General features: G+C 41.0%; 1 protein-coding gene across 4 annotated transcripts; it reads right to left on the bottom strand.

The window, feature by feature from the left end:
• Positions 1-17,517: 17,517 nt before the first annotated feature.
• Positions 17,518-50,831, bottom strand: STX7 (syntaxin 7). Of its 4 annotated transcripts, none has more exons than XM_055713450.1 (10): positions 50,384-50,521; positions 43,079-43,219; positions 29,997-30,066; positions 28,002-28,092; positions 26,168-26,305; positions 25,431-25,483; positions 24,594-24,684; positions 22,640-22,712; positions 21,602-21,684; positions 17,518-18,937 (listed from the first exon to the last, which is right to left on the bottom strand). In XM_055713450.1, exons 2-10 carry the CDS (start codon positions 43,158-43,160, stop codon positions 18,812-18,814), a joined length of 807 nt encoding a protein of 268 aa, XP_055569425.1. In that variant the 5' UTR covers positions 43,161-43,219; positions 50,384-50,521; the 3' UTR covers positions 17,518-18,811. The 4 variants fall into 4 exon arrangements, with proteins under 4 accessions (XP_055569425.1, XP_055569426.1, XP_005432895.1 ...); XM_055713451.1 differs by having other exon boundaries at positions 50,399-50,503; XM_005432838.4 differs by lacking the exon at positions 50,384-50,521 and adding an exon at positions 49,886-50,036.
• Positions 50,832-51,171: the final 340 nt, after the last annotated feature.

The raw sequence follows: 51,171 nt of genomic DNA, 5'->3' as shown, positions 1-51,171 counted from the left end.
TCAATAAACGCCAATAAATAAGCACGATGCTCTGTTCTCCCACCTTACTTGAGTAGGTTAAGGCAAAGTAGTTGTTCCCAACTTGAAGGCTTTTTTCTCTAAGTTAAATACTTTAAGCAAATGTTTAAGAGTAGCTAGATCATCATGTGCGCCCAAGGAAATGTTTGGCACTGGCAAAAGCACAGGTGGAACATTTCCACCTTCCTCTTGTTGAAGCAACCTTGGCTTTGGATCAAGACAGAAGAGTTTTCTGGCTCCTCTTACTTGTGCTGGTAGTAATGTTTCCTAGGAGCCCATCCTGCTGGCTCAGCATTTCAGAGACAACGTCAAGTTCAACCCACAAACCCTCCTGCTCTCACTCCCCCATCTACATTGAACACAAACAGGATTGTCAGCAAAGCTGGGTTTATCCTGCATATGTATTCTCCCACTGTAACAGGCTTCCAGCTGGATGTGCAAGCTACTTCTCTTGCCATCTGTATCACGTAGATGTCAAAATCTGGATTTTTGTAGGACATTCCAATGGGGGATAGAAATCATTAACTTAAAAGTTTAAATAAAAGGTGCTTCATTTTCACAGATGAGAACAGACTTGTTGCCTTCTGTTAGCAAGGTGGCAGTGCTGTTGGCTAGCTAGTTTATAAAACTTTTTATAAAAGACTTTGCATTAACTGGTAATTTATAACCTGTGTTGTGGTCAGTGTTCATTACAGAGCACAGGATACATGAGAAACAGGGTGAAACCAAACCTTTTTATGTCCCTGGGATATCCTGCTGCCTGCAAATGGACAGAACAGGCAACTCTTGCTGGGCCGCTCTCTAGCAAGAATGTCTCAATGCTGCAACACACCAGCACAGGGAGACTAGGTGTTAGGTCACTACCCATGATCGGGTTAAATCTGCATAATTAATTGACTCATTAAGGAACAATAGAGAACTATCATCTCTTTGCCCTTGGCTCCCCAGCTCCTATCAACACCTAGGAGCATCCTCAACAGGGTAGCACCAGGAGGCAACGTGTATCTCTTATTTCCCAGAACTCTGCTAAACCTGGGTATTCCACAGAGCACTAAAAGCTGTCATGTTTAGTTTACATACAGATGTTAACGATTGTAATGTGTAGGCCTGAATTAATGAGAAAATCATTATATATAATGAGTATGAAAACAGCATATATATTGGAGAGAAAGCTCTGTAACTTTAAATGCACACAAACCATAGCTGAAAAAAAATTAACATCCCCAAATTTAGAATTAAGTACATTAATTTTTCAAAACAAACGAGGAGTCTGAGGCTTCTGGGTTTGGGTGCTTTATGGTACACCTCTAAATTAGTTCCTCCTAGTGCCATTAAAAATTCCATCTCAAAGATTTTGGTGATCACACAAAACATCTGGCTGGATTAAACACTCTAAAATAATTTCTCTTTTCTAATATTTCTTCATCTAAAAAGTATCTCTTATACTCTTCCTCTCATAGGGCCAGATAAATCCACTTATATAGAGTAGAGGCATAGTGCAGGAAGCCAGTCAGCCCCAGGAAGAAGAACAACTGGTACCGGGTGGACTTCCATGATGATGACACCAGTGAAAAAAGTTGAGTCAAACTGCTTCTCTCTGCTGTGCCTTTGTAAGTTCAAACATGAGTAGAAATCTGGAAAACCAAGATTATTCAACTCATTTTTTTACTGATTATAACATGATTGTAGAGAGATTATCATAGATTTTATTGGTTAATTAAATATTGTCTGTTGCTATCACCACATAATACTATTTCAGAGAGAAGAGTATATGCTAATGGATTAATAGTGATTTAATATTAACATATCTTTCATTTTAAAAAAGAAAGTAAATAACGCAGGTTGTCAAATAATCATCAAACTGAGAATAGACCTGTTGATTTTTATTTTTTTTTCCTTAAAACAGACTGGCTAAAATCAAAATTAAAGTCTTTATCAGAGTAATGCATTTCCCAGGTGAAAATTAACTTCCTGAGACCACCTGAGCCAAAGCCAGACTCCAGGGCAGGGTCACCTGTGTCAGCCCTGAGAGGTGTCTGCCTAGCTCCCCTTCACAATGTCTGTCAGCATAGATATTTTTTTTTCTTCTCCTTTCTTCTTCTCCCTTTGGATAGAATCCACTTCAATCCACCACCATTCTTCTCATAGGGAAGCTCTGTTAGATGGCTAATTTTGGAAGCAGCAGTTTAAGTCTATAACTGCTGTTCTGCACCTTATGTATTTATTTGACTCTGTGGATGCAACACAGCTGCTCTCGGAGGAGAGGCAGGTGCTTCCTGGTCCCTACCCCTTGGTGTTTTGTTCTCCGTCTTGGTACAGTTCAGAAACCAGCTAGTGGATACAGGTTTTCAACCCATGACTTCGGTAAATGGCTGACGACCATCCCTCCTGTGCAGCCCTCACGAAGCTCAACAGGCATCCAGTTTTCTAAATCTAAATGAACAATCTTTACTTCTTTTCTAATCAGACAGATGGATTCAGAGAGCATAACTTACCTCTGGTTTTAATTTTTGTCTCTTATTTATAATGTCAAAATTGTCAGAACAGACACAAAACAGAAGGAGACCAGAAGGTGGGAGCTGGTGCCTTTGGGGGAATGTGTTGTTCTGCAGAAGTGGAGAGCACCCCCATGCACTGCCCTCTGTGCAAAGAGCCTGCATAGCCAGCCAAAGCTACAAATACACACAAGAAACAAAAATGTAGCAGAAAGAGGGTGCCAAATGTACAGCATCCTTTGGACAACAATGGTAGCATCTGTCTTGCCAACAAATTATGAAGATTAACTTGCAGTTACTCCATCACATAAAAGTTTCCAGATTTTTTCAACACAGCAAACTTGAACCCAGCCCTGTTTCCACTGAAGTCAGTGGTAAATTCACAGTGCAAACAGGAGAAGTAACCTTGCTTTTGAGAAGGAAAACATTCCTTGGTGGAAAAAAATTACCCATCTCTAAAACTTTGAAGCACTCTGCTGAGCTGAGTTTTTTTACTTAAAACAGATGCAACACATTTTGTTCCTGTATATATAACACACACCCCAAACACTTTTGCACACACAAGATGGCTTGTATTTAAGCAGAGAAGAAAGTTTTGTTGAAATATGGAGTTTGTAAATAAAGTGTATGTGTATAGTGTGTACTGTTTGAAGAACGAGATTCTTGCCTGCTAATTTGAAGGTAAGTTTACTGTAAGATTTCCAAAAGATGGTATTTAACATGGTCATCATTAAAATGTCTGGATTTTTCTCCTGGATTTGTTGAGTTGCTTGTCATGGTCATAGATGCTTTTGTCAAGTTTAAAACCTGGAATGACAAGCGCTATTACTGTGAAAGTGAAAGGAATATGACAAAAAGCAATGAAATGAAAATCCTTAAAATTGACAAATGACATCACCTCTTGTCATTAGTGATGTCAGCAATGGATCACTAACTTCAGGGGACACAAAGCAGATTTGGAGGAGGAATACAAAAATGCAAGACCATAACAGCAAGTGTAGAAAAAAATAGTTACAGGCATATGATAGAAAAAGTACCCTGGCAGCAGTGATGCTTAAAGAGACTGAGGCACCTGGCTAAAAAATGGACTGAGCAGGAACCCCCAGCGTGAAACGATGAGAAAGAGGAGAACTGGCTGTGTTGCCAGGGAAGGAGGCAAGAGTTGCTGCGCTCTGTCCCCTATGCCAGGGTCCACACTCTGAAAAGACGGTTAAGAAACTGAAAATATACAGAGAATGACTGAAAGACTCACTTGAAGGCCTCAAAAATCTCCTTCCATTTCTTAGCTCTGAGCCAAAGGTAAAAGATGAGTTAATTATGGCCTGTAAATACCTATGGATAAAATTACAGTAAAAAATATAACCTGTAAATACAGATGTTACCCGACTGCATCACTGAAAGCAAAAGCCGTTCAAATTCAAAAAAAGGACAACAGTATGGAAGGATAAATGGTAACCATAAATGCCTGACCAGCTTCCCAAACGATGTGGTGGGTACTCAGGCCCTGCAGGCTTCAGGGCAGGACCCATGGTCCTTATGCAGGTATGTGCCAGCTCAACCCGGAGCTGTGAACTGAGTGCAGAAATTTCTGGGCAACATTTCATATTAATCAGGCATCAGAGTCACAGTAGCTGTTCTGGCCTTTACATCAACAAGAGATAGCAGGACACAGACTTTAAATAAAATTCTTCATGGGAAAGTTAAATCCAATGCTTAATAACAAGTTATCATTGTAAGATTTTAATCAAAGTAATACACTCTGAAGCACATTCAAGCTGCTGCACATGTTCTGTTCTTGCAGTATCTGAGCTGGGTTAAAAATTGCTTTCCCAGCCAAATCCCACATATCCACCATCACCATTTTCTCCTCATCGCTCCCTTCCTTCCCTACACTGCTTCTGCTCCTCAGTTTACTGCCCTAACCAATCCCTAACCCAGCCGTCCTGGTTTTGGCTGGGATAGAGTTCTTCTTCTTCTTAGTAGCTGGTGCATTGTTGTGTTTTGGATTTAGTATGAGAATAATGTTGATAACACACTGATGTTTTAGTTGTTGCTAAGTAGTGCTCAGTCTAAATCAAGGACTTTCCAGTTTCCCCATGCTCTGCCAGCGAGCAAGTGCACAAGAAGCCCGGAAGGAGCAGAGCCAGGGCAGCTGACCCCAACTAACCAAAGGGATATTCCATACCATAGAATGTCATGCTCAGTATGTAAACTGGGGGAAGCTGGCCAGGAGGGGCAGATCACTGTTCAGGGACTGGCTGGGCATCGGTCAGCAGGTGGCAAGCAATTGTATTGGGCATCGCTTGTTGTTCTTGGGTTTTATTCCTATCTTTTTTTTTTTTTTGTTATCTCCTTTTTCATTACAATTGTTATTGTTGTTATGATTATTATTATTATTACTATGTTTTACTTTATTTCAATTATTAAACTGTTCTTATCTCAACCCATGGGTTTTACCTTTTTTCAGTTCTCCTCCCATCCTGCTGAGGAGGGGTGGGTGGTGGGAGTGAGCATTGTGTGGTACTTAGTTGCCAGCTGGGGTTAAACAATGACACCAGTGCTTTCCAAATGAGTAGACACAAAATCGTGCTTTTAAAGTTTTTAAACTAGTCTAGCTCATTATGGTTTTGACAAGAAATCACTTTATTTTTCAGTTTTGTTATACAGCCCTGTCCCATATTTGTACAAGGACATCTTGTAATCGCTTTGCAACACCATCATTCATTCACCTTCTCAGTAGCTGGCTGCACAAATGGTTTATGACCATACAAGAATGTCCTATCTGGTAAAACATGTTCCAATGCTCAGTTTTGTCATTTAGGAGTTACTGTAATAGAATTGTTTACACTTTTTTATCCTTATTTTTTTTATAATACAGCTATGTTGAGGATACAATGTCATCATTACATATTATTTTATGAATCACTGACATTTTTTTCAAAGACATCATGCAAGTGTTGCAGAAGAAACAATACGCATGATGGAGTGATTTCTAGGTTTTCTGTGAAAGTTGTAAGTCCAGACCACAGCAGATCTCAGACATTTCTTCTAAACATCGGGAGAAAAGCAGCTGTCAGATGTTCCCATATGAGCACTACTGTATGGACTGGAAGTTCTCTAATGTTCACAGGCACAAACATTTTCAAATTAGGGCTCACTTCACCAAAGCTGGAGACTTCCGAAAAAATCTAAACAAATCATTGGAGGACAAAATACCAATCCAAAGCATGAATACGTATTATTTCAATTCTTGGTGATGACAGGTTTGTTAATATAGCCATAAGACTGAAGCCTGAAACCCATACTTCTATAAGAAACCTTTCTACATTTAACTGTACCAGCTGAGCTCAATAGCCAGGGACTATTTGTGAGGGCTTCTGGGCAGAGTTGTATTTAACTCTTTCTGCTGGAGATACAAATTTGGGTCCTTGTTTGCTTTACAAGCCATCAGATGACTCCTGGCGAGCTAAGCTGCGTGGGTGTGAGGGGAGAACAACGATCACGCAGAAGCAACTGCCTGTTTGCTGGTTTTTGCTTTAACTGAGGCGTTAATTCCTTTTGTATTAGTCACAAGTCAAGGTATTCACAAAGTACATGGATAATCTCATTTTGACAAAACATCACTGGTCTGAAGGAAAAAGAAACTACCTCTCCCTCTAACCGAGCTTGCTTTGAACTACTTCCAGGAGATGCAGTTCTTTTAGTATGAAGAGCTGACAACAAAAAAAAAAAGAAAAAACCCCAAAACAAAACAAAACAAAACTTAAATATTTATTTTTACTTAGGAAAACATTTACTTTTAAATACAAGGATCGGGACTAATTACTTGATACCTAAATTTACTTCAGGTTAAGTTGTGTGGTCACCTCATGGTTGGGGTGGGGGAAAGCAGGGAATAGGTTGCACAAGAAGACAGGGAGATCCCATCCCTGCTCTTACTCTCCTACTGAAGTGTCAAAGCAGGGGCTGGCCTTTCCCCACTCCCAGAGAGAAAAGATTTCTATGCGAAAAAGGCATAAAGATAGGAAAAACTGCTCTGCTCCCCATTCCTGCAGGCTTGATGGTTGGAGCTGGCCAGTCGACAAGCTGTAAATCAGCCAGAGGGCTCCTTTCGCAAAGCTGGCGGCTCCGGGGCTGCGCTGGGGGCTGGGCAAGCAAGGCTCCTGCACCCATTGCACAAGCAATCTATTACCAGCACAAATATAAGAGCAGTGGCTTTGGAGCAGCCTGGATATGGGAATATGTGGCTACAAAACAATCTTCTCAAACCTCCCTCCCAACGAAGGTCGGAGTTAGCTGTATCCCCAAACTGCATTTTTGCAAAGGATTGTTTACCTTAAATGCCCCATACTGGTGCCAAGATTTCAGACAGCTGACTTGGGTGATGCTGTGTGATGCCATGGCCCGTGAAGCACCTTGCAAACAGAAAATACTTCCACAGTCCATGATTTCTGTATCATACAGCATTCTGAAAACAAGTGATATTTTCATACAGTACTTTAGCTCAGAGCAGGAAAAGAAGCTTTTCTTCCCCCTCCCCCACCCCCCCCACCCCCCCCTTTTCCTTCTCCCAGTAAGAGAAAAATCACCCTGTTGAGATCAACTGGATACAGAAATTGCTCAGCAGGGAAAAATACCGGGAATTACAATCCCTGCTGGGAGGGGCAATTCCATTAGAGAGGACCTACCTTTCTTCTTCGGGAAGGAATATATATGATAAAAATAGGCAGGTGACTGAGAACAGCAGCGCTGGGGAATTGCTCTGGGCACAGGATAGCTCTCCATCAGGAACTGGTCTCAGCAACCCTGCCCAGTGGAACTTGCACTTCCACCACCGCTTTGCAGACTTGCCATCTCTAAAGCTAAGCCCTTTAAAGACACCAGTTCCCGATACCACATCTTCCTTTCCCGGGCAACACACTACCAGCACTTATCGGCAAAACTTACCAACAGCATTTGCTTTGATGGCTCTTTGCCCTGTTAGTGTTTTACACATCTACTTTAAAATATCAATACCACTATTGCCAGCAGACAGTGATTTGTTCTGGCAGCATAATGCTCTGGAGCTCACGTATCTGGACCCATATTAGCTCTGCTTTTGAAGCAGAGCTCCTCAAGAAAGCAGTGAATTCAGTGCTTTCCCCCAAATCCTTTGTGGAAGATGAAGAAGGAGGTCACAGTACACATCCATCTGTGGTCACAACCTCAGAAAACTCACGTGATACCAATGCTGTTGTTAACTGCTTCTTTCCAACCTAGCTGCACAATTTTCAGTTAAGTAGTGGCATTTCATGGACTTTAAATCATAATGTTTTTTTGTTATTTAACTTCATTCATCTTTCTCTACTCCTACAAGCCTGACATTGCAACAGCCAAACTCTAGATTTTCCATCAAGGCCATTAAATAGATGGCCTACGAGTAATGAACTTTGGTTTGTTCGTGCTGTACTGTAATTTCAAAGTGCCAAGTATAGATCAGAGTCTGACTCCTCAGCATTTTTCAGGAGGTTCTGTATTATTTTAACACCATACTTTTGTTATCCCTGGTAGGATGAGAGGTTACAGTCCAAACCCAGACTTCCCTGCAAATTGCTAGTTTATGTGCTTGCAGCCTCTTGTCAGAGGTTTCTCTGTGGAGTTCATCGCTGCTAGTTCAAGAGATATCCACAGTCACCTGTTTATTCTTCTAGCAAATCTTCATCTGGACTAATTATCTAAAAAACACCCTCAAGGGTTTTCCAGGCAGCAAGTGCAGATCTTGGGCTGCAGATCTTGGGCAGATCTTGCCCTGCATATCACCAAACTGTGATCTTAAAGCTGGTGGGAAAATGTCACCGATAGGGTGACTGGTGTGCAGGTTGCCCAGGTTGCTCTGACCCTCTGTGAGTGAAAAGGCAGCCTAGGTAGGAATGGCACAGCATCTCGGGCTTCAGACTCTACCCCTAGGATGTTGCCTGAGTTTCAAGCAGACAGTTAAGGCTTGTTGGTTTGGCTTAGTTTTTGTTAAAATGATGTTTTAAAATGTTTTCCTCATGACTTCCTTGGAAGCAGCACAGTTCTGAGGTGCAGTTGTCACCTACTTGTTCTCATCCGAGGTGACACACACGCAGCACCCATAGTAGCCCCAGTCTTGTGTCATCCTGTTAAGTCTACTGCATCCCCTTTCCCACAGCATCTTTAACAAAGTAAACACTCAAGGTACTTTGGCACCCATTAAAAGCCAATCAGTACTATTAGCACCATAATGACTAATACTCATTAAGCACTACTCAGCCCAGTGGGAAGCATTCTGTAATGCATGTCCTCAGAAAATTTTACAACCCTGGATAAGTAGAAAAAAACCAAAACAACAAACACCTCCTAAAAAGAGCCGATGATAGAGGTCAGGTTAAACCATGTTAAATTTGTGTTCTTTCCTATTCTGATTTACAAACTCCATAAGCTTTTTCTTTAGCACTCAGGAATTTTTCATCCGGTAAATGGTTTCCTGACAAAGCATTTGATAACGTTGTACTTTTTGCCTTTCTTAAACACTTGTAGGCTGATTTTGTTAAGGACCTCATCAAAAGATCTTGTGTACGTATCTATAGGGCAAAGCCTAACCAGGAAAGACTGAGGACCAAGCTGAGGAAACTTCTCACTTCTCCCTTTAGGAATGACTACTGAAGGCCAGCCCAAATTTGGGGACCCCCAAAAAACCCCAGGTTTAGTTGCCAGATGAAAATATTCAAGGTGTCCTTGGCATCAAAGAGCAGCATGTCAGATAAGTGTAAGATTTTGCTTATATACTTATATTCAGTACCTGCCGTGGTATTTTGAACACACCTTTCAAAAAATCAGTCTTGATCAGTCTTGCCTGTGCATTCCTTTGGGGATCAGAGTTGCTGCATCCAGCGGACAACACAGCTTGGGGCAGAGTTCTTGCTAGAAACATCCCAAAAGAATAGCACAGGAGTACTGCAGATATGATGATGCTGGTGCAGAGGAATCACGGCAAAAAGCACAAACGAACAAACATGAACTGGGAACAGCCCATTTCCTTCACCAGCACCTTCCCAATAGAACAGCAGAGATGAGGAGGCACAAAAGTAATTAAAATACCAACACTCTTGGGCCCTTTGCAACCTTAAGGATGCTGTCAAGGCAAATATATTTATGCCTTCTTGAAATTTTGAATATGATTTAATAAAATAATGGACTTGTTAAGTGCTAAGTTTTTTGGAATGGTATATGCTTTGTTTTATAACAACTCATGAATAGCCAAACTGAATTATGCCTGTATATCTCAATTTCTTGATGTTGCTAAGATACCACTGCTTTGGTCTTCCTAATCCTTTTACAAGCCTTCCTAAGACATCCTGCCTCTGCCCCAATCCTCCTTAGGTTTTCACTCCAAACAGACCCCTGCCAGAAAACAAGAACGTAACCGGGAAGTCAAGAAAAGTTCAGGGATCTGAGCACTTCTCTAGACTCATAAAAATCACTCCGCCAGACTACTGAATCCTCAAGATACAAACAAAACACAATATGCAGGCAAGTTCCTGTTCTTTTTCTCTCCCAAGGCTGTAAAACAACAGCAAAGATGGTTTTTCTGGCTGTAGAAAAGGCCAGCTTTAGAAGGCTATTCATAGAAGAGCAATTTCCAAAATTTGAGTCATCTGTACTGCGTGACAGTCAGCCACCATTTAGTGCCTAGAACAATGTGGCACAGTGTTATTCAGCACAACCCTCCGCAGTCATGTCCAGTTTCTCAGACCTACAGTTGTTATATTTGTTTCTGCCCTTCTCTATAGCACAAGCTATAGAAAGATCCTTTCCTGTCTCCCCTACCTCATCCTCTCTCTTCAAATATTTTTCATACTTTCATTTAGTCCTGTGGTCTTTATGTAATATTTCTGGGTTTTCAAAGCTCTTCTAGTATATGTGCATGGTTTACAAAATATCCCTTTAGCCTTTTTATGCAGAGTTGTGTTTTCAAATGGATGACTCACAAACACCCCCCCCCCTTTTTTTTTTAAGAAAGAATTTCTACCGAAAGTCCAGAGGAGGTGCAGTTTAGCTAGAGAACTTATATATATCTTATATCTGGGGGAAAAGAGAAACTTGAGGTCAAACTTCACTGTCCTGGCAATGTTCAGAAGTAAATTTGGGGGCAGCTAGGGGGAAGCAGGGGAGGTGACAGGAGGATTGACTTGCAAGGAAATGCTTGGCTTAGTGGGCACTTGCCTGTTTCCAGGTGCAGTTCCATCACAAAATTAGAACTGTGGGATTAAAAAAAAAAATCTCCCTGCAGCGTCTGCTGGAAAAAAACAAACTGAATTTTCTTCTTTACTGGGAAGAGCTATGCTGGGATCAAGGCTACAACTGGTTGAGAAGTTCATGGAAGTTACTGAATTGATGATGTCAAATTGCTCCATCACTGAATGCCTTTGACACTGAGTGAATAAAACGTTTGTTCTCACCCTAAAACTACTGACTTGCATAGCAATCATGTAGCCAACCTAAACGACCTTATTTGCAGAAAGAAAGTCGGCACAATGGGGTGGGCAGAACCTTAAAGCAGAGCTGGTTCTGCCCATACCGGCTCCAGGCAAAGGCTGGAGGAGGGGAACAGCTGCCAGTAGGAAAGGCAAGATCAGGATAAATTGTGCAGAGTTGCTTTAAAACAAAAAACAAAAAACTTGCCTCCTGTCTGAGCGAGCTGGTGTGGGGACCATAGGGAAGATGCTGAAGGAGGTGAGTCTGGGTCCTGGAGAGGGACCTCAGTTTCTGAGGGCACCACTCCAAGGGTGGCAAAGCCTGAGAAGTAGATTGCAGCGCTGGCTGCCTTCTCTGTGCTGGTTTGTGCACCTCCCCCACTCTGTGAATCAGACACAAACCCCCGGCCACCCCTTGCAAAAAAAAGTGTTTGCTTCTCCTGTTAAGTTTCTGGAAGGACAGTAAGCAGTGCTTCACAGGGACAGTTTCAAAGGGACAGGGACACTACATGGTTAAGTAGAACAACCCAGCAGCATCTGGCAGGGTCTCAGTCCTTATGGACAGTCATGACCTGCCCCAAACAAAGGTGGTGGAAAACCTTTTGAAACAGCCCATCTTTCTAGGTAGCTGCTTGTTTAGTTTAGCATAAGGAGCAACAAAGAAAATATCTTACATATCTTACAGAATCATACTGATATCTTTCCCGAGTAAATCCCAAATAGCATATAATGCACTACCCTCAATTTATACAGCACTGAAAACAAATCTGTATATTTCAAAATATATTTTATATTCCGAATATTTTTAAAGAAATCCATACTCCTTAAAACAAGTTAGGAGAAGGTGTTTTCTACACTTCATTAAAACATTCGGATATCAAAACTGTGAAAGAAACTTCCACAAAGACATAACAATGAAATTCTTCAGTCTTCTGAAGGCACCACAGACTTTAAAAAGACTCATCTGCCAAGCAACTATTAAGAGACACCCAGGTGGTTCTCTCCAGTAATCCAGCTGCATTTTTTCACTGTAGTCTCAGATTTTTCAGGTGTTCAAGGACCTGACTATATTCCTATTTTCAACCAGACGAGCTTAAATAACTACTACATCCCAGCCCAGCACATGCTGGCTGACCAAGCTGCAGAAGAGCCCTTTCCCTGACTAAAACTCAGGCATCAGAGAAGCATGCATCTATTCCTCTTGCAGCAGATGGTATTTAGAATTATTTCACCCTTTAGGTAAAAAACCTGCTTTTGCCTTAAGACTTGGAAATTCCCGATGCCCTGCGCTTTTGTCTGGCCGCTCAGGTGCCAGATTGCCCTTTTCCAGGGATGCCACCGTGGGGCTGCAGTAGGACAGTGGCTCACTGCTGCAGAGATAACCCCTCTCCCCCTAGAGCTTCAATGCTTGCGGTTCCCTGCTTGGGAGTTTACAAATTAATAGAAACAATGCACATCAGAGACAAATCCTTTCATTTCATTCTCTGTTTAAAGTTCTTATTTTATTGTTGTAAATACTGATTTGCTGAAGACATCAAAACTTAAGGCTGACACAGGATAAGTAAGCCTCAACTTGTTTTTGTCATCTTACAAAGACAGTTTAAATCTACTTTTTAATAGACATTTCTAATCCTCCAAGCTTCTTCAGTCTAAATCTCCCTGACAACACAGTGGCTTGTCTCCAAGATTATATTTAGTCTTTATCTGGTTGAAGAAGAGCTGTCAGGGAATACCGTATCAGACAATGAGGCTTCTCCCTATTTCAGTGACACGCTGTGGCAGAGAAGTTTTGAAGAACACAGGATAGGAAGCTGTAATTCTTCCCTTGCGCTGGACTCTGGGAACCTAGCTTTGGTATTCAGTTCCCTCTGCAGAGGGACCATCCAGGTGTATGTGAGGGGAGAGGGGGAGAGAGGAAGAGTGGGGGGGTGGGAGGGAGCCAACACAGAGCAGATGGCAAGGAATATATTTATCTATCCTCTCTGCAAGTTGCGGGCTGCTGATGTTCTCCTTTAGAGCAGAAAGGATCCTCTCCTTGTCCCTGCTTACCTCCTTTGGATGAAGGTCCACTCAGTGGGCAGGGCTCAGAAGCAGCTGAAGCTGACACTGAGGAACTCACTGTGGATCTTGAGTGTAGCTGAGTCCTCCCTCCTAAACTGCAAGCTTGGCAGTTTCAGTAATAGCTCCAGCACATTTTCCTTTTTTGAATAAAGGCAGGAAGGTATATTACCATTTATACTTCCTGGATTATTCAGTTTGCCTTCTCCTTCCCACCCTTGTTACCTCTTAAGATTTCAGTCTGCATTACCAAAGACCAAACATGATCTGCATAAACATTAAATCAAGGAAAAACATAATCGTAAGTCAGTCCAGGATGAATCCTGAGGAACTTGGTGAGGTGGGGGTGAACAACGCTGCTAGCAACTTCCAATTTATTTTTTATTTTTACCTTTTTCCACCCACTTTTTGCAAGATGTATTTTAAAATGTGACATTAATATAAACAAAGCTGTGATCTTATTAACCTTCTTGCACTTACAAGCCTTTTAATCTGGGTTGGTTTTTTTCTTCAATCAGAAAAACCTATTTTATCAGCACTAGCAAAGAAGTGCTGTGTTCATGGACAGAGACATGATTATTAAAGAGCAGACACTTAAAGCGAGTATTTCTTCTTTAGCATATTCTTGCAAATATAGAATCATAGAATAGTTTGGGTTGAAAGGGACCTTTAAAGTTCAACCAGGCCACCCTCCCTGCAATAAGAAAGGACATCTTCAACTAGATCAGGTTGCTCAGAGCCCTGTTCAACCTGACCTTGAACACTTCCAGGGATGGGGTATCTACCACCTCTCTGGGCAACCTATTCCAATGTTTTACCACACTCATCATAAAAGAAATATTCCTTACATCCAGTCTAAATCTACCCTTTTAGTTTAAAACCATTAACCTTGTCCTATCACAACAAGCCCTGCTAAATGTTTCTCTCCATCCTTCTTATAGGCTCCCTTTAGGCACTGGAAGGCTGCAATAAGGTCTCACCGGTCTTCTCCAGGCTGAACAACCCCAACTCTCTCAGCCTTTCCTCATATGAGAGGTGCTCCAGCCCTCTGATTATTTTTGTGGCCCTCCTCTGGACCCATACCGTATCAAAAACTGCGACGCATTCCCTAACCCCAAGTACCTTTCTGGTATTTCAAGTAGTTTCTGATATTTGGAATGGGAGCAAAATGAATCACTGCAGCTGTGTTCAAGCCTAGAAATTCAAAATAGCCAACGGGAAAAGCAGAGCCACTTGTATAAATAGCAAATTACAACATCGTTTGGTGCTCTCGTGATGTTCTACTTAAGGCAATACAACATGCCTTTCGAAAATGAACATTTTGTTATTCTTTCTGGTTATTTCTGGGTTTGCAGAGTTCCTTAACATTGTGCAAACACTTGGCTTCCTTTCTTATTGAACATGTTCAGGACACACAAAAAACTAAATAAATGCCTTATCTGCATTCTTAAGCTACAGAAACTTTTGCAGCTTCAGGGGCACCATCAGAGACACGTACAAGGTCAAAGATGCTTGAAAGTTGATCACTTTCAGATATTTATTCTTGCAACTCTATGTTGCAATAGCATCTAGAATGGCTCTGCAGGTTGGCACCTCATCAGGGAATAATTACTCCTCACTCCACAATAGCTTTGGGTGAGAGATTTGGACTTAATTGCAAACTGAAAAGGAAAGCTGCATGGTGTGCACTTAAGCACCACTTTGCACTGTAGGTATCACAAGAAACAGAGAGCCATCAGCTGTTGATATCCAGCAAGATCTCTGCTCTTCCCTCTCTCACCAACCTTCTAACCCTGAAAGCATCAAATAGGTTCAGCCAGGACTAAACAAGAACAAAACAAGTCATCGCTTCCAAACACGATACCCAGTAACACAGTCCTTGAAACATCCCAAACCAGCAGTCAAGTATGAGGGTACTTGATCTTTCAAACTTCACTAACAGATTATGTCATTACCCCCTTCCCACCACCTTTTGACCCCTTACTTCCCAAGATAAAAATTTTTTCATGGTTTCAAACTAGTTTTGACACCCAAAATCCAGCCCATGCATCGGACGTCAAGCATGTTTGCCAACTGCACACGTACAGTGTGTGCGGGTGACTGAAGAAGGCTCTTAGGTATGACTTTATAGTTTGTGAATATTGTATACCCTGCTGATTATCAAAAACCATTTCCAAAGGAGGAGGGGGAGGGGGAGGAGTGCCTTTAAAAAGCTGCCTACCCCTGTGATTTTCAGCTCTTTGGAAAAGCAAGAAAGAATAGAGAAGCACCCCTGGTGTGTGGTTTAAGATAACCACAAAGGAGCTATTCTTACCAGGTTCCTTCAGTAAAACGAAGGGTGCTTTGCATTTTTTGGCCTTGCTAATCTGACAGATATTGATGGATAATTTGGAACAGCCAAAACCTTTGTTCTAAAACCACACATGTTACATCCAGATGTTTTACTGGGTTCTTAATAGATATTAAAACTTTCTTTAAATACTTGGAAATTGCATTTTATACATTTAAGAGTGTAGGCGTGCAGGGGAAGGGAAAAGGTAGAGAGGGGCTCCATTAAGAGCAGCTTGAAAAGGAGTATTTATGCTCTCCAACATGGACATTCTAAATACAAAACTCCCCAACCGTTTGTTTCTGCCTTATCGAGTTTGAAAATTGGTAGCACCAAGATTCTTAATGAACAATTAGGGCCTTGCAGGCTGGTGTCTCCAACAGGTACAGAAGCTTGTGTGTGAATACTCACTCCAGTGCCGACTCCCCCACCACCCCCTACCTCACAGCTGGACCAGCGGCAGCAGCAGCCGCGCAGCCTGCTGGAACCAGCCAGCCCCCATCAGTGTACCCAGGTGGAGACATCCCTGTGACTTCTGACAGCTGGCCCTTCATCTCTTCCGGAGGTGATGGACTCCAGCATCCCCCCCTCCACTGGGATTAAAGATAGGAAGAAATCTTTCATCTGAGAGCGCACGGGCGAGGCACCCCCATGCCATAAGCAAACTCTGAGTAGATCATGAATGAAAGCAAGCAATGCACACACGGCCCTCAGCAGTGCTCTTCTCCCTGACAGTGCCCACACCACTACCACTGGACAGCATCTGAACAGGCACATGACTCTGAAAATACAAAGCCAACTCCACATGGGAAATAAAGACACGCAGGCAAATCAGACACAGAATGACAACAGAGGCAGCAGGCTGCAGCAGATGTCTGGGAAATAGAATGCATTGCAACTCACAGAATTTCTAAGTCATTCAAAACTGTTGCACTGGCCTGATTCTCAGCAGCTCCAGGTGGACAAAGTTTTATGTAGTGGCTATTCTGCTTTGCAGTCACTGCGGGCTAAACTTGGTAAAAGAGGGTATTCATCCCTTTATAAGGTAAATAGGCAATCAGTAAATATACCGTTTAACCCCAAGATGAGCAATATCCTTCAACTTGGTAAACTTTTTAACAGAGAACCCTCCTAGCAGAAAACCAAATTGAAACGCATATGAAATGTGACAAGTACCAAGCATGAACAGAATTTCTGATCTGCCAGGAGTCAGAGCTGAAGATCTGCTGCTGAAGTGCTGCCTTTTCTTCCCCAGCATGTCAGTGGAATCAGTCAGTCACTGACAGAAGCAGGTATGAGGTATTGCAACGGAGAAAAGGATCTTGTCTTTGGCAAGTAGGATCAAGCCATTCCTCTGCACCTGTTTGCAATGGTGTAAAGAGTTTGTTAAACATTAAGGTCAGGAAACTTCTGAAGTCAGTTTTAGACAATTCACTGGTGAGAAAGCTACTTAGCCAAAATGCTGACTGATCCTCTAGTTTAGAGTGGTGTAGTCAAGAAACAAATAAAAAAAAAAAGGCATCAGCATCACTAGTGCCAGCCTTACTGCGGCTGGTAGTGGCCCAAAGCAGATCTGATGGTTAACAAGTAAGGATAAACAGAGTCCCAGCCTCGCTCTCAGCACAAAGGCAGCCACAGGAACACAGTAGCTGGGATGTCAACACACAGTCTATACTGCAACTTAATCTGAATTCCCCTTTCAATATCAGAGATGTTTTCCACTTTACAGTCATGTAGTTTCACAGGACTTGTTTTTCCTCCATTGCTTTCAGAATCCAAATACAGCAGCACAAATCTCCTGCCTGCACCGTCTATTCCCATCCCTCAAGTTTCATGCTATGCCAAATGAAAGCCCGTCACAGTCTACCCTCAGCACCCACTGTCACCAGCCACACAGAGCAAAGCAGCCTTTCCTCCTGAGACTGGGCTCACACAGGTAGGAATGCAAGATCCAGGAGCATTTTCATTAACCATGTGAAGTGCAGCACAGCTGCAGGACATGATCCCTCTGGGCTGATTAGCCAGCAGAGCTGAAATTCTCTGGAGCTGTTCAGAGAAATTTCATTCTTTTACATAAAGGCAAAGACAACAGCTGTACTTGTAAGGATGGATTCTGAAAAAAGGAACTACTAGAAAAAGGTACTCTTTTAAAGATCTTTATTTTGGTTGTACGGTTACAGTTCTAAAGTTCATTTATGCTTATTGTTAGTTTGCTCCCAAATAATATTTCATAACTCAGCCTGTAAACAGTGCATTTTCTATCAGTCTGGTGTACAAGAACTTAATAAAATAGAGATTAAGTGACTTTTTCATCTGCACGCTTTCCAGAATAGTTCACCAAGATCAATTAAAAAGGCAAATAGATTAATTGGCAAAAAAGTGTTGTTACATTTTTAATATATTAGTACAAAATGGCACAAAAGGAAAAAGCTTGTTTTAAAGGCTATAAGCATCAAACATCTTAAACCGTTTGAATCAGTTCAACCGATTTCAACTTAATTTCAAATACTACTGTTGAACCTGGAATGGCTCATAATCTTCTTTTCTTCAGCTCTATGAAAAACCTCACATACAACTTTGGACCTGTTCGTGGTAACTGAATCACAGCAGTTTCAGAACAGTGACATTCAAGTGCAGTTCGGAAGTTGGGAATTTCTATTCTTCCCAGTGAATCTAAGAATTCATAGGCTAGAGCTTACTTTCATCTAGCCAAGCTCATTGATGCACACTTCAGATGCAAAGATACCAGACGTGTGCACATAAAACACAGTATTTCTTAATGAAATAACTGAAACAAAAAATCCACATAATTACATCATCCACCCTACCCACCTTTGCCAGAGGCTTCCAGGCATAACCATACTCAATGCCAGATAATGAGATATATGAAGTATCTAAAAGATTTCAGGCAAACTGAAGGCTTCATTCAAAGGCCTCAGTTATAAAAGAGAGATCACACTAACTTCAGCAATCTACATTTTATTTTTGAACCACCCGTATCAAATGGGCAGGTGAGTGGGATGGAAGGGAAAGAGATAGAGACACATTTCTAACTTAAAAATAAATTCTGAGATGTGAATTCATTGCCTCAAGCAACAATTTCGGAGTTTATTTTGGCAGCAACATTTAGCAACATCACAAAAGATAATGACCTGGCCCATCAAAACAATTTATCAGGATTTTGATTAGCCCCTAAACCTTAAGAAGTTTTTTTATGTTTAAGTTAACGGAACAGTTTCTGACCTTGACTGTTTTTTCTAGTAGACAGCACCCACATCCAAGAGGGCAGGCAGTTATACTGACGGTAGTACTGAGAATGTTACTTCTCAGGTTAAAACAAAAAGTCTTATAGAAAAAGTGTGACAAAGTACAGAACCATTATGTTACTCAGCTTCACACTGAGCAAACAATGACTAGGAATTTCCTTTCATAATTTAAATACCAGTTACAACACTTTTGCCAGAGGCTTGTTTTGTAGAAAACCATATGATGATTCCAAGAAGTAATACTCCAACAGCAAGTATAATAATGAGGATGCACATCTTCTTTCGGGACCTTTGCTGCCAATAGAGAAAACAACAAGTTGATTGGAAACTGCACCACCACATCAGAAGAATAGTCAAATGCTTTTATGGTGCTCCTGGTTGCATAATCTAAATAAATCGTGTCCTTACTAACAACTCATATGAAGTTGTTCAAGAGAAAGAGCAAAGTTATCCACAACTTACTCTTATATTATTCAACAGAGTGTTTTCAGTGGTATTTTCTGGCATACATAACAAAATAATGAAAGAGAACACAGTAACATAATGAATGAATGAATGTAATTAGAACACTGGGGGAAAGAAAACATGAGAGCAGGTAACCACATACAAAGAAGAATGGACAATCTATCTGCACAGTGGTGGAGGTAGAAATAGCCTGCTAAAACATATTTAAGGAGTATTAATGTATATACAGAAGGAGACAACGGACTACAATTTCAGACTTCTGAAAGATTGACTTTGCATCTATTCACAGAGTTGTTTTAAAGTTGTTTTTGTCAAGTTTCTTATGCACAACTTAAAAAACCCAAAAAGACCTGACTAAAGACCAAATGTTTACAACACTAAAGTGCAAGTTATGAGCATGTCCAGAAATTTCACATCTCCCATACAGATTTTTAACTTGAGATACCAGAGCATGCAGGACATGCAGCAGTTTATCATTTGTTATCTGATGAATACAGAATCTGAAAGTTTCCTTTACAGCAGGAAAGGGAATTACCATTGGTTTTATCAGGCTTTTGCTGATAGCCAAGGGATAACAACACTCAAGTCTTGTGATACTAGGCCACAGCTCCAGAAGCAAAGCCAGGCTCTACTCTATTTGGCAGAGGTTCTTCTGCCTGGGTGTTTTAGAGGTTTCTGGGTTCCCCCCCCCCTCAGTTTTTCATTAGAGCTGCCCTTTCTCTGCCCAGTACCACCCAGACTACCAAGATTCTTAACTATTCTTCTAGCTTTAGTATTTCACTGCCATTTCTCCCATTCAGGCTAAGACTTCTTCATGTCATCATTTTACTTGCTAGAACTCAATCCATTTGCTAAAGTACCTTCTTTTTTTAAACCTCTGGTCAGTTGTCTCCTTGCACTCCCAGTCTCCTCCTTTTTCATCCTGGAGACCACCTCCTGTCAAGACTGCACTGAAGTCAAACATTTCCCCTGTAACACTACTTAAGCAAGGTACTGGACTAAAGACATAGTGATTTTATTTTCTCATACAAGTGATCATTACTTCTACAAGTGCCAAAGCGGCAGTGGTAAAGAGGGCAAGAAGAGGAGTGGAGCCTGGCTTTGCCCACACGGCTCTGCTGTGTGAATGCACCCCACACAGCAATGAGTGGTGCATACCTCATCCAGGCACAAAGAGGAGCTGTGAGGGTACCAACCATGTGCAGCCTCGCCCCACCAGCGCATCTGGGCCAGCCTCTAATGCTTCCTTGAGAGGGTCAGACCATACAGATATAATAGTGGCTGAAACTAAGTCTACTGAAAGTGGAAATGATTCTTCAGTGTCTTGGAACAAGGGTGAGTTTTCAAGCAAAGGAAAGTTCAAATCTGAAGCACACTACACAATCCCTTTAAACACAGGCCAGTTCTGCAGAGTGTTTGGTCTCTGCTGCAAGACCCACTAAACAGAAGCTTGTCAAAAGTCTCGATAACCTTCCTTTGAGATCAGAAGATATTGATCCTTTCCTCTTCGAGATAAAGCATGAAGTTTTTCATTTTAAATTTCATCCAGAAAACTAACATCTTCCTCAAAATTTTGGCTGCTACTGGGTTTTTTTTCCAGAACTCTGTCAGTATCAAAATAAGAGCTATCAACCCTCAACCATATATACTTAATGTGCCAATTCAATTAGTGCCACCTAGAACACAGTTCAAGGATGCATCCACCCCTTTCCCTCTCCCACTTCTGAAATCAGCAGGAAATCCTTCAGACATTTTGTCATTGATTTACTGTCCTGTCTACTAGTAACACACATAAGAGGATTTAAAAAAAAAAAAGTCTAAGGACTAACTGACTGAAGAGGGAAGACTTATTACTAATAAGATTATTTCTAATGAGTTTCAAAACTCATATAACATTCAAAAATGTTATAAAGAAGTGGCATTTATATATATATTTATATATATAAAGAAGTGGTATTTAAAAGGCTTTTTTTAAAGTTTGAGAGTTTGAAATATGTTTTTTGCATTAGGGTAGCAATTAACAGAAGCTGGATATACAGCTTTGAGAATATTTTAGACAGCAAAAACTGTTGCTAACTGGCAGCATCCTCAGAAGACTTTCTTGCCTATCTTCCCTATTACTCCACTGATCTTTAGAGAGTTGCCTTCCATATACAGGAACCTTTTACCTCTTGAGCTGTAAAAGGAGGGGTTGGTTTGTTTGTGGTTTTGTGGTTTTTTGGGTTTGGTTGCTGTTTTTTTTTAATAAAGGTATAACTCCAGGTGCTCTGAAACAGCCTGGCTAGTATCACAGGAAACCTGAAGCTTTCAGAGGTCACTGACTTTTGTTTTATAGTGACCTAGAAATACCATCATAGCCTAACATAAACCTTTAAGTAAGTCTCCAAGCCTTGAGGAATTTAAAAAGCAAAATCTGAACTCTGTAGGAAAATGGAAGCCACGACTACTGAGAAAGGACAGTTACGCAAAACTGGCAGTCAGCATTGACATTACCTGGTAGTTTGCTGCTCTTGACAGCTGCTGGTTTGCTTGCTGCACATGTACCTCTGCATTTTCCACGTTGGCTTCTATGCTGTCTTTATTTTAAGAGGAAAAATTTCAAATTTTGATTAGTTATAACCTAGCCAAAGGTTTGGCATGCTGAAACACACTTGAAAGCATATGTAACAGCTGCTGCCCAAGTGCTGGTGTCCTCATCAACACCCAAAGTTTTATACCTTGTATTATGGAAGTTTGACCTGTCCTGTACTTATGCCTGAGTTCATTTCAGAACCGTGCAGACAATAAGTGGCTGAATTCATGTCAGTAGCAGCTCCCCTGTTCTAGATGCAGAGCTGAACCTTAGATACCAACTGGGGTAGAAACTTTCATTATTTCTGATGATGGTTTTTTTTTTTTAAACTTGTCCTTCAACTTGCTACTGACGACCCTCTGCTCAGATTAAAATAGTCCTAAGACCTATGAAATCTGAGGAAACAGACACACAAAACACCCTAACAGGCATGACTATGCTTTGGTATTCTATCATACTGACACAACTTTTTATTTTTTTTCCTTGGAAAAATATGAACAGATTACAAGCTAAGATAATAGAAAAAGCCCTGAAAACATATGCTGGACATAAGACAACAGCATGGCTTAGCAGCAGACTCAGAAAATGTATTTTCCAAACACATTTCCTTAAAAGAATAAACCTGTCTGCTTGAAGGGCAAAGCAGGAACCTTTGTTGAATTTGCACACTTATATCATTAGTCGTTACAGTAAAACTCCCCACATGAACTCCAAGTTTATGTACAAACAGTTAAAATCCCTGCTTTTAAAGATGCTTTATACACATGAAAAGCTACTTTTTAAACCCACTTTATTAACGTATTCCCAGTCATCTCAGCCAGTTTATTAGGTTGCACCTGATTTGCTTTAGCACTGGTATTATCATTAGAGGAATTTTTCCAGAGAAAGTTCGTTCTACGTTGTTGCTCTCCAGAGAAAGAGAACAAAAAAGTTTCAGAGAATATTTGAATTGGACTTACCTATCACATCACCTTGTTCATGAATCATCATGCCTAGATCTTTAAAAATTTCATTGATGTCCATAATATCTGCCTGCAAGGAAAAAAAATCATTGCATTAATTGACATAATATATTCTACCATCTCTGTACATTTAGATACAAATACTCCTCCTCCTCCTCCCAAGTATGTATCCATGACTCTACACTACAGGTTAAAAAAAAACCACTTTAATATGTTTATTTGGAAGGCCTTTTAGGTACTACAAGACCAAGTTTATCATAATCAAACTAACTGAAGATGAGTATATGCACAAAGTACACTTCACATCACATGACAAACAGGACCTCTCATTGCCGAGGGCTTGTCTACACACATACCTGTATTAATTTAACTGAAGGGAAAGGCTCAGGCCAGCTTTGCTTAAAAGCTACCCGTTTAAGCCAAATTAATAAAAGCATGTGCAGAAAGTATTGTGCACCTATTAAAGACATGGAAATTTCATAAACATAACAGTTTACATAAATTACCTCTATAACAGGGTCAGGCTATTGCACCTGTATTACATTATCCTATTACCATCTGGTTATGATGAAGTGACAGATGCCACGTTACCACTGTGCATATGATCTCTTCTTAACTGATAACTGATACACGTTTGGTTTGATTCACTGTAAGTTAGAGTGTGGGTGGCAAGGGAAAGCTTATTGAAAAATTTATGCATAGAAAGGATTTTGTCACATGCATCAGCAAGACTTGCAGCATCTATCTTGTTCATAGTAGAGATGCGAGTTCCAGACTGGCTGGAAAAATTCATTTTGTCTTCAGAGAAGTCTCTTGATGTCAGTATTTCATCACACATGACAATTTTTTGTGTAGTTTACATCTTGTTTTTAAACATTTTTAACTTTTTGACAAGCCCTTGATTACAAAAGTTTGAATGAAACAGAGTATGTCTGTATTTCCAGAAGCATTTAAAAAAGCTGCTTACAAAATGAAGATGTTGAACAATACATTGAGAATAAATACCTGGGAGGAAAGGCATAATTCATTTATAGGCACTGTTAAAGTTACATAATATGACCACTATGTTGGAAAAAAATTATATGTAGTTTTTCTTGCAATCATATGAAGACTCTCTTATTGCACAACTGAACTAGTTAAGTTAAACACAGTATCAAAACATGGCTTTCATGCAGTAGATTTCTAACATACATTTCACATCTAAAGGCAATATTTGCAGTTTTGAAGGATAAACCACACCCACAGGCAAACCTTGTATCCTAGTTTCAGCGGGGATAGAGTTAGTTTTGTTCTCAGTAGCTGGTACAATGCTGTTTTGGATTTAGTACGAGAATAACATTGATCACGCACTGATGTTGTTAGTAATGTTTATACTGAGTCAAGGACTTATCAGTTTCTTAGGCCCTGCCACTGAAAAGGCTTGAGGGGCACAAGAAACTGGGAGGCGATGCAGCCAAGAAAGCTGACCCAAACTAGCCAAAGGGATATTCCATACCATAAAACGTCACACTCAGAATGTAAACTGGGGGGAATTGGCCAGGGCCTCACAATTGCTGCTTGGGGACTGGCTGGTCATCGGTCAGCAGATGGTGAGCAATCATATTGTGCATCACTTGTTTGTTGGGGTATTTTTCTTTTGGGTTTTATTCCTCTCTCCCTCTATCTTTTTCATTACAGTTATTATTATATTTCATTTTACTTCAATTATTAAATTGTTCTTATCTTAATCCACGAGTTTTACCTTTTCCCCCGACTCTCCTCCCCATCCCACCAGGGGAGGTGGGAAGCAAGTGAGCAGCTGCATGGTTCTTAGTTGGTGACTGGGATTAAACCACGACAAAACCCTAACTCCTCAAGATTAATGTCTGCAATTAGTGCTCATGCACCTGTGAAATGTTTTTTCTTTGGAAATACTAAAAGCACGTTCTGCTGTAAAACCACAGGTACTTACCTCAAGCTGCCTAATGGAAGATTCCCTCTCTTCAATAAGACGGAGGTCATCTTCTGTGATTTCTTCATCTTGCACTTGTACTTGCGGTTGACTATCAAAGAAAAAAAGAACAACCACGCAGAATTGAACAGACACAATGAGAAATAACTCAGAAAAATAAAATGACAGTTAAGTAAATAGCACATACTTTACATAATTACTGGTTAAAAAAATGCATGTTTTTACCCTTGCCTGTCTAGCTAACAAGGAAGGTCTAACGGTCACACCTTGGGTATAGGAAGCTGCTGCTGTAGCAGTGCTGCACATAACACTGAGGTAAGTGGAAAATCCAAGTATGAATACAAGGGCAAAGTTTCTTCTGAATTATAAACTGCAAAGTTTATATCCATCTGAGGCAAAAGCCAGCTAGCCAACAAAACAATCTGGGACTGAGAAGCAGTTCTTGGAGAGTATGAAAGCAATGGGGTAAACACTGGACCCTTATTGCAACTTGACAGTTTTACTCTATTCACAGGCTGGACTGCTTACTTAAATTTGGGTCTCAGAAAGCCCCAATACAGGCTTACGGAAGCTTAAAGAGATGACTGAAGCTGAAGCATGGGGCAGGGGGGGGCGCGGATGATGTGAACTGTTCCTTTTTCTTCACAACTATCTCACCAAAGCCTCTTCTCTACGCTTGCCTTATAGAAGAAAGCCTAACTGAACAACCTATCCCAACTCCCCCCAGAAAAAGGCAATTGATAAGACAAAAAAAAAAAAAAATCGTATCAGCAGCTGGCTTCCCTGCAGGCCACTTCTTATTCTGAGCTAGGTAAAGACTTAACAAATTCAGCCTACCTGTCCCAAGAGACAAGTGTTCCTTCTTTGTGGCTATCTTCAGAAGCACCACCCTACATGATCAGTGTTTAAAAATATAATAAATTATTATGGTCCTGAAAGAAGCACCGTCAGCATTTCTGTAAGGAGTCAGTATTACAAGGTTTATAGTGACTTCAAACTGAAACATGATTTAACATGCTCTCATCCTGATTTTGCTTGATGCATGCACAAAGCTGAAATACAAGCAAAAACATTCAGCTCAGTAACTGCCTGCTAAAATTTACAAGTACAGCAATGTGTATTTGGCACAGAGTGAAAAGGCAAAATTGGTATGCTAACAAGGAAAAGCTCAACATCTCAAGCTCCCTCAGTACTTCCCCACTTTCATACTGCATAGAAATCTGGCAAGTGATTCTTTTCTGTAGGAAGAATCCGTTGTTATCTAAAGGTCCAGCAAAAGCATTTCAAAATCTATTAAAAATTGCTTTTGCAAGATTGTGACGTGAACCCAGGGGCAGTTCATGCCTTTGTGTGACAAAAGCAAGGAAAAAGTAACAGTTCTCAGTGTGCTTGTGGCAGAGGGGGTGTTATTACAACTTCATTCAGCCTTTACTATAAAATCACATAGCACACTCGCTACACTATTTGGGGTCAGATATGAGCCTTTGTAAGCAGCATTGTGGGGGCAAGTTTGACATCAAACACCACCAACACCATTGTAAACAAAGTATAATGGCATATTTTCTGATACTTACAGATACCCTTGAGCTGGCTCTTACTCTGGCTACAAAGTCTTTTTCTTTCTCAGCAGCTTGCCTTTGAAGTCTTTGGAAATTTGTTAGTGCTGTGGTGAACTCCCCCACAAGACGGTCTTTCTGTATTTTTCTTTGACGCTATAAGAGAAAAAATTTTACCAAGTCAAATGAGCTCAGGCTTTTCAAGGCTCTGCCATTTCCACACTGCTCAATGCTAAGCCATATTTTTTTTTTTTTTTCCTAAATATGTGTAAGGGAAGGCTGCCTACAAAACCATTTGCAACTGCATGGCCAAACCTTCCTTCCCTCTGAGATCACATAACTCTGCACAATTTAAGGCATTTAAAGAGGAAGCCAATGAATTTATTTTCATTTAACAGCTGGAAATGAGAAATGGGCAGGGACAAGAAAGCTTCTACCTTTCTTATTATCTGCTGATTATAAAACCTGGATGCTAAAACATGCAAAGGTGACTAAATGAGGGGAAGGGCACAGAAAAGAAAGAACAGGGCATTCATTTCACATGTGTTTTACATAAACACTGGAAATATATTGAGCTGCATCCAGAAGCTGGTTTACATCCCCCTCAAGTACTTAAGAACTGGTATCAAAATACCCGTTTTAACCTTTCAGGGTTTGTCGGGGGTTTTTTTCTAAGATGTAGGGAAGGAAGGAGGAATACCAGGCACTCGGGAGAACATCCACCATATATCCCTAAATGCGTATGTTACATTAACTTTTCCTTCCAAATTTCTGATAGGCTATAGTTTGCCATTCATCAGTCTGTTATTTATGCATTTCATTGGGAGGTAGCTTTGATGAAGATGCTCATGATAAAAGGAGTAAAATTAAACAGTGAAATATCTCACCACCAACTTTTCAGCTCCAAGACGAAGAAGCAGATAAACCATAGAAAAAAACCTCAAATATACTTTGCCCAAACTAGAGGCTATATACAAAGACCAAGTGTTAACACCTCTGTTAGAAGTTTACCACTTGACAGAATGAACCCACATGGATCATGGCCTGCCATTTGAATTCAGTGTTTCAAGACAATTCATTTCCCTAAAAGCTCCTTGGTAACCACCCACAGGCCAGGCAAGCCGTTCGAGTGACAATAACCCGAATCTGTGTTTTCTAGGATCCTGTTGCTCTTTCCTTACTTAAAGATAGTTTTTCTTTTATTTCTAGGATAGAAACCATAGGATGGCAGAGAGCAGTGTGCTAATAACAACAGCCACTTTGCATGTTACCTCCTGATGAGATTTTACACAGACCTATGAAAGAAGCAGTTTAAAGACTGCAAAAGTTGTTTTAAGAACAGCTCCTGTTCACTCCTCTTAAGAAAGAAAAAGCCTGTGGACAAGACATAGCACATAAACTGATCTGCGTGATGTATAACAGACCTACTGTGCGTAATCAAATGATTCAGACAGTGAGGTAAACAGGTCTGACCACCTGCCCTGCAAGAGGCTTTGGCACACAATTCCCTGACCCTGGAAGTAGCCAGAGTGCCTGTGGAGTCAGACTTAACATCACTACAACAGATTTACAAAGTGCCCAACTACCTGAAATCACAAGCACACCACAATACCATTTCAGTCAAACTACCTCATTCCTGATACATAAAAACAAACTTTTGGACAAGTCTGGACTGCAACAAAACATTCTTGTGTTGTAAGTGTCCCTGTTGTACAAGTATGTTGACTAACTAAACAGCACTTTGAAAGTCTGGTGAGCAGCACAAAAATAGGTATGCAGAACTGAAGTCACTCAGATACTCTACATAAGCCAACCTAACAGTCAAATAAAGCCATGTTCTTTGGGTTTATACCTGTTCACTTGTTGCAGGCAAAGATCCAAACTCTTTAATGTATTTGTCAGTTTCTTTGGCAAGTTGGTTGGTGTACTGCTGCTTCTGTTGCCTACAAACAAATAGAAAGTTTCATTAGAGATCACTGGGTTACTGTTTTTGAATTTCACCAATTCTCAGAAAAGCCAGAGTACTAAATGCTTTCTAAAGTGCACAAAGACATCTTATTCTGTTCTTCACGGTAAAGGTGTGTCATCATGGATTCCAGACAGGACAGATGCTAAAGAAGTTTTGTTCCTCAGTGGGACAGCATCACTCCTCACCTTTTTTTGTGTGTGTTTTTTGGGTTTTTTTTGAGGTTTCCTCTCTTTTCCTAATGTGCAGCAACAGGTTTCTAGTTATTACGTATATCTAGACATGCTTTTCATAGTGCTGTTGAGACTGTCAATAGTTGGAAATATCTGGTCATTTTTTACCATTTATGGTTCAGAATAACTGTAAAAAAGACCAAGTTTTTTTGGTGTGGAAGAACATACATGGCTTGAATATAATTCTGCTACCACAGCCCATGAAATGTTAATTCCTGATAGCTACTGGGAAGCTTAATCAAAGAAATCTATATTTTCACACAACAGAATAGCTGCAAACTTAAAGTTTTCAGCTAACAGCTTCAACACTGCTTTAAAAAAAAGCCTGGTCTTCAACAGCACTGCTATTTTGGGGTTTTTTTTGTCTCTCTGCTTCTATGTTATCACACACTCTACCTTTATATTTTTTCCTGGAGGAACTCAAGTTCTTTACCTGCTTTGCATCCTGCTCTCCCATGTATATAAAAAGGTTTTATCTAGAAAGCTATTCGCAACCAACCAACATCAATATTTAAAATAATCAAATAACTCTTCAGATACATACCAACATCAAAGGAAAGGCCAAATATTCAGACAAGTGAAAAAGGGACAGATGAAAAATCAGGGAAGCTTACCATATTTATTACTTCCATAAAGGGACTGGAATGTGTCCTTTGCAACAGTTTCTATCCTGTTTAGCTGTGAATTTATGCCTAGATCCTGTCTGTATGCAATGTATGTATTGCATAAACTGTCTATGTTGATCTTCACCTAGTCACAGACTCCAGCAGGATATCCACTGTGGATTGTGCCTGGTGAATGTTACGGGCCCTGAGCTCAGGCTATTGTAAAGCAATTTGGCTGTTCATATAAAACGAATGTGATGCCTTTGGTCCAGTATACACCTACTACTATTCAACAGCCACAGTGTGGCATCAACCACATTGAAAACTGCCAGCTTTCTCACCCACAGGATTAACACAACACATTGCTTATGTGCACTTATGATGCTGAGATTAATGCGGTAAAGGGGTTTAAAGGAACACATCATACCAGTTCATTGGACCGTGCAGAGAAGTGGAAAGCAGCTGACTCTCTCTGCCAGTGGTGCATTAATGGCAGTCCGCCTTCAAGTGACGGAACAGCATTCTGCCTTTGAGCTTTATTTCACTTCTGCTACTTTAGTATTTCTGGTACATGTTTATTCTAGAATGTCATCCCATACTGTAGCTTTCATCACTAAAAAGACATTTCGCTCTCTTGCCCAGTATCACATCTCACCAAAAAATCCAATATATTCATTACCTTGTGAAACTTACACAGCTAGATTTGAAGAGCTGACTGGAGTGGAAGGGTGCCGGCGTTTGTTTTTTAAACAATAAAATTGCTTTCTGGTCCTGACACTTTCCCTTTCCTGATATATAGCATAGATTTTATGGATGTGTTAATATGGCAGGCAATGCACATGGGCAAACCAGCTGACTAGTTTACAGACTATCCAACATTAATTTTAAAAAGTGCATCTCAACATTTAAGTTTCAAGTATTTCTCTATACTTACCTTTCTCAGCAAGATCAAGCACTCTGCCTAACAAAAAAAATACCTCATCACCTACCAGGAGATTGTTTACAATGCAATGAAATTAAACATTGTCATGTGAAGTACTCACAGCTGTTGCCTCAACTCAGGTGTGTCTTGTGGTGTTCCAAGCTGATGTAGTATTCTTTGTATTTCGGCAGCTGTTTGTGAAGAGGAAGAGAAATTTTAAAGGGGCACAGACAATTTCCGCTTTATTTTTATGCATTTTTGCTTGACCATTCTGAAGCCATAAGAGTTGACTGAAAAGTCTTGAGTAGCAGTTTCTACCTACTACAAAGAATCCCCTTAAAAAGTGTCAGACCAACTAGTGAATGGATTTTGCCACGTCAAAGCCCAGGGTTTCTTGTAAAGGATGGGAATGTATTCATGTGTCTAGGTAGAAACAGGCAATTTAAAGATCAGTTAATAGTTTCACTATAAGTATAAATCAGGCCTTTTAATATTAATTTTTAAAATAAGCAGCACAATTCTTATTCTGGTTTACTTATATTTTATGCATGTCATTTTGGAAAGCCATATGAAAGATGGCCATGACATTATCATACATAAATATTTCAGAACCAGTGCATTAATAAAGAGCAACAAAGCATTAACGGGCTTACAGTACCTTAAAAAAAAACTCAACAAACTCCGAAGTCCAGGTTTAAATTGTAACTTTGAGATCCTTAGATTTCTAAATGTGGGATACAAACAACTGGTGATTTTAAAGTGTATTTCATAAAATACACTAGTTTTGATCTGCAGGAAGTGACACATCTGAGCCTTATTTTCAGCTTAATTATTTTACATGTCACATGGGAAAGCAAGAAGAAAAATGGACACACACTTCAAGGTTATGCAGTTTATCACACTGCAGAACTCGTATCCTCAACACACTTTATCTCAGCTTAACACCCTCACAACTCCTACAATGAAAGAATACATATGCAAAACAACTTACTTTTGCTCAACCTCAGCTAGGAGTAGGCTGGTCTTTGCTGTATTTCTGTGGCCCTCCCCAGGCAGACTGGTGTACCACACAGTCAGTAGAAAATATATAACATGACAGTACATGGGATCCTCACTTTACTACCACGCTATATTTTTTTTCTAAATGCAGTCAGAATTGCAAAAAAAGGCATCTCCAAGTAATCAAGAAAACCATTTAAAAAACAGGTATTTTTTCATATACTATGGAAGAGATCTGTAACAGACAGACCTTCAGTTACAAGAAGAGTGTTACCTGTGACTTACATCACGCAGTTAGTTAAAACTGGAATTCCTTAGAAAATTTTTAGTAGTAATATTAATTCTAATCTTTGTTTCATAACAAGTCTCCGGTAGATTAGATGATATTGGATTTTCTACACTGCTTTACATAACGTCCCAGTGTCAGCAACTATTATAGGCAATTCTTTCTGTTAACACCCAGGTAACGAAGGCATCAAAAAAAGGGGAAGTTAGTACCTAAGTTTTGTATGAGGTAAAAATCAAATGCTTCAAGGCAGAAGCCTTTGAGGGAACTGAGTGGACATAAGTTACTGAAAGAATTACTGAGGGGAATATCACTGTAAGATGTGTTTCACGCAGCTTGTATCTCAATTGAGCTGAAAAACAGCAAAACATTAGTGAAAATTTTTGAATTTTGGCTACAGTTCCCACCTGCAGCTGAGCACCAGCCAATTCCTGCCTGGCCCACCGTGCTTTGTCTGGGCAACTGGAGCTGGTCACACCAACTGACAAATACCGACTTTGGATAATTAAGCCTTTGTTTTATGTTCAGTGTAATGCATTCTTTTAAAACAAAGAAAAAAATAACTGGCAGGTGTTAACTCCAACAGTGTGAGGTTTTAATACCTATAAAACTGAATGCAAATTATCCTTTATTTGTTCCAAGGCACTCTCCCTTCTAATTCAAGGGCCAAGGAGCTCAGTGATCCTGTATGTACTGTTACAGGGAGAAAAAAAACAAACAACAACCACACACCAACACCAGAACAAAATTGCAAGCACTCTTTTAACAGTTGTTTTGCGGACTGAAGAAGTACCCGTGTGTCCTACCGCCACCTAGAGATGCCTTATTTAACTGCAAATAAAGAAAATGCAGGTTTGTGTTTTAAAAAAAAGGCTCTCACTTGAAAACTTCTCTGAAACAAAGCCTATACTTAGAATATTTACATTCCAAGTTAATTAGATATCTATCCTAATTCTAAAACTGACACAAGTAGATAATTGAGGGGAAATTAAAAGCCAGCACTGCATAGCTGGTCAGCTACACAATTCTGGGCAGAGGAAAGTTTATCCCAGTTCAGGTCTTGTAATTTAAGAATTCAGCACAAAATTAAAACACATTTTACCAAGGAGTCTAAGTATGCATCAAAATAGCAAAGCGCTAACAGGCTTTCAAATCTCAAGGGGAAAAAAATAAAGTAAAAAAAAAGCAAGGACTGAACTGACATCAATTTTTCTATGCTTCCTGTAATTTAGCATTTTCCACCTTAACCTTTCCCAATAAGGTTATTATTCAGAAAAAAATAGCATTTGTATTTTCAAATTTTTGTTCATATGAAGTATACTGCATTCAAAAGTGAAATATTGCTTATTCAAGAATGCAAACAGAAAAGAGGCGAAGCGGTAAATTTTGGCCAACAGTCTTCAGCAGCACTCCCGAGACTGTCTTCATAAAAATGCCAAAAGCAAGTTGGTAGGACCAGTATAACACAGGAAGCAGAGAAGCTGACCTTCCCGAAATCTTGATTTACAGTTGATGAGTTAAAGAAATCCATCCTTTGTACTCCATAATAATAATATAAACATGCTGGAGTGTATACAGGCTTAAAAATGTATTTCTTTATAGTCTTCTAATTCTTTTGGTTTGGCTTGGTTTTTTACAGATTTCTCACTGTGGCTACTACTCATGCAGACATTTGATATAATATTATACATATAATCACAAAACCACCTAAACCACAGACAATGGACACTTAAGATTCAGCAGGACAGATTGCTGGGCCATCTTGTCTAGACCATGTTTTTTCCAAGAAAGGTTAGACCAGATGATCATTGAGGCCCCTTCCAACCTGGCAGTCTATGATTCCATGACTCGTCCAGACTCATGAACTTGTACAGCTTTACTGATAAACAAAATTTAAAATAGGCTTTAAGATATTACCACCTGGATCACAGAGGTAAAGTGTCTGGTTTCCTCACCTGTAGACACAGAGATCTTACAGAACTTGACTGAAACCAAGAACTGGCTTCAAAACTTCTCAGTTGAAAAGTCAGTATCACTTCCTCTCCTCAAGGGAAAAGCAGGATAGCCTTAGCCTCTCCTCCTGAAGGTCAGAGTGTAGAAACACCTCTGCTGGTTCCTTCCACTGCTCCATTTGGGAAACAAGCAGGGAGAGGGCCTTGGCACTGAAGGAGGAGAGCAAAACTACTGGAAAACCTGGGATTACTTTTCATAAAACAAAGGCCCCTAAGTTCCTGCTTCACTGCTGATGGTGGAATTCGTAAGGGTGCTGCCTCCCTCGTTTAACCAGCTTTTCACCCCTGTGCAGGGAGTCCAGGCTGGCACATCAAGGCACCTGGCAGCTGCTTTGGTACCTCTCAATCCATCAGTAATGCTCAAGTGTCCTGGAGAGCCAAAGTCTTAGGCCCAACTCACAAGGCCCTAGCTCTGCACTATAAACATACTGGTAACAGTCAGGGACCAAAGATCAGAGCACAGTTTCAACAGGTTCTTAGGTTACCTCACCCTTTAGTTCTCCCTTTCGCACTTCCTGATTCTTCCAGCTTCCTAAGGAGCTCTGAAAGACAGGAGTAATACAACTACCAGAGGTCCCTCCTGTCCTTCTGGGCATCACTAATCCTGCAACAGAGCCCAACTGGGCCTTGTGCACAATTTTAACACATTTCAGTGCAAAATCTGATACTTTAGCTCGGGTTCCTTGGATACAAACAGCTAACGGCTGGACTTTGCTCAGGAGCTGCAGAAGGGCACACGTTGTGTGCACGTAGGCATTCTTCGCCAAAGTTACCAGGATACAGCAGTCTCCGTCACAGGCACGCAGACTCCTGTGGCCACTTCCACACTGGAGATCAGGGTAGATCAGGGGTCCTCAAACTGTTTAACCAGGGGGCCGGCGCGCAGATGCAGTGGCAGGCAGCCATCTGTGGCTGCTGGGTTTCCCCCCCCCAACCCCCGGCGGGGGGGGCAGGGGGGTCTGTAAATACCGGGGGCTGGATTGAGGACCCTGGGGGGCCATATCCAGCCCGTGGGCTGTAGTTTGAGGACCCCTGGGGTAGATGTTTGCATATAATGAAGCTCAACAAGTCTTCCAGGGCTTATCCTGCAAACCTGCAGGAGCAGCACCTTGCCAGCTGTGGGCTGGCAAGGAGCCAGCACAGAAGGCAAGTCCCCCTTGGGATTTGAGCAGGTGCAGGAAGCAGGGTACATGATACCACGCAAGCAAAATGCATTTCCTCCAAGCAACTGCTGTCTCACATGTAAATGAAAAGAATCTCATTCTTTCCACCTAAAAATGAGTCTTGTATCATAAAGAAGCAATATAATGTCAGTAAGGCTTTTCACTTGTCTTTGTGAAATCTCTTTGTCTAGATCTCATAATACAAAACTATTAGCTGATGAAAGCTATTCTCAGAACAGTCACATGCTCCGAAACAGGTCAGACATGGTTAATGATGAGCCAGAGAAACAATTAAGACCTAACCTGAATTCCTGCAGAGAAAATTATTTGAGAGTCAGTTCATGTTTACTTTTACTAAGCCAAACAGTGGTTCCATTTCTAGTCAGTGAAAGCTCTCCCTCTAGTTAGAGAACAAAAAAAAGGGCACATCAAAAAAATAGTATCTCACATAGAAGACCTCCTTTTCTCTACCTGAGTTACAGAAGTAGTGAGATTTACAGCGGAAACACTTAAATTTTTTAACAGGTAAAAGTATTTGAGAAACATGCTCCTGCCAGATCTGCCACACATACTATTTTTCTGTAAATAAAGACATATTTCACATATTGGATCACACACTATCTTTGCTTAACAGCTAGCTTTTAGCTGGATAGGAAATCTCCTTTCTCCTCCTCTTCCCTTGTTTTTCAGCTGGCTCTGCAAAGCTGTTCCATTATCACAGGTAAATCCAAGTTGGCGTAACTACTGGTTCTGCTCCTTGAATATGAAAATGTTAAGGATCACACAGAAAGTTTCCAACTTAAAATAAAGATACAAATAAATAAAGTAATACAATGAAGACCAAAAGGTAAACAACTTCTTACTTTTAAGAACACAGGAGCAAACAATGTTATCTCCAACTGAGAATTAGTAGTCACTGTACAGGCTATAACACCACAGTATTGTTGCAGAAAAAAAGGCGGGGAAAAAACCCAACCAAACCCTTCAGTAAAATCCTAATGTTTGAAAGGCAAAGAACTAACTAAGAGGAGGGAAATGAAGAGCAGACTGCAGATCACCCAACTTCTCTGGCAGACACTAAGAAGTGTCCAAGCACCATGCTCATCCCTAGCATGCGACAAGGGAAACTGAGGATGGTTGTACTTTGGAACACTGAACAGGCTACAGGACAGAAGCTTTCCCAGGTTACCTACGACCAGCCGTCTTCCTATCTCAACCTCCACTCTATTTAACCAAACTTTAAATCCTCAAGTGGCCATGACCAAGCTTGTTGCAGCTTTACAGCTGGAAAGTAAGGTGAATCAACCAGAGTTCTAAAAAGAAGGCTACAACATAGAAGTATGAAACTAGGAGTAAAAAATACATTTAATGAGTGCTGCTTATTATCCCTTTGCAACCTAGAATCTCATTTCTTACTTGGATCACACAAGATTGCATCATAGCCATGCAGCAGCAGTTTTCTTCAGTGCTACAGTCCAAGCCTGAGCCACCACATTGCCCAGTTTCATAAAGCTACAGTCTAATTGCTTCCACAGGAAATGCAGCACCCATTGGGTGTGCTTGGAAAAAACACCAGCACCAACAGGAGGAACAAACGCCAAGGCATTGTACTGCAGAGGACAAGAACCAGATAAGCAGGCAGGGTGAGTACAAGGAAACCTGCCTTACAGAACCACAAGGCTTAGGACCTATCACAGGAAGGAGGAGCAGAACACTGTTCCAACCAGCAGCTACGGCTGTTCCTGAGTATCAACTGTAATGGTGAGGGTGTCATGTCCCCTCCACCTTTTATTTAAAAAGGGACAGATAAGGTTTAACTCACCGAATAACGTTCACAGGACTAAAACTGATAATGAGAACTTAAAGCCATTGATTTTCAGTCTTTTTCCTAGTTCCTGAGCCCAAGCAGAATAAACAGAATCAGCAAAGTGTTCCTTTGTGCATACCACATGCAAAGTCTGCTCCACATGAGGTTCAGGCTCAGCTATGGATTCATAAGGCAAATAAGCAGTAAATACAACACCAGGACAGTCACATTCAAAAATGCTTTGTCAAAGACCTTACGCTCGCTGCCACCTTTAGGGTAACTATGAAGAAATCTCCTTCCTGTTTCCAGCTGAACAAGTGAGTCAACAAACAGCACATCCAGTTACAGATTAAGTTGTGTAGAATCTAATAAACTTTAGAGTCACTTCAGAGCAGGTTATTGGAATAGAAGAATTATTTGTAAAAATTACATCAGTTCAAACTGTCTTGTGACAACAGACCCCCTCGATTTATCCAAATCCAATTCAACATGTTTTCTTTCTGCACTTAAACTGAGGGTACTTGACTAAAGATGGACAGATGCTGCCGAAAACATTCCTGGATCAATCTTTTATAAAACTGTTACACAAAGCAACCTAATGTAGTGGCAATAAATTCAGCAGATTAAAGTTTTCTGTATGAGCATAAGCATCTCTTTAAAGCTACTAGTGTAGTTCACACTCACTAAAACTTTAAATAAATCACAATGCCACAGTGTTGTACACCTTGCTAACCCTACTTTAATCAAAGGTGACAGTTCACTAGAGGAATCAAATCCAGGACACCAGTCCAAAGACCCCAGAAGAACTGTGGGCTTCATGACCTCACCTTCTTGCAGAAAGATAGGCATTTGACCCAAAGTATCTGAATTCCTTCTCCTATTATCCTCCATATTCAGGTTATGACTTGGGTATAGCAGATTCAAGTTCAATTGCTCAGCCTTGGAAAAGCCCACAAAATGGAATGTGGAGGACCATAATAGGTGCTTAAAACCCCTAAATAACCAGCCTTTTCCAGGTTTTACTGAAACTTCAACAGAAACAACATTAAAAATAAAAATTTATTGCAACTAGAATCTTCCCACAAAGTTAAATTCTGGTTAACAGCAGCTAATTGGAAATTTCTGACAATATCATTGTTAGAAGTCTCAACAAGATCTACTTTAAGCCTATTTGCTTTAAAACCACACATGTACAAAACCACATTTTAAATACAGACAAAACAGAGTTTTGTTTTCATACAGGCTCAGATTTCAACAGTTTGGCAATTTCATTTGCTTTTCACCTGTCCATCTGTATCCTTCTGTAGCTAAAGGATAATCATGCAAATTTGTTGGTGCTACATAGTGGCAGATAGTTTTTCATTAATGTTTCAGCGTGTTTTAGCTACCTACTGGGCTTAAACCACAAATAAAAGGCATACATCAGGGTTCTGTTATTCTTCAGGGTCTTATCATAAGTGAATCTATGCTTATGATTTTCTACAATTACATAAAGTGAAAGGGAAAATTGTACGACTGATGTAATTAAACTCCCATTTTAGTAAAATTTCAGCAAAAATACTGGCTTACAGAAAATCTGGGACGCAACAGAAACTGGGTAAACTTGTGTCACAGAAGAGACATCACATGACAGAGGGATCTCTGCTGGTTGAAGCTGACTTTCTGAGAATGTGCTCTATATGAATTGATGGTTGCACTACCTTAACAAACAGGAAAAAAGTCAGCAGAAGGCAAGAGTCCTTATGAGAAAGTATCTCTCAAAGCCAGGCAGACTCCCTCTAGCCATATGTGGATTGCAGCTACTGAATTTTATTTTATTTTAATTGTCTTGCAGTATGCACAGCATACGTTTCTCCAGCTGGGCTGATTTTCACTGTGCATGAACAAGTCAAATACCCTATCACTGACCTTGCCAATAGTGAGCAAGGGTAGATAATGCCATTCTTACTGACTTTGGAACTACCACTGCACAAAATCCAGCCACGACCTTTATAAACTGGTGGAGTGGGGAAGAGAGAAGTAAAGAGAGAATATGAATGCCTCACTTCATTTAGCATAGGTTCTGTAGCTGATTACAGTTTGCAAACCAGAAATTTTCTAAAACTCAAAGACTGGGTGTACTTTATCAATGCCAGGCTTTGTTCTGTGTTCCCAAGCAAAAGGCAGCATACTAGAACTGCTTCTAAACCAACAGTTCCCAAAGCCTCACCTAAGATGCCAGTAGAGACGTGATAAGTTTTCATCTAGCCTGTAGTGCTGTTGCTTTTCTTCAGGAATTGCACTGAATGATGTATTTGGTAGCTATGAAGAAAATATTAGGAGCAAAGCAAAACAAAGGCATCGAAGTCTGCTTCCTCAATGACCCATACATGGGAGAGACACTCAAGAACAAGAAGTATGTGGGGAGAGGAAAAACCACAGCTGGTTACTACTTCTTGCACAGTTCTTGTCAGAGACACGAGTCAAATCTTTCCAGCTGAGCAGAAGAGCCCCCTATTCTAGGCATATTCTTCCTACTCGTCTAAGTGTGGAGTTATCCCCGTAGCCAAATGCAAATCCCATTTTGCTCCCTCTTGGGAATATCTTTTTAAACAAAATACTTTCCCTCATTTTACTACATACAGGAATCAATTCTTTAAAAAGCAGAAAACCATTAGATTTCAAAGAACTGTTCCCCCTCACCTTCACGGTTTAAGAAGTTTGAACATATTTAAAGCTTTCAAATTGGGCTTTTTGTTTGTTTTACTTATTCTACTTTCATTTTTCTGTTTGTTGGAAGATCAGATTTCTTCTTGTACAATTTGCTACATGCTCTTCAAGAGAGGAAGAGGGAAAAAAGTTTAAGAAAAAAACTCACAGTATGGACTCAAGGCTCTCATCCTACTAGGCATATCGTTAGTATGGTAAATGAACATGTCTCGTAGAAATACAGATTTTTAAGCAGGCAGGACATGTTTTGACACAAAGATATTTTTTGTTAGCTCATTTTGTTTCTGTGCATTGCACTCATTTCTTGTCTATCCAGTTGCTGTAAATGAGTGACCAACAGGAAATATTTCAAGGAAGTATTGAAGGAAGGCATTGAGATTTCTCTCAAGTTGGCAGCAGCTGCCATTAAGCTGCCACATTAAGTGAGAGTGTAACCTATGAAACCCAGTTCTGGAACTACCGCTCCTTCAGCAAACACTGATTAAAACACCTTGATTATAGGTTCTCCATCTGCAAGGCCCAGACAGGTTGGAACTCTATACCTTGCATCGTTCCTTATGTGCTCCATATTCAGAAAGTTAGGGACAAATCTCAACCACCTTTAAATGCATATATTTCAGAATTCCAACACAATGTGTGTCATCTAGATTTTATAAACAGATATAAGATAGGCCTGGAATAAGAAATACAGTTACTTTGGACCAGATTCTGAACAGACAGACTTTCAAACTTTAATCATAAGTCGTGTTCTAGTAAGACAGAAATGTAGCAGCTGCCTAACAGGTGCCAAAGCTCATTATACACTTCTTTGGTTTTATTGTTTAATTCTGAAGTTTCCTTAGCTGTTCACAGATCTGCTTCTCATCGCTGTTAACACAGAACCAAAACCAAACCACTGAGACATAGCCTGCAGGCATCACTAACGTCGCTGAGGTTCAGCACACAAGACTGCAGCTCGTTCAAGCACAGGTAATTCAGGCTCCTCACATATTAGAGCACTGCTCAGACTCACATGGATTCTCCAAAACGAGAGCCTAACCCTCCCTCTCGCCTGCCCAAGACCTGCTGCTCTACATCAGATGTCAACAAGAACCTTAAGTTTTGCAATTCCAGCCACTCAGTGGAACAGTTTTAACAAAAGGCATGGAGAACTGCTTGGCAGACTAGTTCCCTAAATCTCTCAGCTTGGAGATGTCACTGATAAAACATGAGTTTCAGGATTAGGAGAGTAGACTTTGTTCCCTAGATGTTGCTAAGTGGTGTTATAATCACTTATTTCTGCAGAAATGCTGGAGACACAAAACAGATCCTTGTTTAAAGAACAGCTGAAAGAACCTTCTTTTCATAGAATGTTCTGGGGTTTGGGATCCCAAACGCATATTGTTTGCCCTGCTGACTTAAGTTTCCAAGAGAGCTCAGAGTGCAGACAGCAGTGTATGCTGCCTTCCGTTAGCTAGCTCAATTATATCTTCAAGGTCCTAAAAACGACCCACCAACACCCTCCCCTCCAAAGAAACTCAAACAGCCCACTACAGACAGCATTTACTGTAGTGGTTCACCAGAGTTCAGGCAAGGCAGAAGCAATTTACAACTCTTAGCACATCTTTAACACAACAATTAACTGCATGATTGGATCAACAAATCAACAAAACCTGTTCTTTCCAGTTGAAAGTGTGCCAAATTAACCCAGCTGTTACCTGAAACAAATAAAGGTTCTCTCCATTAACACAGAACCCAAACCAAAAAGCATACTTTCTTGCAATTCAATTATTGGTGTGCTAAACCAGCACAGAGATGAGCTTTGCTTGCCAATCAGTAACAGTGGGCTACATGAACGTGATGGAAGGTAAGGATCAGAAGTACTGATACAACAGCAGCCTGATGTGGATGCGTTATGAAATTTGAGGTATTTAATATATGTATTTTACTTGTATACATATTAAATATGTATGGCATATTAAAAACAGTTAATCAAGAACCATCAAATTTATTACTTAGAGGAGGTATTTGTAATAATTCAACCCTGAAGAAACGTTACAGTAAAAACTTGTTCTGACCAATGTTACTTCCTATAAAACCCTGGTGTATTATGAAATCTTGGCAGCAGAATGTTGTCTAATATAGGAAGTGCTTTTGTGTTTCTCTCACAAGTTAAAGGGCCAGCTTCCTTCCAACTGATCTGTATCTCATCTATATCTCTGTAGTAGTATTCACAGTTTGCTTACATGTTAGTACAAGTGTAAATTAGTATTGATGAACCTCCTGAAATGGTTCAGTAATTTGAAACAACTCTCTCACTCTATTAATCTCACTCTGAAAACCAGAATATCTACACAAGTCCAGGTTAACCAAGATTTCAAACGTGTTGACACATCTCACAAATGCTAAGCATTTCTGGACAGAAGTGCAAAATCAAGACAACTGCTTAGAAGGAAATACATGGATTTAGGGTCAAGATTTCTATTTCTGTCCCTCTCCCTCCCTAACCAAGATCGCAAATTGCAGTTTATGAGACACCTGCTCAGCAGCTGTCTAGCACTATAGGTCCCTAAGCTTGCAGGTTTCTCCCCATTTGACCTGGAAGTTCCTGCAGCTCACACCTTCGAACAGAAACCTAGACACATACTACACATGGAAACAAAACAGCTAAAAAAAAGTGTACATAAGCCCTTAGAGAGCTCAGTCCAGAAAACATGTTCAGTGCGCCCATGGAATCCAGATCCTCATAAAATCTACCAGAAGAGAATGGACTGTAAGAGTAACTGGGTGGCTACAGTTCAGTCAGATCCACAGAAGAATGAGGGACTGAATCCAGCTGTGTACCTACCAGTCCTTGAAAAGCGCTTGGCTGGAGCTTTTAAAGGCAAAGCTCCTGTTTCTGAAGCCAGGCAGCAGTAGGGCTAAGAAAGATTTGGGTCTGGGTCTTGGAATGGCAGAAGACCTGTCTATTGCTCATATTTTAGCCATCTAAATTTCAAAAAAGGAAAGGAAAGCAGGATTGCAGGTAAGCCTTGTGGCATGTCTCTCCTAAGCCTCGGCGGCTTGCTTTCAGTATGCCTTGTTTGTCATGAAGGGAGACACAGCAGAAGCAAGAAGGGAGATGGAAGAGGCAGGATGAGACTAAGGACTCACTGCATCCAGAACAAGTTGGTTAATTACGTTCAGAGACTGCTTTCACAGTGCTCCAGTTTCAACCACTGATTTCACTTTACATTTTCACCTGACAACTGAGACTTCTTTTTTACATCTTGGACCCTCAGTATCTGACACAATTGGCAGGCCTCTCTGGAATACCAAGTTAGAAACCATGAGACTGAGTGAGTTCACTGAGCAGATTTTAGGAAACAAAGTACAAGAGCTTTTATAGAGACAGTTTGAGAATTTTAAGTTGAGGAAATACAACCCAGATGAACAGAAACTTTTCAATAAAGCAAAATTGCAATTTTTCTTCCTGTTGAGATTTAAAGAAATTCTTTCTGGAAGAAATAAAAAGTAGATGAAAAACCAGGCAAAAGCCCAATCTGTGCCATTAATTTGTGCTATAAACACCAACTCCTAGAACTTGTCTTGAGAAACAAAGATCGAAGTTTTCATAAAAACTGACATACTTCACCAAACAAAACTGCAAATGAATTCTAATAATAAATTACCGGTTTATTCATGCACACTATGTCCTGCACAACATTAAAAACATGCATGTCAAAACCTAGCCATATGCTATTTGTGGTTAGCTCCCTTCTGATGAACAGTACACTTGGCTTAATTTGTGAGATCAAGTTCTATTTGCTTTATATATACACACACATTAAAAATATAATGGAAAACGGAGGGTAAGGGAAAAGGACTGAAAATCTTAGCAGCCTAACTTACTGCTAACACAAACACTCCTGTTAGGTGGCTAAAAAAATTAGGTGGCATTAATCTAAGCACAGGTATATTAAAACTTGCAAAATCTTATTTCATATCTAATATATACTTCCAAGGGTAAGCTGCAAGGCACAGCTTCTGTCCCTGCTAAACAATTCAAGCTCCAGGAAATATTTGACATAATCCTTGCTCAGCAAACATCTCAATCTACCATCTGCTGTGTGGGGTGCCACAAATCTGTCAAATGAGCAGATGAAGTCAAAGAATGAATCCCCATGAACGGATCTGAGAAGCTAACTTTGAATGGAGGGCACCACCATTATTAAAGTTCTACATAAAACATTCATAAATGCAACTTACAGCATTGTGTGATCTTCTGGATGTTAGAAGTTATGCGTTGGGCTAGTTGATTAGGATCCCCAAAACCTGCACTGTACGACATGGCTGAGTAGATTTGCTGTCACAGTCATCCACGATGGGAATAAGGCAGACAGTCTCCACCTGTTAAGGACACCAACCCCCCCACCCCAGAAAACAGAGTTATGTCTTGGTCATTGGTTTACAAATGTCTTCGTAATCTTAAAGAATAATACACAGGAAAAGATTACAGAAAACTCCATATACTAACATTTAGCCTCTCCAAAAACACAGTACTGCAAATGCAGAATTTAAGGGAATGCTTTCTTGGAAAAGTATTAAATAAGAATATGACATCCTTTTTGAATTTCCTGTAATAAATCTATTAAGATTCTTAGTAATACACATGGCTTCAGATCTGCAATTACTCTACAGCAGCTATATCACAGAAATTACATCAGTTGACAAACTTGTTATGTATTTCCCCCACTGTAAGCAAAGAAGAAGTACGCATTTTCATTAGCTGCCATTCCAGAAAAAAGCTGTACATTTTATGTCCATGCCAAGTCCTCTGATGAATTACATCCCAAGCCAATTATATGGTTATTTCCATACCATGCATCACCCATCCCACCAATAAAACCTAGCATATATAAACCACTGGAAGAAAATCCAGCAGATATCACACAAGAGATCAGAATGAAGGAGGTACCTACTTCCCTTTAAACAGCAATCATTTGTTTTATCCTGTTTCAGCTGCTGTGTTTCTCAATACAAACTAATTCTTCAACAACGTGGGTATACAAATCCATTTTTAGAGGTGGGGTTTTTTTGCACCCAGAGCTATCATATCTTATCTAAACAGATCAAAATCTGACAACACAAATACACACCAATTCATTTGATCTAAAAGCCCACATATACCATCATGCAGCATGTAACTACTAGAGATGTCTTAGCCTTCTTTCCATCCATACAGACCCCATTTCACCACAAGCTCAAAGATACTCTAAATCTAAATTAACAGTACACACCTAAGGATAACATGCAGTGGCAATTTATCTGTTCTGCAGTGAGAATGCAGGCTAATCAAACACATGCACACCCAACACAATCCCCCAGTTTCACCCAGGCTGTGCTTAGTCTTAACTTTATCCTTTCCACCCTCCTGCACCCCAGTTTCATGGGTTGAACATTTTAACTTCACCAGTTCCCTGCAGTTACACTGTTCAACCCAAACCACATGCCTTCCAAGCACCAGCCTCTTCTCCTGGCCTGTCAGCTTCTGGTTACAGGTACTGCCAAAATTCAGTTTCAGGGAGAGAAAAAAAGTACATTTAAATGTTTAAAAAGAAAAGAAGGAAATGAAAAGGCCAACTGATTTGTCAAGTGTGATACCAGCTGTGCTACAGTTTGAAGACTCAAGTCCTTACGAACCTTTTTTTAAAACAAATAAACAGTCCTTGTTGCTAAATATATTCTTTTACCTTTGGAAATGCCTGTATTAACAGCACAACAACATCCTGATTATTTTTTTTTTAAACATGACTGTTTTCACCTCTCTCTGATATGAAGTATCTCTAGAGTGGAGCTGCCAAGACATTGCACTGGTCAGGCACTTTCCACCAGAACTTCACCAGGGATGTAACTACAGAGGTCAGGCTCGTCCCTGCCGCCCTGCAGGTTATGTTACCTCTGCTGGTTGGATAAGCTGCAGCTACCATGAAGACAAACCCTGCATGATTCTGAAATGGCTGCTGCATGAGGGTCCCAAATTGTGCTTGGAGTCTTCAGGCCCTGAAGTATCCCCTAGTAATGAACAACCTGATTGCAGATGAGGCCACAGGGAGTGTATCTGCACTCTTCTACATACTTGCTGCACAATAGCGTCCAAGCCATGCTAGCTCTCTGCAGTATTGTTTCCTGTCTTTGTCTGTACCACATGCAGATTCAAGTTATTTTGGGTCACAGACTGAAGACCGTAGTCAGTCAACCAGCCTAAATCCCACTTATCTGGTCTGAGGCTGGCATAACAACCCTTGATCTTTTTTGGAAATTCTAGGTAATATTTCATTGAATTTGTATTGTAAGACCAAACCCATGCAAACTTCATAGCAAATAAATGGCTCTATGCCTTGGTGTATTCACACGTAAGGAAAACCTACAAATTTAGTGGAAAATACAATTGTAGGCATAAAATCCAAAGAAGCCACCTAAAATAAGCTAGTTTGAAAAAGAAGATTTCTCAGAACTGTTGACAATTTCTTTTAAAGTTATAGCTATTTCTAGATATGTTAGTAGCATGCTAACTACATCACTAGCACTGGCTAAAAATGCATTTAATTAAATATTATATTTAATGTTAAATGTTAAACATTAAAATGCAGCTGTATGAGAGAAGAGACATCAAAAGACCAAATTACCTTTTGTAGAAAGCCTACAGAACTAACTGAAATCGTTCTTTACAATTGGTTTTAATTCCTTCATATTTGTATTCACCAGACAGCTGCCTGTAACACTGTCCTCAGCAACAGCATTACAATCAAGAGATAGACACAGAATATTTCATCCAAGTCTTGACAAAAGAAGTGATTGACTTTCTTTTTTTGTCTTGACAATTTCTACAGCCAAGTTTCTTTAAACTAGCTACGCTGACAAATGGACAAATTGTACAATACATAAGACTTTGAGCTTTTCCACTTTCTAGCTACATAGTTGGGCAGCCAAACACAACACATAATGAGAGGATGTTCAGACGAATGACTGCAAAGTCCACAGGATATAGTTCAGCTTTTTGACTGCACGTGTAGATCTCTTTTATTGTTGATACAATTCTTTGTATCAACACACATATTTCAATTGAAATGTATAGCAAATTTGAAGGATAGCAGTGTAAATTCACAGCTGTTTCACTCCATACAAACTCATCAATCCACCAGCAATGCTATTTCTGAGCACATTAATAATACAGGTTGGTAACAAGGTAAGCTACTGGTCTGGGGAACAAACAGAAAGGTAATGGTTCAGCCATCAGCTCTCATCACCTTCCAGCCTTCACCACAAACTCCCCAAGTCAAGAAAAACAAAACTGAACTGCTCATAGAGAAGATACATTTTGTATTTGATTATTATTAAATGGGAAGTGTGAATCCTCCCCATTCTACCTCTCACAGCAACATGGGCATCTGAACCAAACTAACACCCTACTTCTACGCACGCACCCTTAGCTTGTTAGCGACGAGTTACTCAAACTCCTCTGAAAGCACAGATAGCTGAGCCCTTGGGAAGTCAACTGGAGTTTTGCTAATGACTTTGACAAGGTCAGGGTTTCAATCACAAGGAAACAAACGTGCACCAAGCATTTCCTTCCATACCAAGGTGATAGGATCATTCATTCATCAAGACTCTGAATTTCCATAGAAATTACCCCTTCTCACTTCCACAGCATTTAAGTACCCTGTCATGACATATTTTGGTACTATTGCCTGCATAACTTTTAAAATGGGCAAGTTAATAGCCTGCTGCAGTTGAGGGAAGTACACTTTGCATTCAAACTGGAACAGAGCTGCATCTGTGGTAAGTCTTCAGTTCCCCTAAAGGTTTCAGTCAGGTGTAAGCTTCTGATTGTACTTTTCATCTTCCACTCAACATCTCTGTCTTTGAATGGAAGTATACCTAGTGGCAACTGGGCTTGTCAAGCTGCTGAAGGAAGTCTGAAGAACTACTGGCACAAACAAAACAAAGAATCAGAACACTTCATCAACACTCATTGAAGCAAGACCTCTCTGTACATACCTGAAGTTTAAAGAATTCAAAGGTTTGCTATACATTTTTCCTAATTTTCTGCATTAACTGCTTCCTGCATCACACTGTCACTCCGTATCCAAGCGAAAAATGAACCTTATCATCAACATGCTTTCTAGAAAAGTTGTTTGTCAGTCATAGGAAAAGACACACTTTTCCTCTGGTATTTCCAGTCAGATCACTGTTGAACAAAGAGACAAGAATACAGGAACTCCACCACCGAGCAGCTCCCCAATGCCATTCTCAAAAGTTCCATCAGGACAAAATAATGCAGTGTGAGAAGCACAGCACACATTAGATCTCAGCAGTAGCTGCCTAAATATCTTGCAGGCTCCAGTCTGCTACAGTTTATAAATACCTAATCTATTCTGTATTTTCTCATTTAGATATTTTAAGTTTTCCTTCTGTCCTATAAATCTAGCCCATATACACTACGATAAGAATCCTTAAGCAATAATTTTAGTGTTTAAGCAATTCTTCAGCATCAGTACCTAGAAATGTTTACAGGGATCCTTCACTTTCAAAGAACAAAATGTACATGCTGCATTCCATAGAAACACTTGAAAATTTAAAGCTGATCTGAACTAGGATTTAATGCCTTTAAATATCCAAAGGCAAGTCATGGGACTTGTATGTGATTATTTTTTTTTCCTAAATAAAAGTCACAGAAACAAAGCTTCTCCAGATAACTTCTAAATGGGACTTCCTTTGTAAACTACTGCCAGAAAGAGTGAAAACCCTTCAAACAGGGTGAAAACACAGGCAAAGATGAAAAACTGTTGAAAAACTTTGGCAAAAAAATATTGCAGCCAGTCACAATGTTAGCTACAGGAAATTTGTATCATGGTTACGTCCATGATTAGTACAATTTCTGCAACATAACACTGCTTGATCTATTTCACCTCAGTAGGTTTTACCACCCGAATACTGAGATGAGACAAGGTAAATCGCTGGAGTGACTCTGGCACCTACCTAAGCCAACTTGAAACACATCACCATCTTCAGACAGCATCTCCTGCTGACCTTAGCAGCAGCTTTGCAGCAAGCAAAATTAACCTTAAAAAAAACCCCAGCACTCTTGGAATAAAGGGCAGACCCTATGCTGTAAGATAAGTACTCTGTTACAGCACCTGAGGGATTCTTATAACTGACTCATACCAACTGACTTTGCAATATACAGGTGAGCATTAAATCTGTCACTATTTCCTCTAGTGGGGATGAGGGAGGTGAAGTTTTTTCTGAATTTAACTATTTTTTTCCTCTTATATTTAGGCTGAAATATTTAAAGATAGAGATTGCATTTCCTGCTTGGTGTTTTTACAACTTCTAATGTGCTGGAATCCTGGTCCACAAAGGCAGGCTGGAGACTTCCATAATACAAAACCAACCATGGAGTATAATAAACAAGCAAACAAAATAGCAGTAAATTAAATCCTTCCTTTTGCTGAAAGAAAAAAAAAAAGTTTCCAGATTTTCTTTTATCATCAAGTTTCAGGCAGAAGTCAAACTTGAAACCATACAGGGTAGGGAAAAGCAAGCAAAGTTTATTTTATTTAAAACTGTCTTTGCTCTACTGCAGCAACACTAACATAAAAGATGACAAAGGGCAATTTTTTGTTCCGTTCTGCCCAGTTCTGTTAGCCTTGCCACATTAGTCATCCTGAAACACACCAAAGTCAAGCTTACATCGTGTAATGGCTAGAAGTTGGGGGTTTTTTTAGAAAGAAAAAAAAATTATTAGGTTGTGCCACTGGTTAGTTTTAGCCATTTTCCCTACAAACAAAGATGTAATATAACACAGTGGCATTTAGAACTGCCCAATGTGCAAAACTAAATTACAGAAGCCTAAAATACTATCAAGCGTAACGTATCACCAACACTCAGCATATACAGCTAAAAAAATTATGCTTGTCTAATTTATCCACGCCGGTATTTATAAGGAACTAGGTGAAGGAAGCACATAGCTTTCAGAAGCGTAACATAACATATCAGTTCTTGAGGAAATGCCTTGAGTAAGGGAATTACGTTCCCTAGGAGTGCACAGAGTGTTTAGAGGCCTGACAGTAGATAGGAAAACAAGCACTGGGCACTGGAACTACTGTGGAGGGGAGGGAACAGGAGGGCTGAAAACGGACCCAAGATGACAGTTTCTTGTACTGCTAGTAGACAAACAACATGTTATGGGAAAACGAAGCAGGACCAGAACCACAAGATGTCCAGCAGTTCCTAACAGCAGCTTGTTCACTTTGAACCAAATGCTCAGGTAAAGAACATTGAGGCAGAAGGTATCTTCGCACAAAATCTGACTGTGCTGGATGTCTAGTCTCTCTGAGGTCAACCAGGATGCCAAGGACTACATATAGCTCATGGTCTCCTTTTTTTCCTCTCCTCCCCCAAAGAGTTTCACTTCAATGTATGCCACCAAAAAGAGCATTACTTAATATTCAGATACAAGATCACAAGAGATGTCTTCGTGACGGGAACACAAATACAGTTTGTAACAATGCCACCATTTAGCATCACTTTCTTCTAATTTTAACATATAGCATATAACTTTTTTTCTTCTTCTTTTCTATTAACAGCACTTGAACAAAACCTCAAGCTCCAAGCAGAAGGGCTGTGCTGCCAGCAAAGCACACACCTGGATGACGATCGGCCAGGAGGGCTCTGCTCGCCCTGCTGGCACGGCATGCTGCCTTTGCACAGCTTGTTCATCAGTGGAGAGGCTCGCAACACGTGAGCACATCACTCCTGGAAAAGTATCCTGGGATTTTATAAATGAGCTTCAGTCAAGACACAGAACCTTGCATTCCATGCAAAGCAGGATGAAACCCTTCGCTTCCTTCTACAGTTTCAAGAAGTGCCCGTTTCTGATGCAGCGGTAGGTGGTTCACCAGGCAAGCAGTCATAACGTCGGGCCTGGGGCCTGATGCACCAGGCCCAGGCTCACTATTTACACAGGTGATTTTTATATCTGCCTTCCTCCTACTGATGTGCTTTGCTCACCTCGGATCTGGAACAGCTCGGAGAGCATTTCGACACAGTAAAGGTGGCCATCCTGCCTTACGGTTCGACATCAGCTGCTGTAAAACCCCGGCTGTAGGCCCCGAGTCTCTCCTTGGAGCATCAGGGTCAACGCCAAGCCCAAGGCCACGACACCGGGGGGCTGTCACGGCGATGGGTGCGGGGGAAAGGGTGGCGGTGACACAACCGACCGCAGCCCCGGCCCTGCCCACCTCACAGCCCGGTCACCCCCGCTCGCCCACAGTCGTCCCTCTCGCCCCAGGCCAGGCGGCACCGCCGGGCCGTCCCGGCCCGGGGGAGGGGGCGGCGGCCCCGACCCTAGCGAGGGCCGCGGGGCTCCGCGGCCTTGCCCGCCGCCCTCTGACAGGCTCCCCCGGGCCGGCCGCCCCTTCCCGGCCAGCCGGCCACCGCCCTGAGCGCCTCCTCCTCCCGGCGGGCGGCGAACACCCCCAGCACCCAGCCGGTACTCCCTGCTCTTACCCGGCCCTGACGAACCTGCTCCCACCGGGCGCGGCGGGCGGCGGCGGCGGCAGGGCGGGGAGGGGCGGCCAGGCCCCGGCCCGTTCCCGCCCCGGCCGGCCGTGACGGCGGAGGCGTGGGGAGGCGGGGCCGTGCCGCTGCACCGCCCGGCGGGCTGGGCGGGCGGGGCCGGGCCGGCGGGTCTCCGGGCTGCGGCGCCTGAGGGGCGGCCGCGCTCGGGCCTGCGGGTGCTGACAGGGCCCGGCGGCTCCCTCCGGGAACGGGGCAGACCCCGCCCCGCGCAGGCTCCTCCGGGAGCCGCAGCCCTGTGCGGGTGGCAAAAGTGGAGCGGGGGAGAGTGTAATGTAAGGGAAAGGTTCTGTTGTGCCGGGGGTTGAGGGGAAAACCTGAGTAAGAAAACAACATTACAGTGAAAAATACAGCGGTAGTACATTAATACCCTGCTTTGAAGCGCTGCCTTCAGTTTGGTCTCTTTGTCTTTAAATGGGAATGGACACTTAGTAAAAGGTGAGCGAAAATGTACATTTAAAGGTGCCACTAGATGAAGAGATTTATATTTAGCTGAGCGAGGGGCCAAGCGATGCCAGAACAATGACAGATGAGGGGTGCGCCGACACGGTGCCCAGCGCTGGGCTGGGCTGGGCAGGCCAGGCCGCGGCAGCAGGCCCCAGGGCGGCGGCAGCTGTGGCTCCTGGGAGCGGCGGGAGCAGGGACACAGGGAAACTGCCCTCCGCCTGAGCCAGCTGCCTGGCAAGAAGCGGCAGGTGAGCCTTGAGGCCGCCTGTGGA

This window comes from Falco cherrug, chromosome 6, assembly GCF_023634085.1.
Source record: "Falco cherrug isolate bFalChe1 chromosome 6, bFalChe1.pri, whole genome shotgun sequence".
Lineage (NCBI taxonomy): Eukaryota > Metazoa > Chordata > Aves > Falconiformes > Falconidae > Falco > Falco cherrug.
The sequence above is the reverse complement of the archived record's forward strand: the minus strand, read 5'-3'. Positions and strand labels throughout refer to the sequence as shown.

Coding starts and splice junctions, on each gene's coding strand:
- STX7 (XM_055713449.1), bottom strand. CDS start 50,816: ATGTACTACCGCTGTATTTTTCACTGTAATGTTGTTTTCTTACTCAGG. Junction 22,713..24,593: donor CTTCCATTAGGCAGCTTGAG/GTAAGTACCTGT, acceptor TTTTCCTTGCAG/GCAGATATTATGGACATCAA. Junction 21,685..22,639: donor TGAACAAGGTGATGTGATAG/GTAAGTCCAATT, acceptor CTTAAAATAAAG/ACAGCATAGAAGCCAACGTG.